General features: G+C 44.5%; 1 protein-coding gene across 2 annotated transcripts; it reads left to right on the plus strand.

Moving 5' to 3' along the window:
• The first annotated feature begins 10349 nt into the window (after positions 1-10349).
• PMP22 (peripheral myelin protein 22) lies at positions 10350-46106 on the plus strand. 2 transcript variants are annotated; one of them, XM_083597816.1, is made up of 5 exons: positions 10350-10675; positions 14106-14206; positions 15490-15589; positions 38160-38300; positions 44354-46106. In XM_083597816.1, the coding sequence occupies exons 2-5, from the start codon at positions 14129-14131 to the stop codon at positions 44518-44520; spliced, it is 486 nt and encodes a 161-aa protein (XP_083453942.1). In that variant the 5' UTR covers positions 10350-10675; positions 14106-14128; the 3' UTR covers positions 44521-46106. The 2 variants fall into 2 exon arrangements, with proteins under 2 accessions (XP_083453942.1, XP_083453943.1); XM_083597817.1 differs by lacking the exon at positions 10350-10675 and adding an exon at positions 12158-12303.
• Positions 46107-72089: the final 25983 nt, after the last annotated feature.

The following is a 72089-nucleotide window of genomic DNA, read 5'->3' on the forward strand; positions in this document are numbered from 1 at the left end:
ACCACTGTACTTAGCTATTGAGGAAACTGCTTTTCCAAGACCTTTAGCTATCAAAACCATTTCAAATGAATTTCTTACTGTCCCACTTTATGGATCTTTTTGGGATCCTTGTTTAAATACTCATACAATCTTATTTCCATCTTCTTAAGCTCCAGTTTTCTTTCAGCAACTAGATGGCAGACAATGATGGCCATAGCTTTGCAGTACTTCTTAGTTGTCTTTACATTTCAAAGATGTAAAATCAACAACACATGTACTAATTTATGAGGCTTGCATAAGAAGTGAATTATCCGAATGTAGGATTCTATTTTTCTTTGGGGGGGGAGGGAGTATACAGTTTCTCAGTCGGACCATGAATGCTTTTCTTTTCGTATTGATTGATAGACTGCATTTCTATGCTGCCCAATAACCAAAAAAATGTGATTTGTGTTAACAGTTTCTAAATCTCCATAACAATATGCAAACTTTATGAAGCTCTCAGTGCTGAGCAACTGACTAACCTCTGCTCTGGTGAGACTGAGGGAGGCATCCCATCTCAGACAGAGGGGAGGGGAGCTCTCACAGAGATATTGAGCCAGTTCCCAAACAGACTTTGCAACAATCCAGAGTACAGGCTAATCAACATTTGGATTTCGCATCTGAAAACACAGTACAGCAATATACATTTCTGCCTGTCCAGCTATCTAAACAAAAGCTACTTCCGCAGCCTCTCCATCTCCACTCACATCCACCCATTTTCCAAGCCCTTTATGAATTCCATGTTTTCTGACCTCAATCTAGACTTCTGCCTCCCCCCTCCCCCCTTCCTCAAGCACATTCCATCCCCCCTCCCCATCCCCCTGCTTTGTATGGTTTTAATCCTCAGCAGAGGAAATGAGAAAACCATTCCAAAGTTTCTGGTGGCAGAACAAGGCTGTTACATTAAAACTTATTTTTCCACAGAATGCATGAAACCCAATCCTCTGGGCTACATTTAGGGGTCAGATGCATTCATTCTGCACACCTTGAAGATGTGTGCAAGTGCTTCTGTGCGGGATGTTCCCATAGCCCTCGGCCAGCACCTTTCTTGCATCCAAGCTGTTTTCATGAGATAATGTTTCCGTCTTTATATAGTGTATACAAGCCCCAACCTTCTTGGTGCACAAGCTCTGTCATTCAGAGAAGAATGGCATGTGAGCTGGGTAAGATTACAGAGCCTATGGCAATTCCCTGGATAGCAGCAACTAGAATAACAGAGGCAGCAATCGGTAATCACTTCCCACATTGCATTCTTCCTTCTTGGCATTTACTGAAGGATGGCCAGGACTCTTCATGTAAGCAGAAAGAAAACCCTATGGGGTAAACCAGCCTACACATAATATTTCTTAATGAAGGTGGGGTGTAGGATGGGAAGGACCCTGCTTTTAGATTATATGGACAGTCCCTGGCCTGTGCTAAGTCTTCTTCTGCCATTGCATTCTGTCTGTAGAGATAGATCCTTGAAGGATCTGCACAAGTTCAGGTCATTCAGTTGTCCTGAAACTGGGTCTATGTCATAGGGGCATGCAGGAAATGTGCAAGAGCACAAGAACAAACCTTGGGTTGTGTCCCACAAAATTGTCCCGTTAGTGCAAAAACTTCCACTTGTACAATGAGACTTCATCTTTGTCTCCTTTTTCTCTGTGTCCCCCACATCTGTTTTGGGGATTTCCCCAACCTTCTGGAGCAGATGGAAGTGGGCACCCAGGCAGAGGAGACAGAGCAAAAGTCCCATTGCACAGATGGAAGCCCTTAGCACTAACCTTTATATGGCAATTTCATTGGATAGCTATCATATTCTCAATGGGCAAAATTGAGGCTTCTGATTTTGTGTGTGTGTGTGAGGGAGGCGATATTTATTTCCATTTGGTTTTCAAAAAAATAATAATAAACTGAGGTATTGTGCAAGGGAGATGTTCATCTGACTAGTATAAGGTTTGTGCAAGAGTGATGTAAAAAGGTAAAGGTAAAGGACTCCTGGATGGTTAAGTCCAGTCAAAGGCGATTATGGTGTGTGGCGCTCATCTCTCTTTCAGGCTGAGGGAGCCAGCATTTGTCGACAGACAGCTTTCTGAGTCATGTGGCCAGCATGACTAAACTGCTTCTGGTGCAACCATGACAGAAACCAGAGCGCACAGAAATGCCGTTTACCTTCCTGCCGCAGTGGTACCTATTTATCTACTTGCGCTGGCATGCTTTCAAACTGCTAGGTTGGCAGGAGCTGGGACGGAGCAACGGGAGTTCACCCCGTCGTGGGGATTCAAACTGTCAACCTTCTGATTGGCAAACCACAGTGCCACCCGCGTCCCTTTGCAAGAGTGACAAAGCGGTTTTGTACTAGGCCTCTGCATATATTCATTTATTTATTCCTAAGGATCAATATATGTGCCGCAGTTGCAGTCTCTGAGATCATCCCTCCGGTGGACTGTGTGGAGAAAGTTCCTCCATGCCTAGCTGCTGGTGGGTGCATCTGCCACCCACTAAAAACATCGCCATACACATGGCATACTGCCCACCAAAAACACACATGCAACCTTTCACCAAGTTCTGCACCGGCAGCAACTGTGACTATGTAACAGGTTATTTTTCCGCACTGAGGGGAAACATGGATGAAATGTAAAGAGAAAGTACAGACTGACACTGAGATGCCAATGACGTCTTGTGGATCCTGTGAAAAACCTGTGTGCATGAACAGGACTGCTTCCCCAGCAAACTCCCATCTGCGACATATATGGGCTGGGATTGTGGTGCCAATTCCTTTAGGCGGGCACAATGAAAAGCAAAAGAAAAGGGAAACCTCTAGAAAAGTGCATGCATATTCTAGAGAAATTGGTTCTTCCACGTGTCTGGGTATGTAAGCATGTCTCTGTTGCCAGTGTAAAATCGGAACAGCCATGCCCCCTAATGCATTCTCACTGCTGAAGGCAGGCAGAATAGCTTTCCTTGTGGCTTGTTCACATGATTAAAAATATTTGGAGGCAGCACAGTATTAAAATCCCTGGAGCTATAATGGAAACCACATGCGTAATAAATATGTCCAGGGGCCCCAGTCTGCTTGGATCACTTTGCTTTTCAAGACAGAAAAAAAGAGAGAAACCTTTTGTCTGAGACAGGCTAGCGGGTGGGATGGGATCTCATGTATGCATTTCCTTCTCATTTCCTAATCTATAAGATTGTGCCAGAAGAGTTTTCCTTAGCCCCAGGCTACGCTGAACTTGTGTTTAGGTTTTGCATATTTCTCACTTTAAAAGCTGTGTTTGGCATAAGGGGAAGAAAGGAAGCTCACCCTGGCCAATTTCTTCTGGATGAAGGACAAGACGTAGCCTCTCTTTGCAGCACACATGCCATATGTGTAGTTCCTCCGTTAGGATCTAAATGTTTCATAATTTGAGACATTCATTATTGGTGTTTTTATTGGTGTTTTTAACTCAAGTATTCAGAGTTCAAAATGTGGTGCTTCATAGGAACAAAACTGAGGCCCTCTTAAACACACTTACCCACTGAATAACATGAGGCCCACCTCTGCATAACTATGCCCAGAAGTACACTGGTAATATATGAGCTAGCAACTCAGTTTATCCAGCTAAAAAATAATCTGCGTTACATTTTGGAGCTTCCTTAACCCAGGAATAACCCTGGAACAAGGCTGAACTCAGGGTTTTAGGCATTAGGCCAAGAACAACATATTTTGGCCCAGAATTTGGCTGTCTTTAGACCGTGCCCCAAATTAGCTGCCTGATGAGGTGAAGATTTCAGACTGCCTCATGATGAGGCCAGCATTGGCTTGGCCATAGAAGTTGCTGCAGCTGTGAGATGTCAACTCACAGATTAAATAGCTTGTGTACATAGGCTTTTTCTTGTGAATGGAGGGAAGAGGGGGGAAATGGTCAAAGGTAACATGCAAAATGGGATCGAAGGCTATTGATACATGGTAAGTGGGGTGCTTTCCCACTGCGACTTGCTGAATCAGCTCCCTCATGGAAGGCCTGAAGTACATGAAGTGGGAGGTGAAGGAAACCAAATGCTGACAACCCTCTACGTGTGTCAAAGCACATTGTTGCAACACACATCATTTTTAAAGACTGGAAGCAGTTTGTTTTTTTAATTAAAAAAAAAGTTTTTTCCACCCTCGTAGGAACATAGGAAATTGTCTTATGCCAAGTTAGACCATTAGCTCATCTAATTCAGGGTTTCCCAAACTTGGGTCTTCAGCTCTTTTTGGACTACAACTCCCACCAATGGTCAGGGATGATGGGAACTGTAGTCCAAAAACAGCTGGAGACCCAAGTTTGGGAAACCCTGATCTAGTTCAATATTGTTGGTGCTGAGTGGCAGTGGCTCTCCAGGGTTTCAGACAGAGGCGTTCCTACTCCTATGCAGCGATGCCAGGGATTGAACCTGGAACCACTGAGTTTTGGCTCTTCCCCGTCTTTGTAACTATGCCTAGATTCAATAAGCCAATATTGTCCATTATTTCTCCCAAATAATGGGGGAATTATTTTCAGTCCTTCAGGGAGCTCACCTAGCCTTGTCTCCTGTTCCAAGTGTTTTTTCAAGTTCCAAGTTGAAATCATACAGTGATACGGATTCTGACAGGACAGTATAATGCTGACACCACCAACTTGTTGTTGTTTAGTCGTTTAGGCGTGTCCGACTCTTTGTGACCCCATGCACCAGAGCTCGCCAGGCACTCTTGTCTTCCACTGCCTCCCGCAGTTTGGTCAAACTCATGCTGGTAGCTTCGAGAACACTGTCCAACCATCTCGTCCTCTGCCGTCCCCTTCTCCTTGTGCCCTCCATCTTTCCCAACATCAGGGTCTTTTCCAGGGAGTCTTCTCTTTGACACCACCAACTATTTATCCTTAACATCAGGGGTGGTGGTGGTGGGGAGTCATTTCACTCTGATGCTTGCTCAAGGACTGCAAGCCACAGATGGCAAACCTGGTCTACAGCTTCCATCTCCTGAACCAATGGCCATGCTGGCCAGGGATGGTGAGAAATGGAGTCCAACAATATCACCATGTTGGCTACCCCTGGTGTAAGGAGCAGTTCTGTGAACTGACTGAGACTGAATCCAAACAAGACAGAATATCTCAGGTGGATCAGTGACTTGGAGGTATAGATAGACACCTGCCATTGGTTCTTCCTGGTCCCTGAGTCATGCAGCCTTGAAGTGATCCTAGAGACTCCAAGTGTCTCCACCAAGTAGCCGGAGGCCTTTTCAGAGGCAGGAGGACACACCCAGACCATGGAACAGTCTCTTGGACAGGCTCAGCTGGCGTCTTCTTTATGGTGTTTGTTGCCAGTTAAAAATCTTTTTATTCACCTTTTTCAAAGAATCATAGTATTGTGGAGTTGGAAGGGACCCCACAGGGTCATCTAGTCCAACTCCCTGCAATGCAGGAATCCTGCCCACAGCTGCCCCTGGGTAGGCTTGAACCACCAAGCTTCTGGTTAACAGCCAGCCACACTGACCCAATAAATAACTTGTGATCTAGTTATCTAATCTATCAATGCCTGGTCTGTTATGTTGTATAGCTATACCCTCTTTTTTCATTTGCTAGTTTTAAAATTCACACACACACACATTCTAGAACAGGCACATCCAATTTCCATGAGACTGCGATCTACTCCCACTATAAAAAAAAAATGGCAGTGATCTACCTATCAAAGTTGTTGAGCTTTTCTTGGGGAGGCTGAGCCAAAGTTGTTGAGCTTTTTGGGGGGAGCATCAGCCGAAGTTGTTGAGTTTTTTTAATGGGGGGCGATTGGGTTCCCGCAATTAACCAGGATCAACCAGGGACACCCCACAATCAACCAGTAGATTGCAATCGACCTGTTGGACACCCCTGTTCTAGAAAATGCATGTTGTTGAGCACCTTATACAAAAGCAACAAATAAAGAAGTGGCAAATCACACTGCAGAAGTATCATATCATAATGGGGGGGGGCATGATTGCTGCACCAGCTCCAAGCTAGGACATTGACTTGCCTCTCTACCATCTGTCCTGGACAGTGTGAGTGGCAGGGCTGTCAATACAGCGACAGCCTGGCATTTCACTACATCCTATCAGACAGTGCCTGGGGATTGGATTGTGCCCTAAATAGCTATACAGTGGTACCTCGGGTTACATACACTTCAGGTTACATACGCTTCAGGTTACAGACTCCGCTAACCGAGAAATAGTACCTCGGGTTAAGAACTTTGCTTCAGGATGAGAACAGAAATCGTGCTCTGGCGGCAGCAGGAGGCCCCATTAGCTAAAGTGGTGCTTCTGGTTAAGAACAGTTTCAGGTTAAGAACGGACCTCCAGAACGAATTAAGCTCTTAACCCGAGGTACCACTGTATGGGTGTGTTTGTGTGCACGCTTATTTTAAACATTTAATATTGATATCCAACCAGGAATTAAATTCTAGTAAGTCTGTGCAATGCCTTCCTCACATGTCTTAATGCTGCATACGAAACAATCTCAGCTGATTTCCCCCTACAGCAGCAGCAGCAGCCTGGTATCTTACTGGAAGTCCCAGTCAGCGCAGTCAAGGGGGACAGGGTTGTTGGCAGTTGTAGTCTAGCAACAGCTGGAGGGCACCAGGTTGGGGGAGGCTGCCCTACAGCAGTCCCTCTTCCCTCGCTTTCAAGCAGCTGTTCAGGACTCTTAGTTAGAGGCCAATTACTCTGCACAACACTAACGCCAAGAAAGTGGGCATTGTGCATAAGGAACAAAGTGCCTACTCAGTCTTCGAAACAAACTTCACTTTATCTGCACATCATTAGAAACTAAGAGTGCTTGAGTTCTTCCCCCTGGAGAGCACATGCCCATGTTTGGAATGCCTTATGGATGGAATACTTGAAGTGAAAGGGTGTGTGTGTGTGTGTGTGTGTGTGTGAAGGGAAAGGAGGAGGAGAGAGGCAGCTTCTTATTCAAATAGATCTCAGATAGTAGTGCTGATAAACTTTTGGGGGAGTTTTTGGATTCATTAATCTTGCATTTTTATGTTGTGAACCGCTCTGAGATCTACGGATGAAGGGCAGTATACAAATTTAATAAATATGAATAGTAGTAGCAATAATAAAAATTCAGATCAGAACCTGCTTCTACCCTGATGAACACATGATTCAAATGCACACCCTAAGAAAACTCTGATTTGTATAATAATTCACTAAAAGCAACACTGAGGTTGCTGGATTTTCCACGGCACTTGGGTGTCTCTTCATTTGTCTCTCTAGCAATTTACTTAAACCAAAGATTCTAACAAATTGTGAACTGAAATGTATGATCAGAGAGGACGTAAGAAAATATTACCGAGGACTCCCATTGACCAAAAAAATGGTTAGGTTTCCAAGGTAAGGGGGGGAGGCAAAATCCAAAAACACCTGCTTTCCTAGTGTCACTCATTGCATTGGGGCATACCCCATGAGTATATATCCCTGGGTATATGTCATTCAACTCTGCTGGTGCTTACTTATAAGTAAGTTCAGTGAAACTTACTCCCACCCACATAAGCATGCATAGCACTGCAGTCTTCCAGACTATTGCACAACATCATAAAATTGCTGAGCTGGAACAAATGTGAAGGCCACCATACCATTCGTTCAGCATGATTCTCCATTTCTGGCTTCTCCTATATGATTTGCTGGTACTGTATTATCCATCATGTTCTGGATGGCAACAAAAAGCATGGGAGTAGCCAAGATTTTTGTTAGGGGTTTTGTGGTTTTTTGGAAATCCAGTTGTTGAGCTTTGTTGAGCTTTTTTTTTTTTTAGGAAATCAAGGTTGCTGAGCTTTTCTTAGGAAAACACGGATAAAAAATACCCCATAAATAGGACATTGCACGGGACAGGCTTCTGCAGGGGGCGGGGGGCAACTTCAGATAATTTACTTTCAATGCTTTTGAATAATATTTGTGGATCCTGCTGCCCTCCCCCCCCCCGGCTACACCCATGGGTACAGGAGATGGGGAGGAAAGGGGGAGGAAATGAAGCGACAGGAAGCCTTTCATGTGAACAACTCCAAATCCTTACCTAGTTTGGAGTGAGGCATGACTTATTTATATTTTTGGACTGCTCTTTTTTGCAAGCATGGTAGATCACAAAAGGTGTATGTGCAATGTAAACAAATACCCATGGATCTCAGGTTTCCTGGGCTTGGAGCAACACCCACACACAGAGCTGATGTTTTGCGCAAATCTGCTAGATTGAGAAACTTGTATTAAAAGAAAGAAAGAAAGGTTTGTGCTTACAGGTGAACAGATACCAGTGTGGACGCCCATAATGACCTCAGGGAAGGCCAGCCCACCCATGAAGTGGTGTGAATTAGAAGCCCCCAAGTCAGCACCCTCATAGGCACCTCCTGCCAAGCCCCCACCTCTGCCAGAGAAGCAGTGCCAGTATAGGTGCTGATTTCCTGCAAAGTCTTGCAAGATGTCAAGAAGAGCAAATGATCTCATGAGATTTGGGTGAGATATTGAAAGCTCTTTCGCGGAATCGGCACCCGTGCCAGCATTGCTTCTCAACAAGCAGCGGAGGTGACTCAGCTAGTGGCACAGCTGCAGTGCCACCGACAGGTGGCACAGTGGTGGTGAGCGTCCCATGGGTGGTGGTGCAGCAGAGCTGGGTGGCACTTCTTGTTTTGCCTCAAAATGGGATGTACCTCAGGATTCCAGAACTTACAGCTGTCAGCCCAAGTGGGGCTCGCTAGTTTGGGGAGAAGGTATGTGATTCCTCAGCTAGAGTAGGCTCAGGACAGGTGAGGCTCACATACCTCATCAAGCTCAGAAGGTATAAAATGAAAGCCGTTCTGGCCAGGCCAGCGATTTGGATTGGAGCCACAGTGTGGAAAGAAAGGATGAGTTTGCCCTTATGGGATCTCCAATGTGGTGTGCCCAGTGCCTACTCACAGTAGTCCTATGTTGTGAAATGTGGTGTTTGGGGGTGGGGTTGATTGGGATACTGCCTGTTTGTTGCTGATGGGGTTTTTAAATATATATACCTGTGGTCAGTGCTATTTTTCTAGAAAAAGATGTGCTGGAAATCAACACAAACACCTTCCTTGTTCTCTTAGAATGGCATTGGTGCCCACCTGAGAGGTGCCGGAACTGCGGTTCTGTGAGTTCCGGCTGAAAAAAAGCCTTGCCCATGGTGATATTTTGCTGGATGCTGTCTCCCTCCATGCCCTCTACTTCCATTTTGTTTGCATCCGCCCAAAGTAAAGGCTGCAGTCTGCCTTTTCCCACAACCAGGTGCTGAAGGGACAGTTTATGGTATTTCTATTTTTACAATTAAAACAGCTCTTTTAGACAGAAATGCATTTGCGCAAAAGAGCAGTATTAAAAATAAAAAGTTCCCCTTGCCTATAAGCTGGACAGAAAACACATTTAGCAAAACAAACCTCCCTTGTAAAAGATGCGTGTAAAAGATGCAGGTAGTGACAGATGAACCAAACCAGATTTCATCTTCTGGAGTTAAGTGAACAAGCTAGTTATCTAAAAGGACTTTTCAGTAGCAGACCTTAAATTGGTCACGAATGGACTGAACAGTGGGCTGGGACCTGGATTCAGATCCTAGCCTTGGAAGCGTTGGCTATATTCTGTCCATCTTCCTCAGCAGCGAAGAAATAAGCCTCCTTCAATAAGTTGTTCCTAGGATAAATAAACGTGATGCAGTCAGCAGAGTGGAATTAACAAATTCCGAATTAACACCCTCCAAACTTGATGGCTTTTAAACAGAATCTGCAAGTTCCATTATCAAATCCAGAGGATACATGATGTTCCATGGCAGGGATAGATCTGTGATTTTCACATGGCAGCAGGCATGGCCTGCATGTTGATGGTTCTTTGGAGGAGGGGGAGAATGAGGGTCCCTGTAAATGTGACTTTCCCCTCTTCTCTCCTGTTTGACTGAAGGCATCTCCTGTAACTAAACTTACAGGTGTTAAGGATGAGTACCCAAGGAACATACATCTGCCCCACCTCCACCAAGGACATAAACAGTCTTCAGGGATGATGGCTCTGTGGATTGGAGGAGAAACCCTTGTGCGATCGAAATGCAAAGCGGGGAAAGTCCCTAAAGGCTAATCATCTCCCATTCTTACAACCAGGTGAGCTAAACTGATGTTGCAAATCTATTCAGTGAAGCCACTTATTGTATGGCCCGGGAAAAATCAGAGCCGCTGGTTCCATCACCTTTAGCACTGAGTCCCGGGACACCTTGTCCGCTCTCCTTTTGCTTCGGTCTTTGAACGACAGCTGCCAACGGAATGATTGACCCAGCCTTCCTGCCACAGAGATGTCAAGCCGGCCACTCCCTCGCGGCGGAGTAATCCTTTGCTCACCCTAAATAGGCCCTGCGTGCTGGCGATGTTCCCTGCCGGAGGATAAAGATAGAGAGGCGCTGCCCCTTTAAATAGTAAAGGGTGTTCTCTCTCAGGCCACCATGACATATCTGGGCGTTGGAACGGGGGCTGAATAAACGGGGCGAGCACGAGACCTGCGGATGCAGTAAAGGGTTTGCAACCAGCGAGGGCTCACTCGGCGCGCACAGGAGTTTAGAGACAGATCTGCTTCTGTCCGAGATCCAGCAACTGGAGTTTAATCCCACCTGGCTCTCGCTTTCTAGGGAATACTGCTTGGAAAAAAAGAGCAAGCTCTTTGGCCTTGGTAAGTTGTTTATTATTTTTATTATTTATTAATTAATAAACGCTCAGATCTAGCAGACATTAGTATTGGGACAGCCTTTCCTCTTACAGGCTTGGGGGTGCCAAAGATTCACGCGGAGCACAACTTCAAGAAACGCGGTGGCTGTTCTCTTAATTCGGATTGCCACCGATACAACACTCTAGAACTGATGTTAGATTTCCACTGCTCCGGTTACTATGGGCGGGAGGTGGTGGTGGTAGGAAGACAGGTGGCAGACGTCTGTCAATGTGAAATTCTAGCAATACAATCAGTTTAAAGGGTGAGGTATGCTACCCTCGCCGTCGGATTCCTCTCTGGGTGTCAGGTGAGCAGTACACAAATGGAGAAATGAAATCGAGAGAGGAACGGATGTGATCGGCTTGAGAGCGAGCGCGCAACATAGGCAACAACAGGTTTGGGGGTAAGGGCAGCCGAGACAAACCTGAGCCTTCTGGCCCAGGAGCGATCGGACGCAGCTTGCTCTTGCACGCATCAGCTGGGGGGGCACAGAGCGGTTAAAAAACCCACCGGGAACACGCCAGAAATCGAATCGAGAGCAGCTATAAGGAGAGTGTAGGGTAGCGGTCTCTTCTCGGGGTTACCGATGGAACGCCTTGCGCGTGTGTTGTGTGCCACGCACCGCATCCCACCCCAGTGAGACGAGCCCAGTGTGGAAAAGGAGGCGCTTAATGGACTTTGGCGTGGATGGACTGTGTTGAATCCGTTGTGCCTAGCTGAGCTCCCTAGGCACGTCAGGCCGTCGGCCTCTTCTTCCTCTGGATCCCCGGAGCCCACCAGCGGCTCTATCGTAGCTGCGCCTACCTGGCCATCGCGCCCCCGTCCTGCGCCCCTCTTTTCGAGGGATTTGCATCCGCAGCCATCCGAGGACGACCGGACGCGAAGATCTCCACCGCCGCAGCCTCTTGACCCGCCTTGCGTTTCAGCAAGGAACATCGCTTTCCCAGGACCGGAGAGGGGAGAGTACTTGTACCGCGGGGCCACGATCTTTCCCATGCCCTCCGCCACAGCAGCCAACTCGTAGGGGCCTTTGCCCCCCCTAAAATATTTGAGTTGGTGGGCATTGCTATTCCTATGGTGTGGGTGCCCCTCATTTTGTAATCAATTATCTGGGGCGGGGCTTACCTGGGCCCCCCAATATTTTATTCAAGTTGGCACCCCTGCATTCCGCTTTTCCACTGGGAATGAGAAAGGAAGAAGGAAGGAAGGAAGGAAAGAAAAGCCCAGAAGAGGAACTGTAGCTATCCGGGCTTGGATTTCTGGGGCCCACGATCCAAGGCGGCCGCTCCGTTGGTAAAGCGATCGTCCGCGCGCTCTCCCTTTTCCTTTCCCGTCCGGGAAAGTATTTATAGACGCCCGCCCGTTTCTCCTGCCCGTCGGTTTACGCCGGCGCCCTGGACCCGCCCTGCTTGGCGCCCGGCCACCATTGGGCGTTGTTCTTGGGGTCCCGCCCATTCGCGGGCTCACTCGATCTTCGGACGGGGAGGCACGCGGGCGCCCGCACTCGGCGCGCAGTCTTCGTCGGAGAGAGCGAGTGGCCAGGTCGCCTGCCAGAGGGAGCGCGAGCTTTTATTTTAATTTTTTGCAGACCAGTAAGTAACTCGCCTGTCTTCCCAGCGCATTCTTTTACAGATATTTGGGGTGGAGGGGAGCAAGAGATTTTTCCACTGAAGCGCCCCCTGGGACCTCTCTTCGCAACCGGCCCCACGGCCCCTCTACGGTCCGTGCGCGCACTCTAGATTTGGATTATAACGTCAGCAGCAGCCCCACCCAGCCTTCGACCCCTGGATGCGGGACCCTACTCGACCCAGCTCCCCAGAAAGTTTATCGGGGGCTCGCTGCGTGTTGATGCCTGTTGCATTGAACCCCACTTTGTAGGACTATTGTGTCTAGCGGTGAGAGTGGGGTGGAGAGCTCTCCCCAAGGCTTCGCGCCGCTGAGAAAGTCCGCTACTCCAGGCTGGGGCTGATATAATTAGAAACGGGTTGAAACATTTTAGCACGTAGACCTTTCCCCCTCCTCTCCCCCCCCCCCCCCCCGCCGGCCCTGGAAGAATTCCACTCCTCATAACAGTCGCTTGGCAGATTTTGAAGTGTGCGTAAAGGGGAGCGCGAGAGAGTGCATGGCGCTCTTCTGTGAAAGAAAACTTGCCTAGAGAGATTTCTCCCATTTGATTCTAAAGATCCCCCCAAAAAACTTTTTACAACAGTATTTCAAATAACTGATCGCCTGGTCCCTCCGAATCCTCAGGACTTGATCGTTGTACCTGCTCCCCAAATTCCATCTCTCCCACAACTGGCTGCCTAGGAATCTCGGCCCCCCCATACACCCAAAAAAGAGGGAAACCCATGGGGTTTTTTGTGTGAATTTCATGCAATATCTGTATTTTTGTACAGTTTCCACATTCTATTTAGAAGCTGTGGGGGAGATAGCTGGCCGGCTGAGTTTGTGGGGCTGGTGGTTTAATGGGCTCCAAATGTTGATTATTCAAGGGGAGAATGGTGGCTTTGTGGCATAACGGTTTCCATTTCCCGCCTCCTGAGCCAGTGGAGGTCTAGTCCAAGCGGGGTGGCTGTTTTCCTGCTTTATTTTAGACTCTTTTCTTTTCTGCTTTGGAGCTCTTTCTTAAGCACTCATTTAGAAAACAGATACTTGATATATGTATATATCACCTCATCATCTGCTAGCTGTTTGGGAGCAGAGTGCACCCCCCCTGCAATAAAATGGAAACTTTGAGGAATGTGATGTCGTTTGAGTTTTTCCATATGCCAATAGTCACCATAAGTTTTCCAAATCTTGGGGGTGGGGTGGGGGCAGGGAGGGGAAGGAATCCAGCCCTGAAAAGGGAAATAAAAGATGTGATATTTTACAGAGAGGTTGGAGGGGAGTTTCAGATCATTTATTCTGACCCCTTCAGCTCTGTTTGCCTTTTGATGGGTATGTTCACTGCATCGGGCTCTGGGTCTGGTTTATTTCAAATCTCACCCTTTACTTTCCAAACCTGCCAAATTGGTTGGATTTCTTCAGACACGCAAGATTAATTACTCCCTGCCCTGCCCCTATTGGCTAGATCTCCTAGTCAAGAAGTTTGAAAACTTCCCATCTGCCTCCACCTTCAGTGCACATTCTCTGCCCCCCCTCCATATATATATATATATACATACACACACACACACACACACACACATATATATGATGCATATTATGTTTTCATGCATTTATTTAGCTTCGTCAAACCATATGGTGTATATTTTCTGTCTCAGAGGCACCCTCTGCTGTTCGTGTCTCATAATTAGACTTGCCTCATCATCCCAGTATTATGTAGAAGGCTGTTCACTGGTAACTGTTCTCCCTTTACTTAAATGTGTGTGTGTGTTTTCTTTTTCCCTTCCAGATCTATCCAACACTTTTGCCAAAATGCTCCTTTTGTTGTTGGGAATCATTGTGCTCCATGTTTCAGTGCTTGTCCTTCTCTTCGTCTCAACAATTGTCAGTGTAAGTACAAACACTCCTCATTTGTTTCCCAATTCCCTTCCAAGCTGCTAAAGGGCAGGAGGGTGAACCAGAGCTTTTGAACTCTGGTCCTAATGCTCTCTGCCTGTAGATGTGATTCCATTGGAATCTGTAGAAGTTTACTTTGCATTTGAAACTGCACTTTCTCCATTGAACTCAGTGAAAGGTCCGAGCAAACATGTTAGGGTTTGGCTGTTTTTGTTTGCAACCCCAATGCTTCTTTATGGAACTGATCACGATGGAGATCCAATAGCTTCTCATGGAAAAAGGAAGCTGTTGCAGCCAAAATGGCTCCCAAATGACTTAATTGTTTGCGTCGCAAGAATAGCTGAAGAACCGTTTGTTTTTTCGGAGATCAGGTTTCTGGAGTGTGTGAGCATCTTGAAGCATATGAAACCTTTATAAATAATGTTAGTCTTTGCTAGTTAAAAAGAAAAGCCAAACTAGGAGAGCCACAACACTTTGTTAAATCTGAGCCAGGATTCTGTCCCAGAACTGGTTTTAAGTTCTAGGGAAGAGAGAGTGCCTGAAAATCTACAGAGCACATTTCCCTCTCCACTAAGTGACTTGCCTATACAGTCAGCCACTACATATTCAGCATTCAGGAGAAGAATTACTATGCTGCTGGATGCATTCACATTTCCATATTTATCTGTTAGCTAATCTGTTACCTTAGGCAGAGGTGTGTCAATGAATGCCTGGTTGTAATCAATTGGGTGAGCAGCTTGTTTCATTTGCATGCTTTTCAATAAGGTCTTACAAAAAAAGAAAAGAATAAACAGCCAATGGATGTGTTGGGAGTGGGAGGTGAGGCTTGGGGAACTGGATTTCCCTTTCCCTGTCGATTTGGCAAAAGCTTAAAGAGAGAGGTGTTTGCTTTTTCTTTGAACTCTCTCTCTCTCTCTCTCCTTTTGCCATGGATGCAAAGAACGAAAGTACAAAGCACTTTTTCTTTATTTCAGTCAATTTAAATAGGATTGTGTTTGTTTTTGTGTGCCTCCCCCCCCCCCCCGGAAATAAGCTTTTAGTTATGCAGAAAGGGTTGTTTTTTTGTTTTGTTTTTTAAAGAAAGCTTAAAGTGCCTCTTTACTGCTCAGGGATTCATTTCAGTTCTTAAGGACAAAGCAAGAACAGACATGCAGATGAACTTGTACCAGGAGATGGATCACTTTTAGTACATGGTTTCTCTCAGTGCTTAGTTTGTATGTGGCCCTGTTCCTTTTAATCTTCCCCTCCTCTCACTGTGTTCTGTCCTTCTCTTTCAGCAATGGCTCTTTTGGGATGGGCACACATCAGCCCTTTGGCAGAACTGCACCCTCCAGGGGTCCCTGAGTTCGTTTCAATGCGCCAAAACGTCCGCAGATGGTAAGGATTCTGTCACCTTTTCTTCACTTTGCCTCCTATGATACCTTTTTAGAAATAGATTTGACAATGAGCTAGTCCTCAGGGCCTGCTCTGAGTGCAGTTGGGGTGAAATCCTGCACCCTAGTCCCATCAGTGTGTGTGTGTCTGCCTTGCAATGTTCTCCTCACTGTTTAGCCCATGTCACTCAAGGGATGGCCATCTACCATGGATGCTTTTGCTGAGATGGATGACCCATGGGATCTCTTCCAGCTCTATGATTCTAAGGACCTACATCTTCTGACTTCTTGCCAAACCTTTCAGAAAACCTAGAGGCCAATCTGTAACATTCTTTTAAAAGAGAAAGAAAGAATTGGCCCACCATTCTTAAGATCATGTGAACTTACAGGAATGTGTGAAACTGCCTTATACTGAGTCTTCTATTGGCCCATCTGGCTTGGTATTGTCTACCCTTGGAGCACATCTTCAGGGCTTCATGGATTCTGCTCTACCTGGAGATGCCAGGGGGTTGAACCCAAGATCTTTTAAATGCAAATTATGTGGTCAACCACTGAGCTATGGCTCTTCCCCTTCTGTTGCCAGGCTTTCTGATAGAGAAGAAAATATTATTATCCATGAATAGTTAATACAGAGATGGCTGATTAAAACATAACCCTGTGTATGATGTACTCTGGCTACCTACCCACCCACTTCTGCCTACTCACCCGCTCACTACTTGACATAAGCTTATGTCAACATTTAAAATCTAGCCTCACTTGCTGTGTTTTGAGTCTTGGTTGTGAATAAAACCTGTATAGGTGGCACACTCTTAGTGGCACAATGGACAGCTCTGTGGGTCGGAATATTCTACAGGCTGGATCACAGTTGTGTTTTGAAGATAAGCTAGAAAGAACTGTAATATACTTGGCACATTAAGGCTGCAGTCCTGTGCACACTTAACCTTTGAGGAAGCCCACACAGTAGGTCTTAACTGGTCAGTGAACATCAAGCTGTAGAAGCTGTTAATAGCAGGTAAAACGAGGATTCATGTTCAATAAAGTCACAGTGGAAATGTAAGTTGGCAACTTTCCTAACTTGCCACAGAGTTGCTGCTGGTTTTTGTTTCATCTCTAAGTATCCAAACATTTCTGCTTACTTTTTTGCTTGCAGTTGATTTGTATTTGTTACTATCACTGCATACAGCTTGTTCACACATCTCACGTTGGCTTGTAGCAAAATACTTCCATGGCTTAATGGCTAGAGGTATCTTGTTTCCACAACTGAGGAGTTGGATAATTCAGAAGTTGGCGAATCATAAATCTTCTGCACTCAAGACAATTTAAACCACTGACATTATTATTAACTCATTAGATGTGAATGCTATGGAGAAAGGCTTATTGTAAGGCAACCATGATTCTTTTGCAGCATTTTATTCTTCCTACAAAAAGGAATCCTTTGCTAAGAGGCCAGTAACTAGTTAAGGCAGGAGTCTGGGAACATGCATAAATATCAAGTTTTCTCAATGGACAGATGGGTGCAACAGATATATTGACACCATAGCTATTATACTTGTTTCATGAATTGTCTGGAACTAGAGGCAAACAAGGAAGTAGTCAGGCCCACTGATGATCTACTCAAATTTATGACAGCAAAATACCATGCAGGTAGCAAAAACTCTTTTGAATCCAGTTGAAAGGATGAAAAGATGGCAGCTTAGATTTTGGAGCAAGTTTGTATCACTGTTTTCTTCACTCCATATAATTTTTTTTTAAAAAAATAAATAAATTATGTAGCTAGAGAGGGTACAACAAAAACCTCCACAATTAAAATGATGAGGGGATGGATAATCTTTTCATATGAATAAATGTTTAAGAATTTGAGGGTGGGGCAAAAGATGGTCACCAACTTGGATGGCTTTAAAAGGGGATTAGACCAGTTAATGGAGGATAAAACTAATAATGGCTGCAGTCAATTGTTTTGAATATGAGTATGAATATTCCTCTGAATACCAGTTGCTCATGAGCAGGAAAGTTCTGTTTTGCTCCTCCTCTACTTGTGAGCTTCCCTACTTGTGAGTAGTCAGGCCCACTGATGACCTACAGAATGCTCAACAGTGGAGGCTGGTCTATCAAGTGGGGTGTTACCCCATCAACTTTCACCTCCCTTCAGCCAGCTCCCTCCTCTTTGCCTTCTTTCTTACATCCAGCCCAGAGGATGGCATTGGCTGTCAGTTTCCTCTTCCTTAGTTTCAATGTTGCCATTGTAGAACACAGTGGGGAGGAGGATGGGGGCAGAACTAGTTGGCTCTGCCTCTCATTGGCTCTGGCTCCATATACTGTTGGACTCCCTGCCTTCCGCCACACCAGTCCCAATGGGCACCAGCCACCACAGATGCTGCACTAGGAATCCTTTAGTCCCATGGTGGCTAAACTTGGCCCTCCAGCTGTTTGGGGACTACAACTCCCATCATCCCTAGCTAACAGGACCAGTGGAAATGTAGTCCCAAAACAGCTGAAGGGCCGAGTTTGGCCACCACTGCTTTAGTTTGATCCAACAGGGCTCTTCTCCCTTAAGGAAGGCGTAGAGGGAGTGTAACTTGCTTTCTATTAAATGAATTAATTAACTATTAAACTTTGATGCACAACCTTCTGAATATCTGGGGAGTCCTCTGAGTATGTAGAAGCCACTCCCTTACATTTGTTGCACCCCCTAAGCAATAGGCAGTGGCACACAAGCACCTGAGTTTGCTATTATGTTAGACATGGTAGCTAAAAATTGAACCTCTGAGTTCACTGGAGGAATATTAACTGCTTGGAACAATCAGTGGGGGAGAGCTCTCCCATTGGGATCATAATCATGCCTTGCTTATAAGGCCTCTAAAACCTTTTGTTGGCCACTGGAGTAGATGAATGTTTGGTATGATACAGCAAGACTATCCTTACGTACTTGTAGATTTGCAGCTGCGCTGTGTTGGGAGCAAAGCATCTCCTCCCATTCTCCAGAGTTAAAATCTTAAACCTAGATGATGTAAGCAGAAGCTGAATTTTGCCCATGGAAGAAGGTGGAGAGGGAGAAACTGTTTTGGAGTTATGACCCAAACTGAGCCCTTTTCCATTTCAGTTTGTAAATAATCACTCTCCTAAGATTGTTCTTCTACCCAGCTCAAGTCCTGGAATTTCTTAGCAGCTGTGGGAGCTGCTGTAGGCTGCAGTCCTATACACCCTAATCTGAGAACTAATTTGAGGAGACATGCATAGGATTGGGCTGTTTGACGCTGGGCCTTAGTGTTTCAAAATTGCAGTGACCTCTCCAGTTTGTTCTTAGGGTGTGGCAAAGATGGTGTTTCCTAAGACACTGTGCCTCTGCTATCAACCACCATTCTACTTGTGGTTTGCTTCTGTTCTGAGGATGCCCTAAGGAAATGGCACCAAGTGGCAAATCCATATCATAGTTGTTGTTGCCTCCTACATCACATTGTCTCCTAAGGTCATGAGGCTTTGAGGGCACTTAGTGATTGCAGATGTTCCTTATTCCATCATAGTTACTGAAGAGCAGATTTCCTCCTGTCATAACTTGGCCACTTTGAGTATCTTCTCAATGAGACACTAGGAGTTCAATCCCAAAGCATTCTTTAGGCATAGTCATCCAATGTGAATTGCTCCACTTCTGTATCCCCTCCAGGCACATTTTTTTCAAAAGTTGAATAGAGTTGAAATGTTCTCAAATCAGTGCCTTGAAATTGGGCATTTATTTATGTAGTAATTAAGAGTTAATATTCAAAATGTGGTTGTGCAGTGGGCCATCATTTTTGTTCTTAGTTTAGAACAGCTCGCTCCGGTAGGATGATAGTTGGTGTTTCCATGGGAGCCGGAAATCTCATGGGTTGAAGGAGAGCTTTGTGACAATCGGTGGGACTGGCCAGTCAACATTAATGGTGAAGCAAATCTAGGAATTGATGCCTGGTAGCAACTGGAGTGCAGTCACTCCACACATCACCCAGGTAGGCGTTCAGGGAATTAGATAATAATTGTGATTGTGGCAGTATTGTGGAAGGTCACACTTCTTGTATTCATTTAGAAGTTCCTTAACAACTTGGTCCAGGATACCTTGAAGACTGCTCAGTACCTTATATCCAGTGTGATTATTGAGGTTTTCAGGGGAGTCAGTGTTAGTGATTCTCCATGGTTCAGATGCATAGCTCACTTCCACCAGGAGTGTTCAGTATTGTGGGTTCAGTTCTGTGGAACTCCCTGCCAGTTGAACAGGGAAGGTGCCTGTTTGATGTCAACTTCTGGCACTTATTGAAGACTTCTAAAAACAAATCAGTGGGCATTTTAAGTGAGATTCCCCCCCCCATTTTTAATTGCTTTTGTGTTGTATCCTTCATGTATCCCTCTTGTATTGGAAATAACAGTATTAACTGGTATATAAAATATGAAGAATAAGGGGGAAAGGATAGAAGCAGAATTTAAAAACTGGTTGGTATTTCCATACAACCTATGGACCTCCAGGTGTAGTTGAACTCTGACTCCTATCATCCCTGACCATTTGACATGTTCACTGGGCCTGATGGGAGCTGGGGTCCCTCAGTGTCTGGAGGGCATCAGAGTTTCCCATACCTGACGTACAAGATGAGTTGGAGACCTGAGGCTTGGGAAGGTGAGTCATGGTTGCCTACTTGCATAGTTTGGGACAGTGACTGGTTGCTTGTTTTTCGTTTTCGTTTTTAAATATGGACCTTTATTCTTCTCTCACTCGTGTGGCATGTCCATATGAACATACATCTGGCGGCATTTCCTCTCTAGAATCCTTGACTCCAGTGAATGGGAGCATGTGTGTTGCAAACAATGAGCTGCTTTTGCTCTGTGGAAAGTTTATGAAGGAACTGGTGTGACCTTTTAAATCGCTGCAGTATATTTCATGCTGGAGCTCTGTGATACCCTGGGTTTAAAAGATCCCTAGGTGCCCAGTAGCTGTTGTGGGAGCTCAGGGTGGAGGCTTCTGCTGGAATGTTAAACTATGCCAAAAGCTTCAAGGCCCATGGCTGCTCTTTTCCCCAGAAGAGAAAACTCCGCAAAATGTGTGTGTGTGGATGGTGCTGTTTTGTGCCTCTCTGCTGGCCCCTAGTGGTGCCAGCTCCATATGCAAGCGCCTGGGTACATCTGTGTAACAATGTGGCAGATTTACACGGCTGCAGCGATATCCTTAATCAGCATTCGGTGGCATTAGTTTCGGCATAGCTATATGTGCAGGGTAGGCAAGCCGTTTCAGAGTCGCTCATGCATGGCGGAATTTGGCTGTGTTTGTGTTTCCAATAAAAGATGTCCTTCTTAATTATGTCCTGCAAATTGGGGGTGCCTGTTAGCACAGCAGGGAAAGGCTAAACTATTATTAGCCATGTAAATTTATAGTGGTGGATGTTCCAGATTTTACTAACTTATGGGAAAGAAGTACAGTGGTACCTCAGGTTACATACGCTTCAGGTTTCATACGCTTCAGGTTACAGACTCCGCTAGCCCAGAAATAGTACCTCAGGTTAATAACTTTGCTTCAGGATGAGAACAGAAACCGTGCTCCCGCGGCGCGGCAGCAGCGGGAGGCCCCATTAGCTAAAGTGGTGCTTCAGGTTAAGAACAGTTTCAGGTTAAGTACGGACCTCCGGAATGAATTAACTACTTCACCCGAGGTACATTTCTTATCCCAAAGGATAACCACAATTAAATAATAAAGAATTATAGAGTTGGGCCATGAGGGTCAACTAGTTCACTGCAATGCAGGAATCTTTTGCCTAACATGGGGTTCGAACCCACAACTCTGCGATGAAGAGTCTCATGCCCTACTGACTGAGCTATCACTTGGCTTTTGTTTTGGATAAGTAATTCGTGAGAACAGGAGGATGGCCCATAACAAAACTTGGATTCCTTTTCTCTGCCTTCTTAGTTCCGTTACTTCGTCGTCTTCACTTTGACACCATTATGCTCTCAGCTGCAACAAGGAGGCTCACAATCTTGCACTGATTCTAAGGCTGCAATCGAAGGCTAGAATGCCACAAGTCCCTCAGAACGCTGCGTGTTTTCTGCTCCGCCCTGTAATAAACCCAAACTCCACCTTCACCCTGAGAGCTGGTTGCTGCCGAGACATATAGCATCTCCTTCCCAATGCATGCGGGACACATGGCAGTGCATCCAGCCATTTTGTGTGTGTGTGTGTGTGTGTGTGTGTGTGTGTACATATTGCACGGACCACAGAGGGAGGTGATCACTCCTACTTCACTTAATGGGTATCAGTGACCAGTCAGTCCTCACGTCCTGGGATGTGGTTCCATGCTTACCAAGCATAGCCTCTCATTTGGAGGCTTGGAGAAGAGCAGGTCTCTAGATGCTTATAGGTGTGGTGCAGAAAGGCCTCGAGGAATGGTTAGGTGTGTTTTAGTATCCTCAGTTCATGGCCACAGTTCATGTGGTGTCAGCTGATATAGATCTGGTATTGACGACACCACAGCCCATTCCCCAATGCAAAGCTGGCAGAATTCCCAGGGGCAATTGTGGGATCCATATATGTTCTGGTAAGCTCCTGAGGGAATCAAGAGCACCCCTTTTCAAGAAGCTGCTGTGAACCTGGAACTGTTTCAAGTGATTTATCTGCAGATCTACTATCGGGAAGCCGTCTTGGTTTCCCCTGTCAACCACAAATGTGCCATGAGTAGTTTGTGAGTGTGCATTAATAATAATATCGCCTTCTTGTCTCCGGTTCTGTGGCCTGTAGGATTTTTTGCTATTGAGCCCTGTAGGTAATGGATTTTACCAGTTGTGCTTTTCATTCACACACCTTTTTCTTCCTTTTTTTTTTTTGAAATCACCCTTCCCCACAAAACATCACCAGTGGCAGCATTGCACTTATTCTATAAGAGGGGGAAACTGAGGCAGTTGCCAACACCCAGCAGGACCGCTGTAGCAATGCAAGTAGCAAGTTGCTGACCGTGGTCTTTCAAAAGTCTACACCTGCCTTTCCTCATCTAACACAATTGGTATCCTTGCTTCTGGCAGAACATTGCCAGAAGACTGAATTCTACACCGGGAGGGGGAGTTACAGAATTAAGCAGAATGCCCTCATCCCTTAGCCTTTCATGTCTGGGACAAGTTTGTTTGATCTGAGCACATTTCCCCCAGTAAGGATAACTCCTCAATTAGCTGATCAGTATGCGGTCATTGCATGTTCAAATGTTCTGGTCATAGTTTAGTTTGTTCTGCCAGACATTCCTCGTGCGGACTTATCTAAGGAATTCAAGACTGAATCCCACTCGTACCAAAATGAATATCTGTCAGATTCTCTGTTGAAGTGATGCTGCTGCAGTTGGTGAAGTATAGCCTCTCGATCAAGCCCATATAGCATTTTTCAAATTACATTTCTAGGGACACACACACACACCCTTCTCTTCTCAATGTTCTTACTTTCCCAGCATGGTTGCAGAATCCAGACTCTTGGGATTGTTGAGGTCTTCAAAGCCTTGACAAGACCATGGAGCTAGGTGTGCTACCTCTTCTCATTAACCCTGTTTCTGCACTTTGAGCACAGGACTGAATGAAGCTTTTTGCCATATTTCCCCCCTGATAAACATGCTATGCCTTTAATAGTTTGCATAACAAGCGGAAATCTATCAGGTGCAATTTCATTGCAGGTCATTGCATCTATTTGAATTTCTTCATGACAGTCTGCTGCTGTGAATACAGAACCTGTTTAGAATGGAATTTGTTGTGATGATGGTACATAGCCCTATATAGAAATATCTCAGCTCCCGAATCTGCTTTAGTTTGTACTCTGGATGCAAACAGGACAGGATTAGGCTAGCTTCTACTGGTGCATAGGATGATCATATTTTTCCTGACAGGGTTCTTGTGCCCCCCCCCCCCAATGTGGGGATGGTGAAACAGCACCTGTTGAATCTCTGTTTGTTCTGTAGCTATTTAAAGGCAGAGGAGCACTGCTGCCACAAATTTGGCAAGCATACGGCCCTGGTAATCTAGCCACTCTGCTGCTGTGCAGAACTGGAGTCCTACCCATCACGGAATTGAGAGTGGAATATAAGGAAACAGCTGACTGCTTCAGTGCTTAATACAAACAGGCAGATGGAGACACCTCTTTTCACGATGTATGATGAATTTATGGAGTTTGATACCACAAGATTGGGTGCCAATCACTAGCTTAGATGACTTTCACGGAAGACCAGGCAAATGCATGGAGGAGAAGTCTTGTCAACGGCTATTAGTTGCAGGAAGGATGTATTCAGCATCTCAGTCCTGGTTATTGCCTTCATGCCCTGTTTGCGGTTTCCCCAGAAGCATTGGTTGGCTGCTGTGGGAAGCAGGATTCTTCTGCTTGACCTATCAGTGCCCTGTGTAAAGGAAACCTGATGGGTTCCTCTTATGTTGCCTAGTTCCCTGGAGCTCTTGAACCAGAGTTGAGGAACCTTTGGCCCACCAGGTGTTGCTGAACTACAACTTGCACAATTCCTGGCCATTGGCTGTGCTTTCTGGGACGGATGGGAGTTGTGGTTTAGAAATATCTGGAGGGCCACAGGTTTCTCACACGCATGACCTCAAGAAATGGGGTTTTAGCAGCCCTACTTTGTTTGCGGATTCTCCCATCACAATATCCCTGTTTCAGGCAAAGCATTGGCTGCATGTCCAGCCCAGTAAGGAAAAGTCAGTGGCAGCACTATAAATTAGGGTGTGGTGATATTTAGGGTGGGATGCTTTCTCAGCCAAGGATTATTGTGTCTCCTAGGAGTACCATGAAGTATTCTGCAAATGGCCTGAAGCATTGCAACGGAGCCCAAGGGGCATTAGAATTAGGCAGGAGAAAAATGTAAGGCATGCCAAACATCTCCTTGGGATGTTCTCCTCTTTGGGAATGCTTACCTTGCTTGCTGGAGAGGCCACCAGGCAGGAAGCACGTAAGTGAGTCATATAGACACGCAGGCGAAGGCACCTCTCCCCTCAAAAAACATTCAAAAAGCTTTGCAATCGACTAGAAATCTTGTGTATTTGCAGATGCAAGCAGCCTCTGCATGAAGAGGGCCCAAGTGCATTCTTGTCATTCTTTCGTTAGAAGAATCTCAATTTATGGCTTCTCTGCCCCCTCCTCACTCGTAAAGAATTCTAGTCTGTTAATTTCAGTTCTCAGTGAAATCTGCTTGAGAGCCTGGTACTGCAAGATAGCAAACAGAACAAAAAGATAGCGCCCTTATTTTTCTTTCTTTTTAAATGGCATGGTTGCCCTTTTGGCTTGGACCTCATGACCGTAATATATAAATACATCTAGGGAAAATAAAACGCTGCTAAAATTACAGATCAAAACAGGCAACTGAAAGGCCTCCCACATCTAATTCTCTCCGCCTGCTTAGATAGCAAAAGTCTTACATCATTCTTGGAATATACCTAGATGGGAGTCTGAGCTAGAGACCAGCCTCTTGCTGATGGTATTTAGGGGCATGAAGGCATCGTTGGGAGACTGCAGTTGATACAGTGGTGCATTGTGAGGGCATGATATGATCCTGGTAATGTAGTGCTTTAAGTTAAAGCTCCCACCATGGGTCATCCTCCTCAGCATGCTGACACTCTTTAGGTGGGATTTATGCTGGTGGAGGCATTCGGATATTCAGGTGTTCCTGAATTCTCGTCAGTTCTAGCAAGCATGGCCAATGGCCAGGAATGACGGGAATTGTATCGTGTGTTCCTTTAAATTCTGTTGGAAGCTGCCCAGAGTGGCTGGGGCAACCCAGATGAGCAGGGTACAAGTAATAAATTGTTGTTGTTCAGCAACATCTGGGGAGCCAAAGCTTTCCCACCCCCGAAATATGTGATGCCCTACCTGCTGTCAAAATGGCGCAGTCCAGGAAAAATTCAGTGACTCAGTCCCTCCATGGCAAAAGACCTCCCAGCTGTTATTGTTGCAGCCTCCTCTCAATTCATCTCACCCCCATCCAGCCGCCCAACTATAGTCAGATGCTGCCCTGTACAAGATTAGCTCAGTGGCACCATTGTGAGATTGGGTTACACAAATCCAGAAGGTTAGACCACACCAGTTAGTTATGACTGATTCCTGCAACTTGCCATTTTGTTTTGCAAGTGCAAGAGAGCCAGGTTTTGTCAAGAGGGCTTATAATGCAGGGGAGACAAGCAAGGGAAGTGGAGCACTAATGTGCTGCTTTGGAAAACAACCTGCCTTGGTCTAAACTGCTTCCCTAGTGTTTTGTGGACAGTTGGTCTAAAAAGAGCAGACAGGAGAGAGTGCGCCCCTAAATAAGAAAGCTGCCAAATTGTCGACAAATTGGCCCACTGGTTTTTGTGCTCCATCTTTAAAATTGATTTGAGGAAAACTAAGATGGATTTGGTTTCCTCCCCCAAAATACTGGGATTGGAGGGTCTGGGTAAAATTGTTTCCTTGGATTACATGCTTGACAACAGAACTCTCTCTCTCTCCTCCCTCTTCTCTCCCTGCCATTTCTTTAATTTGGCTAGCTCTATTTTTTGGGTGATGGTGGTGCCCAAATTACTGGCTCATCACAAGGTGCTTTAGGGGTGGGGTTCCCACTTCAACTTGGAGCACCTTATCTTTACGTTTGCCAAGCCCGGAACTCCACCAAAGACTTTGGGTTTGGCTTGGGATTCATTTGAAGCTGCTACACACCCCTAGAAAACAGGGAAATATTATTTCAGTTAACACATGTACTTAGTGTCATTACAGTACATATTACATTGTGAATATGGGCTGTGTGTGTGATCTTTTCGCTTGGCAATCTTGAAAGTGCTAATCTCAGAACTGGATTGCTGGGGGGCAAATAACATGTATGAGCCCACTCATCAAATGGTGCATTTTCATTTGCTTCCGCAAGGCTGCAAGTTCAGTCAAGAACATGCAAGGCTGCCAAACCAATGCTCCCTCTATCCCAGTTATGGTTGATGCTGCCTGGTAGCTGCTCTCCAAGGTTTTCTGGCCAGTCTTAATTGGAGATGCTGGGAAGTGAACCTGGTACCTTGTATGCAAAACATGCTTCTGAGCTGCGGCCCTTCTCTCAATGTTCCACAAATGGGGGAAAGGTGTACAGGACTAGCAACCTTAACAATGTGTGGTTAAAACAGTGGTGAAAAAGCAGTCCTCTTAATGCAAAGGCTAGGTTTGGTGAGGAAAATCTTGACTGCAAGCTTTCTGTCTATCGGTCTGTCTTTCTTTTCTTTTTAAATATACAGTGGTACCTTGAGTTACATACGCTTCACGTTACAGACTCCACTAACCCAGAAATAGTGCTTCAGGTTAAGAACTTTGCTTCAGCATGAGAACAGAAATCGTTCAGTGGCGGCGCAATGGCAGCAGGAGGCCCCATTAGCTAAAGTGGTGCTTCAGGTTAAGAACAGTTTCAGGTTAAAAACGGACCTCTGGAACGAGTTAAGTACTTAACCCGAGGTACCACTGTATACATTATGTTTTCAAAAACATCATACAAACACTAAAGAAACAAAGACCGATGATGGTGTGCAGAACAATATTGCAGTTAGAATAAAACAAATCAAATGTTCGGTATAGTTTTGCAGGAATAATAATAAAATGGATTCCACAAAGTGACATTTTGGAAGTTAGAGCTACATATCAATAAGGTAACCACACCGCACAGAGACACGTGTTGTTGGGGGCCTGTGCAGTGCACAATTTTTATTTATAAAGCATATAAATGGAGACCATACAACATCAAAATGGTCTCCTTTCATAACTCCTCTTGAAGCCCTCTTGTGATGACTTAGATGCTCAGGCAGGGTAATGTCCCAAACCCTCTCACATCATCCATCCCTGGAGAGAATTCACTGTATCCTTACTTATCTCATTCTGAATAGTTTAGCTGCGGAATTGTGTTTACTTCTTTTCTGCATATTGTCACATTTGTGTTAATATTATTACCCCCCCTCCCCCAAAAAAGCCTGTTTGGGCTACCAGATGTAGTTTATCCCCATTTTTACTATGTATTTTCCATTCATATGTAACATTCTCTCCATTGTTAGTGGGCTGCTCTGACATCCCCATCAGTCCAAGCATTCCACATTCTTTCCACCTACCGCTGCCTCACTGCTGTACTGTGTTTATCTTATCAACATGCCTCTTATATCTTCCGAGGCCAGTTCTTTTGCTCTGACAATCTTATTATTCTGCCCCTCGAAGATTTAGAGGAGTTTTTCTTTCACTGTCATGTGCTGCAGTCAGCTGGCACACTGGTGTACATCAACTGAAGCTGCTTGCTCTGCGGGTCACACTCTGAATTAGCTGCCCTTTACTATTTCAGTATTGTTGACTTTAGTTAGCTGAGGCTTTCTGAGATCTCTGGCAGAGGTTTCCCCCCAGACCTACTCCCACTTCAGGTCTTGCTTGGATCAGATTTGCTAGGGAATGAAATCAAGACCATTATACTTCATTTATTTGACTTACATTCTGCCCTTCCTCCAAAAGGGAGCCCAAGGTAGTAAGCAACAAGCGATAAAACCAGAAAAAAAACATCTTTTAGAACAGGGGTCAGCAAACTTTTTCAGCAGGGAGCCAGTCCACTGTCCCTCAGACCTTGTGGGGGGCTGGACTATATATTTTTTTTGGAGGGGGAAATGAACGAATTCCTATGCCCCACAAATAACCCAGAGATGCATTTTAAATAAAAGGACACATTCTACTCATGTAAAAACATGCTGATTCCCGGACTATCTGCCGGCCGGATTTAGAAGGCGATTGGGCTGGATCCGGCCCCTGGGCCTTAGTTTGCCTACCCATATTTTAGAAAAATAATTCCATGCAGAGCCAGACTGGGGAATATCTCTATTTAAGAGGCTTCTTGGAAGAGGAAGGTCTTCAGCAGGGGCTGTGAAAAGGCAACACAGTCGCCTACTGTTCAAAGGAGGGGGGGGGAGACATAGGGTAGGTGTGGCCATGCTAAAGGCCAGATTCCTACAGTGATGAATCAGGAATGGGCCCCCTGATAAGATGGTGCCTGCAGGAGCAAATCCCCCCCGCCCACTTGCAGAGTTCAGTGATCAATTGGGTACATAAGGGATGAGTCTATCTTTCATGTGCATTCATGCTTTCAAAGCATTTAGTTCAGTTCTTGCATTTGCACCCCACCTTTTTGTCCAAGAAGCTCAAGGTGGCATACACATTTCTCCCCCTCTCCAGTTATTCCTCACAATAACCCTGCAAAGGAGGTTAGGCTGAGAGGCAGTGACTGGACCAAGGTCACACTCTAACCCAGGGGTAGGCAACCTAAGGCCCAGGGGCCGATTGTGGCCCAATTGCCTTCTCAATCTGGCCCATGGATGGTCCTGGAATCAGCGTGTTTTTATATGAGTAGAATGTGTCCTTTTATTTAAAATGCATCTCTGGGTTATTTGTGGGGCCTGCCTGGTGTTTTTACATGAGTAGAGTGTATGCTTTTATTTAAAATGCATCTCTGGGTTATTTGTGGGGCATAGGAATTAGTTCATTCTCTCCCCCCCCCAAAAAAAGTCCGGCCCACAACATGGTCTGAGGGACGGTGGACTGGCCCATGGCTGTAAAAGGTTGCTGACCCCTGCTCTAACCACTACACCACACTGGCTCCCACTAGGCTATTGCTGCTGCTCTGCTCTGTGTTTGACCCTTGGTGCCTGGGGGGAAATAATCACATCGTGTCAGTAGATGAACTGGGCCACTTGTAAAGTCCTCCAACTGCAGCTCTCTTCCTCTGAGAGCCTGCATTCTGGAGATGGCTGCTTTTATTTATTAGTTGCTTACACTAGTGACACTTGTAATAGCTCTTATCTGCCTGGGGCTACATTCTTGAAAGCAGCTACAGTGATAAAGGGCTTGAAAGAACCTGCACGGTGCATATCGTTCTTATTCCTCCTCCTTTTTCTTTCTTTTTAATCTAAAAGAAATAAAGTAATAAGCATTCGAAACCCTTCATGTGGGTTTCTCATTAGACCACCTAAATGATCTCCAAAATGTTATCTTCCTCTCGGATAGTTTTATTCAAAGGATGTGTGTGTGTGTGTGTGTGTGTGTGAAGAGTAAAAGCTCTCCCCATGACTGCTGTGGGGTTCAGTTGCAACTTGTGGGTGGGGCAGATCATGTAGGACTTTCTCATAAAATGGGTACCCCGCCTTCAGGCATCAAAGTTGTAGGAAAGCCCCACACAATCCACTCCACCCACCCTGTTGCATCATTCTCTCACACTCCCCCTGCCCCATCACATCATGGAAAAGTGGCTTCTACGCTGGTGTGTGTGAAGCGAGTCACAATCCCTTCTGGAAGCTCTGCATTTCAACACTTTGTAATCCTTCCAGAACTTCTCTTTCACCAGCAGAGGCACCCACCCGCCAGCATTTGGCTGGGCAATAGCAGCAGAGTGACTGCTCCTGTTCAATAAATAGGGAGCCCGTGGGAAGACTTGGGATTCCATCAGAGGTAGCGTTGTGCCACATCTTTTGGGAGAAGGGATGCAGCTCAGTGGTAGATCACATGCCTTGCATGCTGAAGGTCCCAGGTTCAGTCCTTGGAAGCCACTGACACTAAGTCTAGACAAAGCTGAGCTTAATGGACCAATGTGCTTGCTCAATATGAAGCTACTTCATATATTTCTATCCTCTATTTTATGATGAAATAGCTTCAAGAGAAGCCTCAGATATACTATCATATGTGAAAAAACTCATAGGAAATATCCCTGTGGTTTGTACACATTTTTTGAAAAGTAGGTATTGTTGGAAGAGCAAATTATATTTGTCCTCGGTAGTGTTTGAATTGGCTTCCATTAATTTTGGTGCGGGCTGTTCTCCTGTGATAGACAGTCTGCTTGGATGAATGACCCCAGACGAAGTTCTAAGGGAGCAGGATGTACGTGTGGGAGTGGAGATTTATTTGGGATACTGGAATGACAGCTGGCCCTTGCGTCTGTAAAATATCTAACATGATTGGGGCAAAATCCTAAGCACACTTAGGTTGGAAATAAGACTCATTGAAACCGAATAAGAGTGCATAGGATGGGAACGTTAGTGACTCACCAAGAACAGTGAATGCCCAATATTCACCATTTTTTTTTAAAAAAAGATATTTATTGAGATTTTACAAAAACATAAGTTTACAAAATAGAAAAAAGTCACATAGAAAGAGAAAGATACAAAAAAGAAGACATAGAAAAATACATAAAAGAGAAAAAAGAAGAATAAAAATACAAAAAACAAAAAACAAATAGATAAAAAAGAATTAAAAAACAAATCCGTTTTTAGTAACTTTAAACTCATTAGCTTGTTTCCTTGGCCTCCTCACACCTCCCCTTTTTGTATTCCCATTTAAATAATCAAATCAGCAAATCCTTACCCTCTTTCGTTTATCTTAACTCTATATCTTAACATATTATAACTCTATATTTTCATCCATTTATCAATTCATTTTTGCATATTATTATTAACTTTGTTGCTAATGCCACTTATTTTCAGTCCAACATCATTTTAACATTCATTAATTTTACAGTGTTTCTGAAGGTAGTCTTTAAATTTCTTCCAGTCTTCTTCCACCAACTCTTCTCCCAGGTCTTGGATTCTGCTAGTCATTTCCGCCAATTCCATATACTCCATCACCTTCATCTGCCACTCTTCCAGGGTGGGTAACTCTTGTGTCTTCCAATACTTTGCAATAAGTATTCTTGCTGCTGTTGTTGCATACATAAAGAAAGTTCTATCCTTCTTTGGCACCAATTGGCCGACTATGCCCAGGAGAAAGGCCTCTGGTTTCTTCAGGAAGGTATATTTAAATACCTTTTTCATTTCATTATATATCATCTCCCAGAAAGCCTTAATCTTTGGGCACGTCCACCAAAGGTGAAAGAATGTACCTTCATTTTCTTTACATTTCCAACATTTATTATCGGGCAAATGATATATTTTTGCAAGCTTGACTGGTGTCATGTACCACCTGTAAATCGTTTTCATAATATTCTCTCTTAAGGCATTACATGCCGTAAATTTCATACCGGTGGTCCACAACTGTTCCCAGTCAGCAAACATAATGTTGTGACCAATATCTTGTGCCCATTTGATCATAGCAGATTTAACCGTTTCATCCTGCGTATTCCATTTTAACAGCAAGTTATACATTCTTGAAAGTATCTTAGTTTTGGGATCTAACAGTTCTGTTTCCAATTTTGATTTTTCCACCTGGAAGCCAATTTTTTTATCCAAATTATAGGCCTCTCTTATTTGATAATAATGAAGCCAGTCTCGCACTTTATCTTTTAATTTCTCAAAACTCTGCAATTTCAATTTGTCTCCTTCTTGTTCCAGTATTTCCCAATATTTCGGCCATTTGGCCTCCATATTGAACTTTTTCTGAGCCTTCACTTCCATTGGTGACAACCACCTTGGGGTTTTATTTTCCAGTAAATCTTTGTATCTTATCCAGACATTCAACAATGCTTTCCTGACAATATGGTTTTTAAATGCTTTATGTGCTTTAACCTTGTCGTACCACAAATATGCATGCCATCCAAAAACGTTGTTAAAACCTTCTAGGTCCAAAATGTCTGTGTTCTCAAGAAGCAGCCAGTCTTTCAACCAGCAGAATGCTGCTGATTCATAATAAAGTTTAAGGTCTGGCAGGGCAAATCCACCTCTTTCCTTTGCGTAGGTTAATATTTTAAATTTTATTCTAGGCTTCTTGCCCTGCCAGACAAATCTGGAAATGTCTCTCTGCCACTTCTTGAAACAATCCATCTTGTCCAAAATTTGCAATGATTGAAACAGAAATAACATTTTTGGCAATACATTCTTCTTTATAGCTGCAATTTGACCCAACAGGGAAAGCTTCAAATTTGACCATATTTCCAAATCTTTTTTCACTTCTATCCAACATTTCTCATAGTTATCTTTAAATAAATTTAAATTCTTAGCAGTCATATTAACCCCCAAATATTTTACTTTCTTAACTAATGTTAAACCTGTCTCCTTCTGAAACCTCTCTTTCTCAATTGGTGTAAAATTTTTCTCAAGCACTTTGGTTTTTGACTTGTTCAACTTAAATCCTGCCACATGACCAAATTCTTGAATCAATTCTAATACTCTTTTCGTGCTAGATTCTGGCTCCTGTAACGTCAAAACTAGGTCATCTGCAAAAGCTTTCAATTTATATTGTTTGGCTCCGACCTGAATACCTTTAATTAGATGGTCCCTTCTAATCATATTCAGCAAAACCTCCAGAACCGAAATAAAAAGCAATAGTGAAATTGGGCAGCCTTGTCGTGTCCTTTTCTCTATCTTAAATTCCTCTGTCATCACATTATTAACTATTAACTTAGCCTTTTGTTCTGAGTAAATTGCACTTATACCATTTTCAAACCCTTGGCCCACCCCCATTCCCTGAAGATTTTTCTTCATAAAAGTCCAAGAAATATTATCAAAAGCTTTTTCCGCATCTATAAAAATTAAAACTGCTTTGGTATTGATGTTCACTTGCAGCTTCTCCAAAATGTCAATTATATTCCTCGTATTGTCAGACAGATGTCTACCTGGGAGAAAGCCGGCTTGATCTTTATGTATCTCTTCAACTAGTACCTTTTTTAATCTATTAGCCAAGATATCAGCAAAAATTTTGTAATCCACATTAAGCAGGGATATGGGGCGGTAGTTCTTAAGTTGTGTCTTTTCAGACTCAGTTTTCGGTATAAGTGTAATGTAAGCTTCCTTCCACGACTCTGGCGCCTTTTTCCCCTCCAAAATTTCATTACAGACCTCCTTTAGTGGCTGAATTAACCAATCTTTCAAAGATCTATAGTATTTGGAGGTTAGACCATCCGGCCCTGGAGATTTACCCAACTGCATGTTCTGAATGGCACCTTCAACCTCCTGTTCTGTAATTTTGTGATTCAACATTATCTTATTTTCTTGAGAGATTTTTTGTAATCCATTTGTTCTTAAAAATTGGTCTAAATCAGTCTCTTTCTGTGGCCCTTGTGTAGATAATTGTTTAAAATATCTCTGGAAGCACTTTCTAATCTCCAATGGATTCTGTATGTTCTTTCCTTCCACATCCAAATTTGTGATGGTGTTTAATTTTTGTCTTTTTTTCATCTGCCAGGCTAGCAGTTTCCCGCATTTATTAGCCGATTCAAATGTCTTTTGTTTCATCTGCTTAATTTTCCATTCTACTTCCTGATTTATCATTTTCATGTATTGTCCTTGATATAGCTTTATTTCTCTCAGAATCTCTTGCGACTTTGGTTTCGCTCTTAATTTCTTCTCTCCTTCTTTTATTTTTTCCAAGATTTTATCTTTTTTCTCATTTTGAGTTCTCTTCTTTATTGCGTTCTGTTGAATCAGAAACCCTCTCATGACCGCTTTGCTTGCGTCCCAGATTACTCTTTTTTCAACTGTGGTATTCAAATTTATCTCAAAATAATCTCTCAAGATTTTTTGGGCCTTCTTGGTAACCTCTTGATCTCTAAATAAGGTGTCATTCATCCTCCATCTGAAGGAACCGATTGGTGTTAGTTTCATCTCCATCTTCACCGCATTATGGTCGGAGCAAGTTTTTGGGCAAATTTCCACTTTTCGAGTCTTAGGTGCCAGTCCTCTAGTTATCCATATTTGGTCAATTCTTGTCCATGTCATTTTGGCTTCAGAGAAGAATGTTCCCTCTCTTCCAAGGGGGTTCTTAGTTCTCCAGATGTCAATCAAGTCCATATTGTCAGTCAGTTCAAAAAAGGTTTTTGGTAGTCTGCCATCTTTAGTTACAACCTGTCTCTGCGACTTATCCATATTTGTAGATACCACTCCATTCATATCTCCCATCATAATAATGTTGTAGTCCATGTAGTCAAGCAATGTCTCATGCAATTTCTTGAAGAATTCAGATTTCCCCTCATTTGGTGCATAAACTCCTACAATCAGAAATTTTTCTCCTTGTGATTGAATCTCAATTGCCACAAATCTTCCTTGTTCATCTTTAAAAACAAATTTCGGTGATAGGCTCTCTTTGGCATAAATAACAACTCCTCTCTTTTTAACCTTGTCCGATGAAATAAACTCTTGACCCAATCTTTTATTAATCAGTACTTTCCTGTGAAGCCTTATCACATGAGTTTCCTGTAAACAAATTAAGTCCAATTGTTCCTTTTTCAATAAATGAAAGACTCTTCCTCTTCTCCGGGGAATTAAATCCATGAATGTTCCAACTTAATAATTGCAGAGACATGGTGTGGTTATTCTATTCTCCTCCAACTGCTCCCAAAAGTTCTTCTTGTTCTGACAGTGGTATCGCTTTTTTAAGTTTGTCCAGTCCCAAAGGTGGTGGTACTATGTCTAGTACTCCTGATCTTAAAGCTCTTCTCCCTCCTCTTCCAAGTCTGAATGCACTTACTATCTTAAAGTCTTTCTAAAGCTCCAAATTCCAAAATTTTCCAAATTCCTGCGTAAGGTAGTCACTTAGGTTATCTTTTTCAAGTTCCGGTACTGCCCTGATCCTCAGATTGGTCTGTTTCTCCCTCAGTTCAATCATAGACAGAAGTGACTGATGATCCCCAATCTGTTTGCGCATAGGTTTTATTTCTTCCTCTACAGCCACTGCTTTTTCTTTTGCTTCCTCAGCTATTTTTCGATTGGACGCAGATTCTTCCAGCAATTTTTCAATAGATTCTGTATTGGAATTCATCCTCTGTCCCAGATTATTAATGCTGGCAGTATTCCTGTCTATTTTAGTTGATTGTTCCGTAACTTGTTTGCTTAGGCCTTCCAATTCTTCATAAATTTTATTTAACACATAAGTAAAATCCCCTTCTGAAGCCATTCCTTTTGACCCAGCTTGTGCAAAATCTTCCCCCTGTGTCACAGGAGGGCCGGGAACAGATGATCTACGTTGCTGGGAAACTGTGCTGGGCTGCTGCACTCTAGCCTTGCCCGATCTTGTTGTCCTATCAGTCATCACACTTTTGTCTATGAGTCAAGGTCGATCCCATGGTCAAGTCTTACCGTGGAAAATCCCCAAAGTCCAGAATGGAAAAATCCCCCAGCTGGATGTACAGCTCAATATTCACCATTTTTATCTGGACTTACCTAGTAGTACAAGCCCTACTTTTCCCACTGCTACCTAACTGAAGTCTGTCTTCTGAGCTGCCGGCTAACTTCTTTTCACAGCAGTATCTCTAGTGGTGAAATGGAAATATTTATGGATTTATTTCATAAAATTTGTACACTGCTTGATTGTAAAAAAACAAAAACCATCAAAGCAGTTCCCAAATAATAAAACAGTAAAATCAAGAAAAAATTACAAGCCTTCTTGAAAACATACAAAAGTTTCAATGCTGAAACACTGGAATTTGCCTCCAAGTAAATGCTCTTGGGATTATGGCCTAAATATACTGAGTAAATATTACTATGTTCCTTCTTAATAAACAATGCATTTATTGAAAAGAATTTAAAAAACCTGAGCTTTGGGGATATTCAGGACTTCTGTTTGCAGAAGCTTATGTTGTAGCTGAAATGGGGGCTGGAAGAGAGAGATGATTACAGTAAATTAAAACTAAAGGTAATATGGTATTTGCATGGGAATAATCAGGATATCGTAAATTTCTGCTTAAGAAATCAAGTGCTATGGCCAAAACCTCTTATAAAAGCTGTAATTTCAAAAGAACTATGGCAATATTAGATAAAATATGTACCCAGATTCCCAATGCCCAAATCTTTCATGTTTTCCTAAGGAAGATGGGATACACTGTGGGTCAAGATGGAACTCTTTTAAGGCAGAGAGGACCTGGGTACCATAAACAGAAACAGCAGATGGTACAGACTTGACAACACACAAGCCTCTCATCTAAAGGATGCTCCATTGAAGCCCCTCTTGCTTCCAAAATATGCAAAGCTAGGGCTCTGATGAAATTCTCAGAGCCTGTCTTAGAATAGCCAGGTTTCTATGCCTCCTAGACATAACAGCAATAGTAAGAGCCCTAGTCATTGAAAGGCCGTCTGTTGCATGTGCAAGCTGAGCAATCTTTTTGCTTGGTCTGCTAACTTTCTGGGGGCTATAAATAGGTGGAGCTATTCCACTGGGTTAAGCCAACGCTGCTGTCTCCCTTTTATGCCTGCAGGAGTAAACTGTGTTATAGAGAAACTTAAAGGTTCCTGGGGTGAAGCAGTGTGCTGTTGTGGTATTAGGAGTGCTCATTGTAGTGTTTGTTTTGCAAGGACACTTACCCACCCACGAGGCATGCAAATAGTTCAGCTCTGACTCAGACATCAAGGATGGCCTTTTGACTGAGCTCATGTTGTAAGTCTCCTGACTTTTGACAGCTGGGCTGCAAGTGCCTCGCCTAAGGTTCCAAATGGAGACAGGACTGTCACTTAATGATGCTTGGTTATTTCAGACTTTTGCAGCTTTCTTAGCACCCCGGTCGAAGCAGCAGCCATGTTGGGGCCTTTCTAAATAGCTGCTGTTTTACCCCCTCTGGAGATTGCACAGCTGCTTCTCTAAACCCTCTTGCCAGCGTATTGCTGCAAGCACTGCTGCCATGGAGAAATTGCAAATGTTCAGTTCCTCAAGCCACTGATAAGATCAGTGGCTTGGAAACTGCAATTCTTCTCCCAGCAACTGCAGGTCATTCAGATGAAGGGCTGTGGTTAGCAATCTGGGTCATGGGCATAGGGCCTAGCAAATGACTGTGGAATGTGACAAAATTGGGGTGGGGAACCTCCAGACTGCAGGCTGAATCTGGTCCTCTAGTTCTCTCTAGCTGGCCCTTCTTCACATCCCTAAAGGGCAATTGTGTCAATTAGTTTTGTTTGACTCAGCCAGGAACTTCCAACCTCTCCAAATAGGTAAAATATCAAGAGCTGCAGGCAAGCTAGCTCTGGAAATGATAGAAAGGGGGCTATGAACAGCTGCTTCATTATTAGGTTCTGGGAGAGTTGTGAGCCAGTGAGTAAGCTGTGGTCTCCTTGTCGTACTTTCCGTGTTTATCCTCTGAAAATTGGATAAAAAGCACTGAAGATTTGGTTGGAGATGGCACAAATGGCCAGAAAATTTGCTCAGTTCCTGCTCACCCCAGAAGCAGCACTTATAAAACACCCTTGTATGCTTGAGATGAGATTTGCAAGAGACTCTATTGGTGCCTTAATTCTGGAACTGCTTGGTTACCTTCCCAGGAAGAAACATGTGCCCCAACAGCTGAGTCTGAAAGTGCTTGACTTCTATTAACACATAGCAGGGGTAGCTATCCTGATGCCCTCCAAATGTTTTTTGGACTCCCATTATCCCTACCCAACATGGCCAATGGTGAGGGATTTGAGGAGCTGTAGTCCAACAGTCTCTGGAGGCACCATGTTGGCTACGATTGATATATATGTTTATGATAGTCAATAGATTTGCACTATAGCTTTCATACAAAGAGAATCACTGGATCTTTTTTTTACTGCTTTGCTATCTCATGTTCATCAGCCATAGAAGGGAATTTTCTGCCCTTGCACAGATAAATTTGTAGAACCTCTACCTCTGGTCTGCATTGCCCTAATGGTTTTTTTTGTGTGTGTGTTCATTGTTTTAACAGAATGGCTGCAGGGTGTCCAAGCTCTGATGATCCTTTCCATCATCTTCAGCGTATTGTCTTTGTTCCTGTTCTTCTGCCAGCTCTTCACTCTCACTAAGGGCGGACGGTTCTACCTTACTGGCATTTTCCAGATCCTTGCTGGTAAGTAAAGGGGAGTGGAATTGCATATCCTGGAACATTGCCAGGGGAAATTGTCCAAGATGGAGCATTGGTTAATGATGGAAAAGCAAGGGAGACTCCAGAATAGCAAAGTTAAGATGCAGAACATGAGTTTTTCTAACCTGTCATGTGCTCTGCATGTATGTAGGATTATTCTTAAATTTCTTACACACATTCTAAAAAAAGAAAGAAAGAAAGGGCAAGACAACTTAAAAGAATATAGGATATTTAATATTTTTAAAAAATCATTTAGATGACAGCACAGCACATTTAGCAATTGAATTTTAATAATTTAAATTATTAATAATTTAATAATTATGCTTACTATTGAAAAATGCCAGTTACTATTGTAAGCAACAATAATTCTCTGGTTGTATTGAACAACAGTATGCATGGTGTGAGGAAGGCGCCGTAACTGTCTGTGTGCGGGTGCACCTGCTCCCTGCCAGAGAGAATGCAGACCTTGCTGAGAAAGGGAACATTGTCTGGAAAAAACAATCTCAGAAAATTAGAATATTGTGAAAAGGTGCAGTAGCTATTCAATCCATAACACCTGCACTGGGTTCCTGAGCCTTTAAATGGTCTCTCAGTCTGGTTCAGTAGGAAGCACAATCATGGGGAAGACCTGACAGTTGTGCAGAAAGCCATCATTGAGACCCTCCATAAGGAGGGAAAAGCCTCAAAAGGTAATTGCAGAAGAAGTTGAATGTTCCCAAAGTGCTGTATTGAAGCTCATTAATGGAAAGTTATGCGGAAGGGGAAAGTGTGGAAGAAAAAGGTGCACAAGCAGCAGGGATGACTGCAGCCTGGAGAGGATTGTCAGGAAAAGACCATTCAAACATGTTGGGGACTTTCACAAGGAGTGGACTGAGGCTGGAGTTAGTGCATCAAGAGCCATCACACACAGACGGATCCTGGAGATGGGCTTCAAATGTCGTATTCCTTTTGTCAAGCCACTCCTGAACAAGAAACAAGGTCAGAAGTGTCTTACCTGGGCTAAAGAAAAAAAAGAACTGGTCTGTTGCTCAGTGGTCCCAAGCCTCTTTTCTGATGAGAGCAACTTTTGCATCTCATTTGGAAACCAAGGACCCAGAGTCTGGAGGAAGAATGGGGAGGCACACAATGCCAGATGCTTGAAGTCCAGTGTGAAGTTTCCACAGTCTGTGTTGATTTGGGGAGCCATGTCATCAGCTGGTGTTCGTCCACTGTGCTTCATTAAGTCCAGGGTCAATGCAGCTGTCTACCAAGAGATTTTGGAGCACTTCATGCTTCCTTCCACAGACAAGCTTTATGGGGAGGCTGACTTCATTTTCCAGCAGGACTTGGCACCTACCCACACTGCCAAAAGTACCAAAACCTGGTTCAATCCCATGGGATTACTATGCTTGATTGGCCAGCAAACTCACCTGACCTGAACCCCATAGAGAATCTATGGGGCATTGCCAAGAGAAAGATGAGAGACATGAGACTGAACAATGCAGAAGAGCTGAAGACTGCTACTGAAGCATCTTGGTCTTCCATAATATCTCAGCAGTGCCACAGGCTGATAGCATCCATGCCACGCCCCATTGAGACAGTAATTGATGCAAAGGGGGCCCAAACTAACTACACATGCATGCTTCTACTTCTCAGAGGTCCAATATTGCTCTATTTGCAATCCTTGTTTTGCTGATTTCATTTAATATTCTAATTTTCTGAGATTGTTAACTTGGGGTTTTCATCAGCTGTATGCCATAATCATCACAATTATAACAAATAAAGGCTTGACATATCTCACTTTGCATGTCATGAGTCTATCTCATGTATTAGTTTCACCTTTTAAATTGAATTACTGAAGTAAATGAACTTTTCCACGATACTCTAATTTTTCGAGTTTCACCTGTAAACCGGAGCCTCTCCATCTTGAGCCAAGTTATCAATAATCTTTGTGAAGATCAGACTGGAGCCTACATTTGTTGGGAATCATTCTGCAAAGAAACAGTAAAAATGTTTGTACCTTTAAGAACTGTTTCTATGAGCTCTGGGCAGATTGGGTACAGCTGGTCATGACTACAAAAGGAGGAAAAGTTGCACTTTGAATTTGCCTGCAGGGAGAAAACACCCACAAGCTTTGTTGTTTGTTGTTTTTGTAATAAAGCCGTTATTTGATTTGTTTTACACTGGTCTCGTGGTGTCGTAGTTTCTGTCATCTGCCACCAGAGGAAAAAACCCTTCTAACAACATTAACTACAGAGACAGTACGTTGACGTGGATTCTCCATAAATCACTGGGTGGAAATCTGCACAGTCACTCTGACATCCGTCGAAGAAACTCTTAGAACCCTCCAGTTTGCGAGTACAGCAAAAAATATGAAAAATCACCCAATAATAAATGAAGTTATGGATGAGGGTGCCCTTCTGAGGAGGTATCATTTCGAAATTGACAGCCTGAAACAACAATCACAATCCCAGCCGGCACAGATCCTTGAAGAGAAGAATGCTCTTCAATAGTCCCCAAACAGCTGGAGGGCCAAGTCTGGCCATCGCTGTCCTAAGATAATCAGGACTGCCTTACGTACTGCCTTCTGCAATGGCACCATCTCTTGGACTTGTTTTGTGGCACGCTTGCCAACCTCTATCCCAGGGCCGAAGTACCATCAACCGCCATTCACCCACTCAGTCCACAGTTCTGACTGCTGTAGCGCCAGGCTTGAAAGGGGGCTGCTGTGTGCTTCTGAATAGTTCTTGTGTCGGCAGCTTCTTCTCCTGTCCCTCATCTCACTGCACTTCAGCCTAGCATTGGGTGAGCATTCCACACCCTGGCTCCTAAAGACAGACAGAGAGAGAGAGAGAGAGAGAGAGAGAGAGAGAGAGAGAGAGTCTGTTTAAGAGCCCCCAGAGTGGGAGCTGTTTTGGCTTGTGCTCAGATTAATTTGCATTCCTCCAAAAAGGTTTGCTTTTTCAAAGTCAGGGTTGCATTTCCTCATAACATTCCTGGGGCTTTATGGACATTAATCCATACCTTGTATATACCGTTGCTGGTAGCTGTGAAGATTTAGGAGCCTCAGCAGCCAGCATAAAGATAGCTCCTGTTCATGTTTTTCCTGATTCTCTCTGGCCAATTCAGTGTGAGCAATTGGAACCTCTGTTTCTGTTGGGTGGAGCATTTGGAAGCCGGCCCTGCTCTCCAGTCCATGAGAAAGCATTTTCCAAGCCGTCAATCACTTTCTTTGCAGATGATCTTGCCCCCAAGGCAACCTTCCTTCCTGTGACTCAGCCCTGTGCTGCTTATAAACTGCAGTTTAAATATGCCTGGTTTTAATGTGTAACTTTCCAGCATCTTTGGAAGGAGCAGGGTGCTGATCACAGGGAACTGTCTGGGTAATATTAGGTGTACTTCTGTTCTTTGTGTGGGTCTTTCAGCGAGAGGGACCCTGAGGTTCATCTAGTCCACCCTCCTGCAATGCAGGAGGAATATGCAGCTGCTCCATAAGGGGATCAAACTTGCAACCTTGGCATTATAAACACCATGCTCTAACCAAGTGAACTATCCAGGAAATGCAATTAAAACTGAACTCAGTCTCAGAGTACATGATGGTTACACAGTATTGTAACTAGAAAACAAAATCTGAGTTTTGAGTATATGCTTTCATAATAGGCTTATCATGCCAAATTCAGTAACTTTCATGCAGATTTTTTTTTTTATTTTTACAATGACTGATTGATGCCATCAGCATTTGAATACAGCATGTTATGAATCTGTATCAAATCTGAAGGGTTTTTTTTTCCCTGCAGAGACATGCAGAAGTAGATCAGATTACAAGATCAATTTGTGTGCATGGCAGATACTGACTTTCAAAAGAACACTAGTGTTTGGGTTCCCAGTTCTAGACTTTGAATGCAAACGTTCCATAGAACCAGGTTTCAGTCATACAAAACTTATCCTGGTGTTTCCAGTGGCTCAAATATGTTGCTTTGAAGTTTCTTCCAATGCTCAAAGTTGGAGGGCGGGTGAATTATTTGGGATGGCTAAATTTTATGTTAGGCCCAAATCAATTGACTGGTGCCATTTTCCTCTCCTATCCTATAGGATAGTGCTTCCAACTTCTTATGCGTGTGCCCTCCTTTTGCTAGAGATGCAAATGAGCACTGGAATTTCAACTCTATTCTGGTTCAGAGATGAACCCGGTGGCCTTTGCTCCACCAGTGGGTGTTCTCTCATGGAGATTGCATCAGATACTGTCTCTAGGAACTGACTTTCCATTTTCTTTTGCAAGATGGGAACAGAAGACATTTGTATTAATTCCCTACCCCTTTAAGTGCCTTCACTCTCCACCCACCCTCCACACTTGTTGGAGGTCCAGTGAAAAAATTTGGTTACTTCAAGCAGAAACGAAATCACCACCATCTCCTCCTCCTCCTTCCCAGCTCTTCCCATGCACAATCCACACTCTCTTGTCTAGTGCCAGTAGGTGATTTGTGGCACGACTGCTCTGCTCTTTTTTTCCACCCCATCCCACCCAAAGTGAGAGACAATTGCTTATGCTCCCAGTCCATGGGCTGATGGCTGTGGCTGTGGGTGTCCTCTTGATGGCCCAGAGAATGGGAGCTGCATCAGCAGCTTCTGAATTCAACACATTCCCACTCCTGCACTTTTGTGCAAACAAAGGGGGCAGTGTGGAGGGAAAGAACAGCTCAAATATCACTGTGGTTAGGTGTAGGTGGTCCTGAGGTCACAGGGCTTTGGAACAGAGACTACTCTGGTGGCACATTGAGCAGGTTGTGGAATTGCTCGGATCAATGAAAAGGCCTTGTTCTGGGCACTGAATAGAAGAGCCATTGTGCGATCCTGGCAGTCGCTGGTGCTGAGCTTTTCAGGAGGAGGGAGGAAATAGTTCTAGAGCTGGTATTGCTGAGGTGGCAATACAAAGATGCTGAACTTAGAGGCATTAGTGCAGGAAGGGGGCCTGGTTTGACCTGCTCACGCTTTGATCACAGGGGCTTAGGGCGCTGGAGGCAGCAGAGTGGAAAAAAAGAAGACTTCTGCTTTTAATTATTAGCAGCAAGGCAGGATTAATTATTCCCTAGTACATTATAGGGTAGGGCCTCAGCCAGACCAGCATACCTGTTGAAATGCAATGGAGCAGTCCTTCATAGGAAGAGAGGGCTGATCCAATTTCCTTGATTGGGCATTGCAGACTCCTCCCAGCTCAAAAAAGAGGATTGGTGGCCATTTTTTTCCCCCAGTTAAGAGGAACTTTTAAGGTGGCAGTTACTAGCTCAGTGTAATAGGAAAACTTAGGTACTGTATACCACAGTAAATCCAAGATGTGGTGTTTCTGGAGATAGAAGGATAGGCTGATCCTGCATGAATTTAATTCTCTTCTCAAAGTGTTTTAAAAACAAACAAAGCTAAGGTCCTTATATTGAAGAATACAAAATTGCAAAAGATAGTGGTGCCTTGGAGTTTGCAGAACCTTTGAAAGTGAGGCTCTTCTTGGCAGACACCTGTGTGATCCTGCTCTCAAAGTCTCTTTCCCTATTGGGTTTCTCTTCCTCAACAGGGAGATACGTTGAAAACCGGAAGAGCATGTGTGCACATGGACACATGCTCAAGCACTCGCCCAGTTGGCCCTCGGGGGCAAAAAGGCTGCTCACACCTGCTTGCAGCCTGAAATCTATTGACATAAGAGTAACTGTGCTGTATTGGGCCAAAGGCCTGCCTAGTCTGGTATCCTATTCTCACAGTAGCAAACCAGGTGTCTTGAGGTGCTCCTAAGCAGGGTATGAGCACAACAGAACTTTCCCCGGCTACTGGCATTCGGAGGCGTATCTTGTCAAGGTCTGTGGTGAGCAGACATTGAGAGCCTTGTCCTCCATGAATTTGTTTAAAGGCCCCCAAGCTGATGGCTCTTGTTAAATATTGTAGTAGGAAAGTCCAGAAGGAGTTAGGTGGGGAAGGAGAGATGTTCATTATAACAGACACACCCCAGCTTGATCTTCCATGTTGGACCTGGATTGGCTTGCTTACATTCTTTGCTGACTTCTCTTTCACAGGTCTATGCGTGATGTCCGGGGCCACCATCTTCACAGCGAGACATACAGATTGGCATCCCCCTGTAGACAGCCTCTCCTTTGGCTTCTCGTACATCCTGGCCTGGGTGGCCTTCCCGCTGGCTGTCATTAGTGGGGTGATCTACGTCATCCTGAGGAAGCGCGAATGATGTGTCGAGGGCGGCCGCTGAGACTACAGCACTCAGGACAAGGGGGCCTTGATGAGTTAGGAAATGGAAACAAACAAATAAAAAGGAAGTTAACCAAAACAATATCAACAAGGAAAAGAAACAAAACCAAACTGAAAGAAGGGTTACTGTGTTCATTGAAGATGTATATAGTATCTATGGTTTAAAAAAACCTATTTATAACACTTTTTACATATATGTACATAGTACTGTTTGCTTTTGTTTGTTTGACCTGCCGCCATGTTTAAAGCCTAAAGAAAGTGCCTAAGGACTCTTTAACTCCTAACAGCATAATCAGAGTGCCGTTCCCCCTCCCCTCTTGCTGTGGAAGCAAATGGATCCCTCCTCCATAGCTCTCCACTTCCAATCCCCAAGCCACATGACAAGTCAAGAGCCATAAACTTGGCCCTCAGACAGGTGTTCTATGCCGCCCACTGCACTGATGTTTGCTTATGCCCCTCATATGCTCACATTAACTAAAAGATGGGTTGCAATGGCCACATAGAGGGCAGGGAGGGGAGGGGAATGTCAATGATGAGGAAGGCATGGCTGGGCGAGCCCAGCTTTGGAACCCCTTGGGATGCTAGTCAAGATGTGGTGTCGTATGTGAAGTGTAGTCCCACCAGTGCAACCAGAAGCTGCATAATATCACCACCTTCCCCACTCCCCTCTTCGTATGACAACTGGAGCTCCTGGGAGCACAGAAATGTCACCAGTCCTTCATAAATCCCTCTTGGAAAAGGAGGTCTCTAGAGCTAGTGTTCCTTTCCATATGTTAAATCAGGTCCGTTTCTCCGTACTTTGAGATGGCCAAGATGAGCACCGATGCTAAGAAGAAGAAACATTGGAGGAGACACGGGACAAAAAAGAAGTCCGTCATGTTGGTTTGTAACTAGCCATGGGTGTGTCGCCCCCCCAACCTTGCCCGTTGTGGGACAATAGGCAGAAAGAATAAGCTAAAGTAGGGGAAAGCAAGGAACCCTTCTAAGTTCCAGACCCCCACCCCACCCCTCTCCATAACCCCTTTTACAAAATTGAATACCAAATCTGTGAAATGGTGCTATCTATTTACCATTCCTTATATCGCTAAGCCATTTAACCTTACTCACTGGAAAGTCAGATAACGATTTTGAGATAAACCAAGGAATAGGAATGATAAATAATTCTTGTGTAATATATACAGCCTGTAACTGCTTTTGTACTTAGGAAAGTTGCTATCATCATTATTATTACTATTATTATTTTTTAATAAAGCATTTATAACCAAGGTATTTCTCTTCCCCCACTCCTTTTACTTCATGGTCGGGAGGGAAGTAAGTGAACCTTCTAGCCCCCTTGAAGATCCCTCCCTCCTTCCAGCTCCTCTGTAACCCTTTTCTGTGTTTCCCGCCCCCCAAAAGTGTGTCTGGCAATGAACTGTATTGGCAGCCGTGTGTAGATGTGTAAGCGGTGCCTTTTGATGCTAAGACTCCAGACATTATTATATGATTATTTTGCTTTGCTTTTCTGATTTTATACCAACTTGTGTGGACTAAGAAGCAACAAAATAAAAGTCAGAATAACTCACATGCTTTGGCCTTTGGTTGTATATCTTTGGGGAGGACGCAAGTATATGTGGTTAGAACAATAAGATGCTGTATGTATTTGTTTAAGGCAGGGTTAACCAATGTGGTACCCTCCAAACGATGGCCTAGAAATCCCATGGTCAATCATCAGGAATGATGAAAATGGGCATCTAGCAAAATCTGAAGGGCACCTGTTGGTTACCCCCATTTGGGGCTAGCATATCCACTAGCTGCCTGCAATGAATCATTCCGTAAGAAAATCTCTCTCTCTCTCTAACTCTCTAACCCATTGCATTCCCCAACACTGAAGACAAGCAATAAACAAGCCAGGTAGAAGAGATACACAAGGTAGACATTTCAGGGCTGTTTATAGTATGACCTCTTTTCCTTCCCTACGGGATGATTCTCTTGTCCATGGGTAGGCAGACTAAGGCCTGGAGGCTGGATCCAGCCCAGTTGCCTTCTAAAGCCAGCCCGCGGATGGTCCGGGAATCAGCGTGTTTTTACATGAGTAGAATGTGCATCTCTGGGTTATTTGTGGGGCATAGGAATTCGTTCATTTTTATTTTTATTTTCAAAATATAGTCCAGCCCCCCCACAAGGTCTGAGGGACAGTGAACCAGCCCCATGCTGAAAAAGTTTGCTGACCCCTGCTGTAACCCTTTGTGTCATAGTCATAGCCTTCATCAGAGGCCTAAAGACGACTGTAGTCTTTTTGCTTTGTGATGCTGGATCTTAGTGGGAAATTGATATGGCCGCTGACGCAGGCTACCTCTCGGGGGGGGGGTGTGTGTTGGGGGCCAAGAGGTCATGACTTAAATCCCACATGGGGTTGGTTGGGCTCCTCCTACATCTTTGTGAACCAGGCTGCCTGGGTGGAGTTTGGTCAATAAAACTGGTCCTGCTCCACTCACTGTTTTTGTGCTTAAATTGGGGCAGCTGACTTAAGAGGCCAAAATGGAAAGAACCTTGCCCCACCAAAATGCCAGCACTTTCCCCACTCAGACTCTCTTACAATCTGCTGTGGTACAGGTGGCATGGAACACTTTAAGATGGATTTTTTTTGGGGGGGTGCTAGATGAACAGTCTCCATTTGGCCTTTGGCCTTTCTCTTGCCCTCACAGTGGTTAACACTAAGGGATTTGGTAAGCCTTGCTGAAACCTAGTTCCCTCCGGATATGTTGGACTACAACACCCATCAGCCTTTAACATTGGCATTACTGGCTGGGGCTGATGGGAGCTCAACATATCTGGAGTTAATTGGTTGGGGAAAGCTGGATTTCAGCTTTGACGTTCCAAGTGGCTGGTTGGCATTACAATGTTATAAGGCAGTCAGAAAAAGTAAGCATGTACTCAACATCACATGGGCAGAAATAAGGTTAACAGGTTGTATGAGGAACATTTGGCCTTCCAGATATTACTGAACTATAACTCCTGTCAGCCCCTGGCAAGTTATGAGTCAAATACTGGAGATTCAATATGTCATTGGGTTTTGAAACATCTGATAATGGATTGGGCAAAGAATGATTTTCCCACAATGCACTCAAATTGCTCTTTAAATCTTGGCTGAACTTGGAATTCCTGAAACTATTTTTCTTCCTCATAATCTCTGCCCTACATGCACAGTCCTGGAAATTATAGAGCCTCATGCATTTGAGGGAAGCTTTTCAAATGCTCCCTTTTCATTCAGAAATGTTTGATCTGTGAATTTCCACAGAGGAAAAGCTTGGCTGATATTCAGTACACCTTTTGCAGGCACTAGACTGGATTACAGACATTGCTACACTGAAGAAAATTGTGCTTGGTGTCTCAGAGAAAAAGCATGTTTATGCTTGAGCAAAAAGCAAACAAACCCCTTGATGATTTGGCTGCAGCAGTTTAGCAACTCTTTTAAGTCTTTTTTATCAATGGGAAAGATGGTGAAACTCTGCCACCTCGTGGTGAAAGGTGGCACTACCAGCAATTGCTCTTCCAGATGTAATTTGAAATGGGAAGAAAGGATATGGGTTTTTGAGCTTTTAAACATTACAATAGTTTTGTTTTTAATGCATATTTTTTGGGGGGAGCTATAAGACCACAGGGAAATGGCCTAAGCTTTCTGGAAATGTGAATCCACTCCTTTACAGACTTTGGTCTTTCAAATTTCAGAAGTGCCCTGCACAACACCAATATTCAGGGCCCTTGCCTCTCGCCTTATGTTCTGTTCAGTTCACTATGTGTCATAGTTGCGATGCCCTGCAGTGCTCCCTAGGCTTGGTACCCAGTGTGGCACAGCCAGTTGCACTGCCCTAAATCTGTTTCTGCCAACAGATGCCCATGGGAAGCTCACATGCTATTTAAATAAGAGAAGCAGGGCAAGAGCTGTCCTACGAAGTCCAAGAAAACAGCAGCATGATTAATGAGCAGAGTCAAGGAAGCTATTAGAGGCAAGTAAGCTTCATTCAGAAAATGGAGCTCTTGCCCAAATGGGAACAACAAGGAACACAATGTTGGCACAAGAAAAGCAAGTGGATGCCGAGGGACGTGAAAATAATATGAGCAGCGTATCTCCGAAAACATTTAGACCAACCATATAAATATATTTAAACATATGAGAAAGGAAACCAGCTGGGGAGGTGATTGGACAAGAGAGTTAAAGGTGTGCTATAGAAGGATAAGAAGATTGCAGAGAAGTTTTATGAATTCTTTTAGCTCCTGTCTTCATGATGTAAGAAGTAACAACCTTAACTTCACGTATACATTGATTTGTATCTCTCATGTCATCATCTGCTGGGCAGCAGAGTGGGGTTAAACCCTGTGTTGGCTGTGTGCCCCTGTTCCTAGCAAGGAACAGGGATGCACCGTCAGACTGAGCAGGATTCAAACTCTGATCTCCTTTGGAGCTGGGAAGACACAGAGAGGCCCAACTTGCATTTGTGCTGCAAGCAAAGCTATGGCTTTGCAAGTGGGAGGGAGGGCTGGAAACCAAATAGGGGAGCAAGATCTGTTGCAGCAATAAAACTGCAGACACTTTGGCCTTATGCTCAGCCTGTGTAAATAAAGCTATATATCCAAAAGACACCACAGTCTCCGATGGGCTTCATTCTGAGAAAGCCCAATCCAAGGTATGTGCTCACACCCCTTAAATCTCTCACCCCTTGGAGACTGGGGTTCACGGGATACTATCTGCTTTATCCACATCATGCATGCACATCTATCCTGCTCCCCTCTTTAATTACCTTTTCTCCAAACTGAAAAGCCCCATTAGGGCTGTCCACTCAAGTGTACAGTGGTACCTTGGGTCACATACGCTTCAGGTTACAGACTCCGCTAACCCAGAAATAGTACCTTGGGTTAAGAACTTTGCTTCAGGATGAGAACAGAAATTGTGCGGCTGCGGCGCGGCGGCAGCAGGAGGCCCCATTAGCTAAAGTGGTGCTTCAGGTTAAGAAGAGTTTCAGGTTAAGAAGGGACCTCTGGAATGAATTAAGTACGTAACCAGAGGTACCACTGTACTCAGTCTTTATGGCCACATTTCCACACACATCCCATATTCACCTAACTAACTACTTTAAAAAAGTATGCCACTCCTATTTTTGGCTGGGGGGAAAAAGATTGCTACGAAGTAGAGCGTTTATGAAACGCCAATAGTGAAAATGTGGTTGGTTAAAATGTGGAATAACATAGAAAGGTTGCAGAGTACATTCAGTTGCAGGGAAAACCCTCAAATTCTATGATAATTGGGTATTGTTTATAAACCTTATGGGAAATAGATATGGATTAGATATCAACTGTGATAATACATTCCAACTAACTTGGAACAGTATTGAGTTATAATGATGATTAATAATTGTATTTAGAAACTTGGCCTACATTACACTTTATTATATTTACGCTATCATTTAATGTACTTGATTGTATTTGGTGCTATTGATTGGTACTAACCTAGAATTAATCAGAATAAGGAAATATGAATATGGAATAATATTGGGTAAGCAAGAAGGGTGGCCAGGTTTCTGAATATTGAGTTGATTGTGGAGATGTTAACAGCTGCTCTGTATATACCAGGTGCAGATTAACTGAACTCTCCTTTTTGACTACAGTTCTGGACTGAAAATAAGGGTAATTACATGTATATATGCACACATACCTTCACATACATTGCACTGTCCCTGCAATTTCTTCCCCTAATTTCCTGGTGAGGCCACCAGACACTTGAACAGATCTTGCCATGTGCAGGCAGATCTGAGGCAACTACGTTTGGAACCCAAGGAACCTCAATGCACTCCCATGATGGCTAAATTATAGCAAAATTGCCTAGGAAAGCAGCTGGATAGGAAAACAGCATCAACATGCTGAGAAACAATCCACAGAGGAAGAAAGAGCACCTATTGGAGGAAAATATTTAATGCATGCTGCGTCCTAAAAGTAATTAGTTTAACAACTCCTTCCTGCACTCGACAATAAACCCTTTTGCAAAACATTTTGAGCAAATACCTTTGTCTTTCATTTACCACCTTGTGAATGCCAACATATAATTGCAATGCTCTCTCTGTGTTTGTTTAATTTCATTTTCGTTGCATGTGTACCTCAACCACAGTACTTCCTTGTTTGGCCACATGGTGGCAAGATTTAGCTGGGTGTAGACACATATCGAAGGCACTGTAATTGAATTACTACTTTTTTGACTCTGAAGACTTCCCAGTGGATGTGAAAGGAGTGACAGCAGCAAATGCTTTGTAGTGTGTGTGTGTTGTTGTTTTTTGCTGTCTGTGCTGCCAAATACAGCAGTTCTTTCCAAGGATATCAGGACAATAGGAATGAGGAGGTGAAGGGGAACCAAAACAGTTTTATTAACAAACCACAGGCATACAAAGCATAAAATAAAACATACCCGACAGGGGCTACCCAATCTCCCCTTCAGCTGCCCAGAGCCCCAGGTAGAGCAGCAGGCGAAAGACCCTGACCGTCGGTCTCCCAGCATCAGGTCCTTTGATCTGGGCAGAAGCTCCCCGGGCCCCTCCCACCTATGGCTTTTATAGCCTGCCTTGATGTAATCAAGTGCACCTGGCATTACTCATGATTAATACAGAGTGACTGAGAGTCTCCCACTACCTGCAACCGGCATCCAGCCAGCACTTGCAACACAGAAGAACCCAATAAAGCCCTGAGAGGTGTGTGTGAAACACAAGAATCCAGCAGACCTCAAACTGGGGATGTTAAAGGGAAAGCGACATGCCACCTAACTCCTCGAAATACAATTGTCTTCCACATTTCCACTACACTGTCACAAAGAAATAAGGTGAGCAAAAGCCTGAATGAGGCAACAGAAGGCCTGTTTCTGTCAGCAGTGTATCCAGAAGCGAATGTGTTTAGGAATAGTTCTCAGATTATAAGATGTTCCCCGCTATCAGGCTTTGTTCTTAGGTTCTTAAGATGGGAAAAGCCTTATATAGAGTAGAACCATTGACCAATCTAACTCAGTGGGTATGTTTAGCCTGGAAAAGAGGAGACTGAGAGGAGATATGATGGCCATCTTCAAATATCTCAAGGGCTGTCACGTGGAAGAGGGAACAAGCTAGTTTTCTCCTGCTCTGGAGGGTAGAACAGCTTCAGGTTACAAGAAAGGAGATTCTGACTAAATATCAGGAAGAACTTTCTGACAGTAGGAGCTGTTTGACAGTGGAACAGACTCCTTCTGGAGGTTGTGGACTCTCCTTCATTGGATGTTTTCAAGCAGAGTTTGGGTGGCCATCTGTCATGGGTACTTTAGTTGAGATTTCTGCATTGCTGGTGGGTGGGTGTGCGCGCGTGGGTGCATTGGAGTAGATGACTCTTTCAGGTCCCTTCCAACTCCATGATTCCAACTATGTTTCTCATGACTAATTCCCTGCTCCACTACAGGTATAAACAGGAGCAGTGGGCTCCTGCTGTGGAACTGCCATGCCAACAATAGCATTGCTTATGGGGATGGTGGGAGAGCAGAGCAGGGTAGTCATAAGGCTGGGGTTACACAGGCACCCTAACAGAAAACCTGTAAAGTGGTACCTCGGGTTACAGATGCTTCAGGTTACAGACTCCGCTAACCCAGAAATAGTACCTCAGGTTAAGAACTTTGCTTCAGGATGAGAACAGAAATCACGTGGCAGCAATGGGAGGCCCCCTTAGCTAAAGTGGTACCTCAGGTTAAGAACAGTTTCAGGTAAAGAACAGACGTCCGGAACGAATTAAGTTCTTAACCCAAGGTTATCACTGTATTGGCTCTGCCAGTGCACCCTCTCTGGTAGGAGGGCAGTGCCAGATTTAGGGTGGTGCAGCAGGAGGTTCCCCTGCAGAAGGAGCACACAATTGAGAAGATCCATTTGGGGGTGCCAAATGTTGGCCTCACTCATATTACCATTTACAGATAGGTAGCCGTGTTGGTCTGCCATAGTCAAAAAATAAAATAAAAATTTATTTCCAGTAACACCTTAAAGACCAACTAAGTTAGTTCTTGGTATGAGCTTTCGTGTGCATGCACACTTCTTCAGATACACTGAAACAGAAGTTGCCAGATCCTTCTATATAGTGAGAAGGTGGGGAGGGGTATTACTCAGAAGGGTGGTGGGAATGGGTGATTGGCAGATAGCTGTGATGAGCCTGTTGACGACTCTTAACGACTGCAATAGGTCTTACAGGAAAAAGCAAGGGGTGAGAAGGTGAAAAATGGCTTTGTCATGTATAATGAGATAAGAATCCAATGTCTTTGTTCAGACCAGGTCTCTCCATGGTTTTAAGTTTGGTAATGAGTTGCAATTCAGCAGCTTCTCTTTCCAGTAGGAAACCAGTAGGAGAACACTTCAATCTCCCAGGACATTCTATACAAGATCTCAAAGTAGCTGTTTTACTACAAAGGAATTTCAGAAATAGACTGGAAAGCCATTTTTCACCTTCTCACCCCTTGCTTTTTCCTGTAAGACCTATTGCAGTCGTTAAGAGTCGTCAACAGGCTCATCACAGCTATCTGCCAATCACCCATTCCCACCACCCTTCTGAGTAATACCCCTCCCCACCTTCTCACTATATAGAAGGATCTGGCAACTTCTGTTTCAGTGTATCTGAAGAAGTGTGCATGCACACGAAAGCTCATACCAAGAACTAACTTAGTTGGTCTTTAAGGTGCTACTGGAAAGAAAAAAAATTTTTTTGTTCATATTACCATATTACCAAAGATGACCCCTACTCCATCGCACCATGCTGGCTGCTCCCAGGTATTAATACAATCATCTCAGAAATGATCACCGATCCACTATTTAAGATACTAACATGTGGCTTGTTTAACGTAACATTCAGCTCTAATAATCACTGGCTGCATTCCCCCCCCCTCACTGCCATTCAACTCCCACCGTACTATTTTCTCCATTATGCGCTTGCCAACTACAATTTCCCTTCATGCATCTGGTGTCATGGGTTTGAGTCCATGGATGTTTTATGCCACAATACATTTCACAGAAACATAGAACTGCACAGTTGGAAGGAGCCCCAAGGGTTATCTAGACCAGGGGTCAGCAAACTTTTTCAGCACTGTCCGATCCACTGTCCCTCAGACCTTGTGGAGGGCCAGACTAAATTTTGAAAAAATAAAATAAAATAAAAATGAACAAATTCCTATGCCCCGCAAATAACCCAGAGATGCATTTTAAATAAAAGCACACATTCTACTCATGTAAAAACACCAGGAAGGCCCCACAAATAACCCAGAGGTGCATTTTACTCATGTAAAAACATGCTGATTCCCAGACCATCTGGCCATCCAACATCTGTTTAAAAACCTCCAAGGAAGGAGAGTCCACTTTCTGATTTCTTAGTCTTCAAGGCGCCACAAGTCCCATGAGTTGCCTTAGAAGTCTTGGTAATGAATATCATTAGATATGTAAACCCATTTACATAAAATAGCATTTTAAAATCAAAACTCACAATTGCTTGTACCTTATGTGTTTGAAGATCTCTCAGAACCCATTTTGTGCAACAGTATTCCAGTGGTAGATAACCTGTTTAACTTCCTTTTATGCAGTCCGATTTGCCACCTCCTCCCCAACATCCACCTTGGGTAAGAAAAGACTGTGTGGTGCTAGAAAACAAAAAAGCACATGAGGAGAAGTGAAACCTCAAACTTGTGCTCAAAAGCAGTAATTTATTGTTGCATGTTAATTGTCCAAAGCGTTCAGTAACCGTCTTCCTATGGGACAGTATAAATGAACAACACATGTGAAATATACATATATGACACGACACACCACATTTGTATTTATCTTCCTTTTGAAGTTGGACATTCATTGATTTGCTTTAAGATGTTGCTTTCATTTTAATGTCTATTTCATATACGTTATTCATTTGCACTGTCCCCGAGGAAGGTGGCTGAACATCAGCTGTATAATTTATTGCCTTTGTATCCCTGTCTTCTTTCAGGAAGTTCAGGACGGGTTACACAACTCTATCTATCACATAGACCCTTTTATCCTCATACGTTGTGAGGTAAGTTAGGAGGAGATACAGTGACAGGTCCAAGGTTACCCAATGAGTTTCATGGCTGAAGAGGGATATGAACTCTGGTCTGAGTCTGTCTCTCTAACAACTGGTATACACCACAGTATTTCCAAAATGTATCAGGTGAGTTATATGGACAACTTTTCAGCAGTACACTGAAGCTCCAGCATTCTCCTTGGGTTATTCTTGTTGGTTTTCTTGTGTGGCCCCACCTCCTTTCTGTTGCCCATCATTTCATTGGATAGGAACAGAGGAAGCTGCCTTGTAGTGAATCAAATGATTGGTTCATCCAGTTCATCATTGGCTACCTTGACTGGCAGTGGCCTTCTAGAATTCCAGACAGCAGCTGTTTCCAGCCTTACCTGGAGATTCCAGGGATCAGAGGCACCAGCTTGAGAGGGTGCTTGTGGGGGGGGGGGCAACGTCACACACCAACACGGGGACATCCCCTGGGACCTCTCACAGTGCACAGAGAAGTGATGTGTGTGCCTATTGCCCAGATGTACATAAAGAGGCTCTCCATGCAATTGGGAACAAAGAAGGAAGTTGGGTGAGGAGATCAAGCATTGTCCATTGTGGAGGACCATTACAAGAAAGCTTTTGTGCAAGCAGAATTTGATAATAGCCGCTTCCCAAATCTGACATAGAGAACCACTGACAAACATGCCAAGGCACCTTGATTTCTAGGCATAGTATAATTTGTCATCTGCACAGAGTGTCACCTTTCCATTTTTCTTCCTCTCAACTCTAGGATCCCACCTGTCTTACACTCAGACGGCCTCATTCCATTGAAAGTCCTCCTTCCTTGGATAGTTTTTTCCTGATATCTTGGTGGGGCAGAGGAAGAGGGAGGCTTAGTGCAGAAAACTGTCAGCCCACTTCCCAAACCTGACACTCCTGTGAAAGATAGGTCCTCAAACTGAAGACGAAAATCATTTCTTGTTTTCATTATCAATACTATACACACACTGTTAAATCTTTGGTAGGAAGTCTTTTATTGTTTTTCGGAGTCAGAACGAATCCATAAAACAATAAATAAATAACAATGTTCATGAGTTCGCCCCTTGCACCCTATCCCAGTCCTATGGACATTTTTCAGTTCCTTGGACAAGGTTCTTCATAAGATCACAGAACTGTAGAGTTGGAACGGTCTCCAAGGGTAATCTTGTCCAATGTCCCGCAATGCAGGAATCACAGCTGAATCCCTGAAAGATAGCTATCCAACCTCTGGTTTTTAAAAATTGCTTTCATTAAAGATTTTCTAGGGTTACAAAAGTACATACATTGTCTCTGTTTTCAGAGCAGAGTCCACCACCTTTTGAGGTAGTCCATTCCAGTGACAAACAGCTTTTATCACCAGAACATTCATCCTAATGTTCAGCCAGGATCTCCTTTTCTTGTACCTAGAAGCCATTGGTTTGAGTCCTACCCCCCGGAGCAGCAGAAAACAAGCTTGATCCATCTTCTACCTGATCATGACATCCTTTGGGATATTTAAAGATGGTGATCATATGACCTCTCAATCTTATCTTCCCCAGGCTAAACAAACCCTACTTCATCCAACCATTTCACATAAGGCTTGATTTCCAGACCCTTGATCACATTCAGCTTGACTTGCCTGAGACTCAGGAGCCCTTGCCGCCATTTCCCCATTACTCCTGACAAACACCTCCAGCAATGGCTGCTCTGCACACCATCCAAAGTCCTCTGCATACACCTTGCCACAGCTTATGCTGCCAATGAGTCACTGCACAAGATTTATTGCATTCAATTAGCAAAGCAACGAAGTTTGTTAGCCACACGTAATTAATCAGCCAAACAAAATCAGGAGGGACGAAGTGCCCCACTTTCCACACCGGCACCTTGCATCCCACTCAGTGCATTTTCTTGACTCCGTTGGTTAAAGCTTACTCAAGTTTTTATTAGGCAAATAAAATGAGCTTACAACAACACACGCTTTTATCGCTATCTTTTAGCAGGATGTTTTTCTCACCCTTGTTGTTTCATGTGGCATAAAATTTTATGGTGGCACTTTCACCAATAGGGTTTATTGCCACTGAAAATCAACCACGATGCAGGAAGCATAGCGTTCCTTCGGTAAGAAAACATTTTGCTTCTCTGGCCAATGGCTTGATCTAAGTGGCTTCTCAAAATAATAATAATAATAATAAAAATAAACAGCTGCATGAAGGATCAATAAAGGAAAGACAATTAAAGGAAAATGGGGGAATGGAATGGCTGAATGCATTCAGTTTTCATAAAAAGTTCCCCAAGCACCCTTGTTTTGCAATATCACACCCCAGGGCACCAGAGGTAGGTGCTTGTTAATGTGCTCCCCCAAACAGCAGAGCTTTTACATCTTTCCTTAATACCTTTAATGGTGTTTTTCCCCAGGCCCTGATTGGCTAGCATCCTCTTCCTAGAGGATGCCTAAAGTAAAATCTACACAGTAGCCTTAAGACTTCACCATCATTCCCTCTCATTAGATAATCATGTGAACTGTAGTTCTGGCAGTTGGGATCAGGATGTGCAAAATAATTCTCAGTGGGTCCAGCCTTAGACTATTTGGTGTCCCATATGAGGAGTATCTTTTGCACCCTCTGCCATTTTGTTTCAGCTTTCTTTTTCGAGTACCATTTGAAACCAATTTCACAATACTGATACATGATTTGCATGCCATGGTTTACTCCTGTCATATAAAACAATAAATCTGCACACACGTAGACCTGATCACAAACACTCATGTGCACACAGTTTGTTGAAGCAGCACTGCTGTTGCACACATTTTTCTCACATTTAAATAAAACCATGACTGTTAAGGTAACACTGGTCAGGCAGGTCAATGCTGCCAGCATTACAAGTGAAGATGCCCTTCTGCTAGCTACCCTGAGCACCAGTAGGAGAAAGGAGGGGGGGGGTCTAACAAGTACAAGAAACAAGCCAGCAAACTCATTGAATCACTGGCCTCTAAATCTGGCTTTGATTTTCTGCATGATATCAAACTACAATTTCCAGTGTTTGGGAGGTGGAGTGGGAATGATGGCACTGAAATTGCTTTGAAAGCAATGGTTATATGTGTACGTATGCATGAATTCATATAGTGTCTACCCCTCACTGTCTGATAAGAATCAAGCAAGGTGGCTTACACCATTCATCAAACACAGGAAAGCAAAACAATAAAAGCAATTAATAGGAGAACGGAAACTGGGAGCAATGACAGCAGGTGAAAAAGACAATACAGTGGCACCTTGGTTCTCGAACTTAATCCATTCTGGGAGTCGCTTTAACTCCTGAAATCATTCAAAAACCAAGGCGCAGCTTCCAATTGGCTGCAGGAGCCTCCTGCACTCAAGCAGAAGCTGTGTCGGACGTTCGGCTTCCGAAAAACGTTTGCAAACCAGAACACTTACTTCCAGGTTTGCGGCGTTCGGGAGCCAATTTGTTCGGGAGCCAAGGCATTTGAGAACCAAGGTTCCCCTGTAGTAATGTTGGGTTATAAAAGCCATGTATCATGTGGCTTGCTGCCAGAAAAACAGTCATCAGCAAGTCAGGATTTTCCCACCCAGATTTCCTTAACTCTTCTGCCTTTAGTGCTCACCCTCCTACAATTTTCTTGGTCACTGATCTGCATGGGAATTGCAGCACTTCAAAGCTGATGGCAAGATGAAACCCATCAATCCCAGCCCAGATGCCCGATACATGCTGATAGCAAAGTTAGTTAGTAGGTGGTTGGCCATGGTGCTGTGTGACCTGCACTAATATTTATTATAGCAGGGGACTTGGAAGAAGCCATTCTTGCTATAATAATGGGGGGAACAAATTTTGAGCAGCACATATCCTATATGCACTGTGGGGGAAAGAAAGGGGTTGTGTGTCCTACCCTGAGTCTAGCCCAAAGTGCTGGAGCTCAGGGTATCCATACAAGCTCTGCTTGCAGTGTTGATGAAGAGAGATTTGATTGGATGCCATCGCTTAGGGAGGGAGGGAGGGAGCTCAGGCCACACTGCATTAGCTGTTGCATCCCACCAGCAGGAGGTCATACAGCCCTCTTGGCTTTGATCTCTGCTTCCCATTTTGCATCCATCAATGTCACTTGCTATCTATAACTGCCTTTGCCCTTTCCCTTTTCCATTCCCCCCACCTTATCTATAAAGACCTGATTCCAGTATTTCAGAGAAGTGGCTGAGTGGAGGCCAGGTGGAAGAAAGGAGACAATCCCTGCCCCTAAAGATGGCTTAATTACAGCATCCCATGGGTATATAATATCTGAAGAAAACTCGGTTGCATATAGGCCCTGCCTGCCACTCCCCACCTCCCATCCCTCCAATGGCCTCTGTTTGAAATTCACTCATTTTCACAGCTTCATCCATCAAAGAACACTTTTCATCTTTAGAAACAGTGTTAAAAGAGAAAGGGGGAGACACACTCAGGGAGCTTAATAGGATTTTGGACCACCCCAAAACACAACACCCCCAGTTGCTGCTGGTGGTGTGCTGTTTGCTTCTTTAACTCTCCCATCAAAAACTGTTGTGTTTAGGAAACCATTTTTTAAAAAAATCAGAAATAGCTCAGCTGCTCTCAGCAGAATCTATTCTAGGTGATGAAAAGAGTTGAATTGGGGTTGCTTTTCTAGGAGTGTAATCGATCACCCTAATTCAGACGCCTGTCTTGATTCTCAAAATTGCAAAGGGATGTCCATTGGCATTGTTTTTAAAATATTTGTACTGCAGAGAATCCAGAGAAACTTATCCAAGTCTGGTCCAGGTGAACAAAAAACTAAAGCAGTCTTTTGGGGTGGGGTGGTGGGGAAGAGCAACGATACTGCTTAGGGGTGCCAATCATGGGCGGAGCCAAGGGAGGGCAGGGGGGCAGCTGCCCCCCAATCAATCAAAATCAATACAAATCTGATGTTCTGCTCCCCCCCCTAACAAAAGCCTGCCTCCCTTGACAAAAATCCTGGCCACGCCCATGGTACCAATGAAGAAGTACATGATCTAGAAGGTGCACCCCAGAATCTTTTGCAATGTCATAGAGAAATGCATAATGTTTGGAGCAAATGGTGCAGCAGCCGCAGCCCTGGGATAAAAGGTGTACAGCCTGCTGCTTACGAATTAGCAGACTGTCTCCTGCAAGGAAGGAAGGACCAGGACTCAGTAACACAGCATCCACCCATAGTTTTTTGTTTCACATCATGTCCCAGATTTTCTTCTTCCGTTGCTTTATTGAAGGTATCCTATCCATTTCCCATGCAATCAATATGCATCACTGTTATGTGACTAATCAAAAGACGTTACTCTGTCCTTGAAGTTTTAGATATCCCAAAACATTGTTACCGGATTCAGCTGTGGTTGACAGCCAGTTGTTTCTTCAATCCACCCCCACAGAATACTTAATTAAGCAACCATCCCATCATATATGGGGCGGGGGGAGGAAAGTACCTTTAACTAACCTTCCTACATCTGCAGCAAATATCTGATACCGTTCCATACACTTTCATTTATCTGGACTATAATACCTGCTATATATTATTTTATAAACATCTCCTTTGAGGTTCACGCTAATTAAGTTTATCGCTCTCTGTTTGCATGCATATCCCCATTTTTCATCAGAAATCTCAAAAGAGGCATTTCGGGGGGGAAATGAACTTCTTTTGTTCTTTATTGGAAACAATACCCTGCAAGGGTACCAGTTTTGATGGATATTCCAAGCCAAAAGCGTTGGGAAAGACACCTGCTTGGAGCTGGCGAGTCAGTGTTGACAGTTACATGAGCTACATGGATCAGTGATTTGACTCACGATACAACGGCTCCTAAGACAGCAGTGGGGAGCCCTTTCCAACCCAAGGGCCACATTCTCTGCTGGGCAATCCTCCAAGCACCACATGCTAGAGTCAAAAGTGGGTGGGGCAATGAATGCAGGTTCCACCTTTATATGGTAGGCTTCTTCGACACACAAACTCATCTCTATCCCCCATCCAAACAAACAAGAGGCATTACCAGAGTTCAAGGGCATCTTCCAGCCACACAAAACACTTGGGGCTCATGCAGAGTGCCCATTCCTCATGCCAGCAGAGTGTGCCAGAAGAACACAGGAACAACAGTTCTAGGAAGAGCCAGTTGCTTTACGGACAGCATCATGCTGTTTCAGTTACATACAGTTGTAGATACAGTCTTTCCTTACAGCATACTGACCACACTCTGACCAAGGGCAGAAACCAGGGACAAACTTGCCTTAAACACAACATTTATGCTGTAGATTGTGCTAAGTCATTCTCACATGCTTGCTGACTCATTCTCACATGCCTAACTAGCTACAGATGCAGGACAAAACACACCCAAATTAAACAGCACACTGAAACGAACCCTTTCTTATCCTTTTCCCTGCATGTATAAACCCTTATACAGTGGCTTGGGAAAATTTTCAAGGCCTGAGAAAAGTGTACTTACTAAGTTTTGGTATAAAGTGCTGGACAGTTCACAGAAACCTAAACTTTTCAGCAGAATTTTCTTGTGCTCTGTCAGGGGGGCATCCTCTTCCCAGGCCCCTGGGGGGCAGTGCAAGGAGGCACATCTTTCGGGTGGGGTGGGGGTGGCTCAGAAACCGGGGCGGCTGCCCGGAGGAATTAGGAGATGGGAGAGGAGGCTGAGGGAACACTTCACAAAGGAGGGTGTCTGAAAAGGGGTGAGAGGGTGCCAGCTCTGCAAGAAAAGGGGTGACATAACTGGGCTCCTGAGCTCCACAGGGGTGCCACAGAAAGAATGTAGTTGGTCAAGGGAGATGTGGACTCAAAAAGTTTGAAAGCCTCTGGTTTTAGGTAGACAACATTTGCCATTCACTGTCAGGTGAGGGGAAAAATCATTCTCGGTTGTCCAGTTCCAAACGTCTTGGAATCTCTGTCCTGATTTCACACTGTCTTTTCTTGAAACACCTACTGTGGAAACCACTAACCTCACGATGTTGGAATTATGCTTACAATCCTGGTTATTTTCCCAGCGGTTTTTGTTCAGAGAACGGTATCCTCCTCCAGTTTCGGAGACAGGGCTTCTTTCTCTTCCTGCCCCTCTGGCCCCTTCATCCAAAGAGAAAAGAGGCGATCCATTCACCCTCAGCATTCAGGGAGGCCTTTGAAGTAAATTAAACTAAATTAGTGCCTGTGATACAGATGAACTTCAGGGCCTCCTGCTGTGGCCTAGCCAGGCCCTTTGAGGAATCCACAACCTTGCTCCCTTTCGCCATTGCTACTAATGCACCGCGAAGCACCTGGGGGGTGATTTGGACGTGATCCCATCTGCCCTGGCACAACACCTATTCCCCTGCCAAGGAGAGGGGAGCCTTTAATAGGCCAGAGAATGAGCCGGGATAATGAATTACTTTCCGTTTGCTATGCTGTGTCTAATCTTTTTCTTTTTTGCATGTGTGCACTTGCCCTTCCCCTCCTTTAATGAGAGACCCCCTGAGTCCTGCCATGACCCACGCCTCAAGCGCTGGTGCCTCTGACTGCACAGGGCAGGCCTGGAGCAGCACCTGACCCTTCAGCCACACAGAAGCAGGTGGGACAGGCTGGGGATTTCATACAGATCAGATCAGCAGATGATCATTAATGCTCCGTAGGTTACATTTCCCCAATGGGCAGGCTACTCGATGGGCTTTTGTGTGCAACGAAGCCACCTGGGAGCCTAAGGGAGGGAGCGTGAATAGGAAATAAAAGTCAATTTGGGGTCTGGGGCAGCGTGTTTCCTGATACAACTGTAGGGGAACAGGTTAGGGGGATTAGCAAGCAGCTTAACTAATATTTACAACAGGGGAGAGGAGAGTTTGCCTGTTGTGTTTGTTTGTTTGTTAACCCTTTCTTAAGACTTCCGGCTACTGCCCTCCGAGCCAGCCGCAGATCTCACTGGAACAACACCCAAGCGGTGTAAGGGAATTTAGGATCATACCCTTAAGGAACTTGATTCCCCCCCTCCAAAGTGGAATGTCCCAAAATATGCCACTGCCATTGGTGCCATCTATTTGCAAGAGAGCGTCAAAGTGCAAGTAGATAAATAGGTACCGCTCTGGCGGGAAGGTAAACGGTGTTTCCGTGAGCTGCTCTGGTTCGCCAGAAGTGGCTTAGTCATGCTGGCCACATGACCTGGAAGCTGTACGCCGGCTCCCTTGGCCAATAAAGCGAGACTCTGGCCACAACCCCAGAGTCGGCCACGACTGGACCTAATGGTCTGGGGTCCCTTTACCTAGCAGAGGGGATGCACATGTATGGATCCACTGCAGTTGATGGCCTTGCCTTGTTTAGGGTCAGGAATTTGAATGAGTCTACGCTGTGTAGCATTCAGTTGGATAGAACCCTTACATTCTAAAAGCATGAAATCCCCTCCTAACTAGCCATGTTCTACCTTCCCCATTGTGAGCAGCATGCCTCTGAATACCAGTAGCCTGGAATCACAAATGGGGAGAACACTCTGGTACTCAAGTCCTGCCTATGAGCTCCCCATAGGCATCTGGTTGACCATTGTGGGTGCTGGGCTCTGGCCTGATCCAGCCGGGCTCTTCTGCTGTTCCTGTGGCTGACCAGACATCACCATCCTGAATCAATGAGGGAGGACTGTGTGGGGTCAACTGGGGATGTGATGTTTTTGTTGGGTACTTCATTTTATTTTTTTAAGTGTTGCTATTTCACACACCCCAAAGAAACCCTGAAGTATAAAGAAGTAGAGATTGTAATAACTCTTTGGATCCAGGAAAAATAAATAAAAGTAAAATGAAAATACACAGGCTAAAAGAAAAGACCATAAGCCAGGTAGAGAATCAGATTAAAAAAAAAAAAAAAATTAAGGGAGAGAAGAAGGAAAAGCCAAAGGTCTAAACATTCCAGTCTCTGTTTCTTCTGGGAGATAATACTTTTAATTTTTGCTACACAAAGGCTATGTCCTGAACCAGAAGGGGTTTGCCTCATTCATCATGCTTCCTTGCCACACAATGCCAGGCCTGACAACCATAACACTTGAAAATGAGAGGAGTGGACATAATTAATGCTCATGAATTGCAAAGACTTCTTTATAAAGGGCTCCTGCTTGCCCCGGACCATCTGCTTGGTATCACCAGGCCTGGAGCATCCCGAGGCTATAATAATTTGTGGCTTTAATAATTTTACCTCTTAATTAAAGCTCAGTTTGCAGCATAGTGAACACAGGCCAGTGGGCCTTGCCCAGGCTGGATTTAAATGAGACCATCCTTGATGGATGAATAACAAACACTGGACTCCATTAGGCAACATTACTGAGGGCAATGAGTGGACCACTTCCAGGTCCCCCAGCCTCTGTTGTTTGACCCATGGAAGGGGACCCTGGTTGCTTCCAGATGACCTGTTTATTGAGTTTTCATCCTGAATACTTTGCAGGGAGATTAGGAAACTCAGCTATTTATCAAACATTTTCTCTTCTTTGCTTGCAAGGTGGGTAGATGACGTTGCATCAAGCCAAGGTTGTCCCCCACTCTCTAAAATGTGTTCCCCTTGGATTTTCTGGTATGCAATTGAATCTCCCCTGGAATGATAGCTGGGCTCTCCCTCCACAGCTGGAGGCAATAATGTTTCCAAATACCAGTTGCTGGAAACCAAGGAAAGGGCAAGTACTCTTGTGGTCACATTCTGCTCCTTGAATTCCCACTCAGGCATCTGCTTCGCCACTGTGAGAGCAGGATGCTGGACTAAATGGGCCATTGGCCTGATCCAGCAGGCTCTTTTTATGTTCTTATCTTCTTAAACAAAATGTGACTGTGTTGCTTCCCTGTCATCCCTCCCCTCGCCTTGTGCAGAAAGTAAATGTTGCTGGATGTCTTTGAGCTGCAGCTATTCTTTACTTAGGGAAGACTATGGGATTCCAACAAATAATAATAATAATAATAATAATAATAATAACAATAATAAAGAAATAACACCCACCAAAACATCCATAAATTGCTTTGAAGGGGAAACTCCTGCGGTCCCTTTGCTAGCACACCTGCACAGAACAGGTTATTATGAATGAATCTAATGCATAAAGAAGATTGTGGTAATAATAATAATAATAATAATAATAATAATAATAATAATAATAATAATTTATTATTTATATCCCCGCCCATCTGGCTAGGTTTCCCCAGCCACTCTGGGCGGCTTCCATAGAAACCAAAAATACACTAAAATATCACAGATTAAAAACTTCCCTGAACAGGGCTGCCTTAAGATGTCTTCTGAATGTCACGTAGTTATTTATCGCTTTGACATCTGATGGGAGGGCGTTCCACAGGGCAGGCGCCACTACCGAGAAGGCCCTCTGCCTGGTTCCCTGTAGCTTTGCTTCTCGCAATGAGGGAACCGCCAGAAGGCCCTCGGCGCTGGACCTCAGCATCCGGGCAGAACGATGGGGGTGGAGACGCTCCTTCAGGTATACTGGGCCGAGGCCATTTAGGGCTTTAAAGGTCAACACCAGCACTTTGAATTGTGCTCGGAAACGTACTGGGAGCCAATGTAGGTCTTTCAAGACTGGTGTTATGTGGTCTCGGCGGCTGCCCCCAGTCACCAGTCTAGCTGCCGCATTCTGGATTAGTTGTAGTTTCCGAGTCACCTTCAAAGGTAGCCCCACGTAGAGCGCATTGCAGTAGTCCAAGCGGGAGATAACCAGAGCATGCACCACTCTGGCGAGACAGTCCGCGGGCAGGTAGGGTCTCAGCCTGCGTACCAGGTGGAGTTGGTAGACAGCTGCCCTGGACACAGAATTGACCTGCGCCTCCATGGACAGCTGTGAGTCCAAAATGACTCCCAGGCTGCGCACCTGGTCCTTCAGGGGCACAGTTACCCTATTCAGGACCAGGGAGTCCTCCACACCAGCCCGCCCCCTGTCCCCCAAAAACAGTACTTCTGTCTTGTCAGGATTCAACCTCAATCCATTAGCCGCCATCCATCCTCCAACTGCCTCCAGGCACTCACACAGGACCTTCACCGCCTTCACTGGTTCTGATTTGAAAGAGAGGTAGAGCTGGGTATCATCTGCATATTGATGGGGAGGGTAGGGGAGCTTGATGTGAGTTCAAGTGTTGCAGGTGGTGTCCCTCTTCTCCTTTCATCTGTGAGCGCTCAGAGGGCATGCACCAGTGGCAATGCAGCGAGCTCATTGCTTATACCTGAGGTCTTGGATGAGGTGACTGTGGCACTACCCAAGGCTCCCTGTCCATCTCGATTTGTAATTTTAATTGAGAGGTTTGGGCTTTTTTTGTTTGTTTGGTGGGGGTTGCCTGCTTTTTTGGCCTGTCTTCTGTTTTGGGGTGTGTGTAGGTGCTTTGTCTGTTTGCTTGTATGTATGTAAGAGGCAGGTTTTGAGTATCATCAGTTTCTCTTCTGTGAAATGGGCACTTAGATTTCCAAATGTGCATGTGCATGTGGGTGCTAGCTTATAATCAAGAATCAAGGAAGGTTAACCTTTGAAAGAATGGGGAAACAGGCCAGAGGAAATATAACAGACATTAGAAGGGCACTCCCTGATATATGACTGGGCTAATGCAAAACAGGAAGGCCTCTCTTTGGCATCTTTAGCTTGTGAATGAAGCTTTGCTATCGTTTGTTAAAAGACAATGGCTCTGGAACAGGTCAACACATTTTGTCGCCTGAGGTGAAAAACAAGGTGCTTCCCCTTCCACACACGGAAGCCGACTGGAATGGCAGTTGAAGTTTACTTCAACACTAGCATACCCTCCAACATTTTCCTCCCCCAAATTGGGGTGTCAGGAGGAGTGTGCCTGCTGGTCTGACACTCTGGTGATCTTCCACAGGGTTGCGCCAGAATGCCTTCTGGCCCAGGACTCTGGCATGAGGACTCATGCCAGAGCACTGGAGTAAAAAAAATAGGAACATTCTGGAATCCAAACAGAAGCCAGGATTGGCTTCTGTGATCTGGGATTTCCCGCTTAAAATAGGACACTTGGGGAGTATGCGCTAGTGATGGCACAGCACCATCCATCACACAAAGTTGGTACTGACCTTTAAAGCCCTAAACAACCTGAAGGAGTGTCTCCACCCACATCGTTCAGCCCGGACACTGAGATCCAGCGCTGAGGGCCTTCTGGCGGTTCCCTCATTGCGAGAAGTAAGGTTACAGGGAACCAGACAGAGGGCCTTCTCGGTAGTGGTTATTATTATTATTATTATTATTATTATTATTATTATTATTATTATTTACTTGAGGACAGCAGGCTGGTTTAGGGAGCTTTGCCCCTCAGTCCTTAGCTGCTGCTCACTCATGGTTCTGCCAAGCCCCAGCTCGCTCCCCTCTCCGACGAATGGTGCAATGTGGCAGCAGTGTCAGGTTGTGCCACATGGGCAGATCAACAAATGTCAACACATGATGCCTGCTGGAGTGTGTGGCTTGCGCTGCCTGCCTCTCTGCTTCCTCACCCAGTCAGGGAGTTTTCCCAGTGACATCGCTTCTGATGCAATGAGGGAAGGGGATTAGGCAACCCAGCCCGGCCAAACAAGCATCCCCACCACTGGGAATGGCTAAGGGTAGCCCCCACATCACCCACTTGCTTGGGAGGCAGTCGCCTCCTTCTGTTTAGTGGTCAAGGCAGCCCTGGCATAGCAAACTGTTGGTGTGCATCTCGTCTCTGCCACTGATTGTCTCTTCCACAGGCTCTCACTGAGAGTGATGCTGCATTTGCCCATGGTGTGCACAGCTGAGATGTCCACGGCAGGACTTTGCAGTGAAGGTTTGGCAAGGGAGCGATTGTAGTCACTGAGTCTAGTGGGCGGCTGCCACAATGAAACGAAAGCCAGCAAATCCTTCGTGACCGATCTGTGACACTGGCCAGGACCAGATGTTTTAGAGGAAGAGGCAAGGAATGGAGTAATGGAATAAGCTGCTATCTTTTCATCCAGACTGTCCCCTTCATCCCCCCCCGCATCTCTTTATGACCTTTCCAAAGCTGCACAATATTTAAATGAGAAGGAGTGACCGTGCGTGAAATGGACGGGGGGGGGGGGGAATCAATTCACACCTCACTGTTGCTAAGAGTGAGGCCAAAGGCCAAGGCCCATTAAGAAAACCAGTTATGAATTAATACCCCATAATTCACATATCTGGGGGCTGTGTACGGACAGAACATTTTATGTCGAAATGTTATTTTGATTGTTAATGTGTTAATTGATTGATATAGGGCTGGATTCAGTGGGGGGGGGTCATTTAAAAAGTGAGCATCAGCAATCACTTTTAAAATGATGGTCTGTTTGTCGAAATGGAGAAGTTAATTAGTAATATATAACCTAAGCTCACCATTGTGAGTTTTCTAACTGAGGGCATGTTATGAAGAGAAATAGTCAAAACAACCCAGAAAAATGCTGAATTTTCAGGAAAATTGCTAAATGATGGATGAAGCTGAAGCCTGAAGGTCTTTGTCAGTCGTAGGGAACCTGTGGTCCTCTGGATGTTGTTGGACTCCAACTCCCATCAGCACCAGCCAGTGTGGCCAATGGCAAGGGATCTTGGGAGCTGTAGTCCGACAACATTTGGAAGGCCACAGCTCTGCTACGCTTGGTACATGCTCTTGCATATTTGTATGTGTGGAAAACTGAGTAAATCATTATTATTTTTTGAGATTTTAATAGTATGCTTCATTGATTTTATTATAATGTTAGCTCGCCTCTTCTGCAGAGAGCTTTAGGAGATATATCCATGCACACCCCAGCCAGACCTAGGCTGCTTAACTTCAGCAGGAAATAAAATCTTGCTATTATAAAGAATTATTAGAGCATGCCTATTGCTTTGGCAACTAACCGGGCTGTTGACTTCTGTGAATGAGGTTTAGGAAGGAGCTGTAGCTCAGTGGTAGAGCAATGGTGTGGCATGCAGAGGTTCAGTCCTCGACATCTCCAGGGTGGGCAGCGAGAGACCCCTGTCTGAAATCCTGGACAACCACTGCCAGGACAGTTTAGGCAATACTGAGCTAAATGGACACTTATAAGGCAGCTTCCTATGTTCCTCTGTTGCAACTGGGAAGACTTCTGAGGTGGTGGTGGTGGTGAACTTAATATTCCCTCTTCTGATTACAGGGTCAGTTCTGACACAGAGGACAACTCAGATATGCCCCACACACCGCTCCCTATTTCCATGTACCTTGGTGGGGAAAAAGCTTTATAAGGCTCCATTCATGAAGACTGCTGAGGTGGAGGCAAAGCTCTTCTTTCCCTTTCCCTTGCATTGCAGTCCTCTTTTGGGCACCTCCAGACTGTCACTATTGCACAAGAGGATTCCAGAATATTCTGGAACTTTATGCAATTAATGCGGATGAAAGGGTTCTGTCGTCCTAGCGGAACAAATCTACTTTAAAAAAGTACAGTCGTACTTCGGCTCCTGAACACCTTGGAGTTGAATGTTCTAGCTCCTGAACGATTGAAAACCGGAAGTGAGTGTTCTGGTTTCCTAACGTTCTTTCGGAACCAAATGTCAGACGGGGCTTCCGAAGCTTCTGATTGGCTGCAGGAGCTTTCTGCAGCCAATCAGAAACCGCGCTTTGGAAGTCGAACGGACTTCTGGAACGGATTCTGTTCAGCTTCCGAGGTACGACTGTATTGGATTTTTTTGCGGTTTGGAAAGTGGTGGGAAAATGCATTGAAAAGCATGGGGTGCATGAATGGGGAGATATGTAAACACCTCACGACCAAATCAGGAAGAGTGCCTTGGTTGTATAGCTGCCCCGCAAACAAATAAGAAAGGGTATAATCTAGCCTCAAACAGGATGAATGCTTAATGAACAGGTCATGTGGAGGAGCCTTGTATTTTATGCAGATGCACAACCTAAGCACTTTGTAGTTTCAAGCATATAAATGAACAGAGTTGAAATCTGACCAGATTTATTCTTGCAGTGGTACTCTTTGACCCAGTAGCTAGCATAAACCAAGGAAAGCAGCAGCGTGGGGGGAGCCTGTAGGCATCACGTTCCCCCTTTTCCCCACTAGAGGGAGGCTTTGAGCTATATACATTGATTTATGCAAAGAAATGTCTTTTTCTTAACCCCAACTCTTTTCTAAAGAGCTGCCGCTGTATTAGATGAGCTTCTCCCGAGGACAAGTGTATCGAAATACGCGAGGAAGCGACTTCCACTATCATTCAGTGTGGTGGGTTTTTTATTGTTGTTGTTGTTTAGTCGTTTAGTCGTGTCCGACTCTTCGTGACCCCATGGACCAGAGCACGCCAGGCACTCCTATCTTCCACTGCCTCCCACAGTTTGGTCAAACTCATGCTGGTAGCTTCGAGAACACTGTCTAACCATCTCTTCCTCTGTCGTCCCCTTCTCCTTGTGCCCTCCATCTTTCCCAACATCAGGGTCTTTTCCAGGGAGTCTTCTCTTCTCATGAGGTGGCCAAAGTATTGGAGCCTCAGCTTCAGGATCTGTCCTTCCAGTGAGCACTCAGGGCTGATTTCCTTCAGAATGGATAGGTTTGATCTTCGTGCAGTCCATGGGACTCTCAAGAGTCTCCTCCAGCACCATAATTCAAAAGCATCAATTCTTCGGCGATCAGCCTTCTTTATCATCCAGCTCTCACTTCCAAGCCTTGGTTTTTTATTGGCAACTCTTAAATCCTGCTGAAGTCAAAGGAAGAATCTCTTTGCAAAACACACACACAAAAGTAAATTCCACATCAGTTCTGGTTGGCAGGACTGGGATCCACCCACTTCTGATGGATTCTGGGTCTGAACTAAGAAGAGCAAGTGTGATGCCTGTTTGCACTAGGCTTCCCAGCACCTATTCCAAGCTCTGCAGTGCAACACATTAAGGGGTTGATGGTGTCACTAAACCTCATCCTCTGCTCCCATTTCTCCAATACAACCAGAGGAAAATAGGAGATCTGCATGAGACTGCTCTTCGCTTTCAGCTGTGCCCCAGGGCAAGAGAACTGCTTGCACCAGCCTAGTGATGCTCCTGCCTTTGGATTTAATTGGTTTATTTATTTTGAGAAATATTATGAAAAAAAAACATGGTGACACCAGGGCTAGATTAGGGGGCAGATGTCCACCTGAATGAGCAGCAGGGCAGGCTTCCCACATTTTGAACTGATGAGCATCTAAGGTCATCAAGTCTGGTGGCCAAAATTATCTAACTACACCATGGCAGAGAAAGCCCTGTTGTTGACTCTGCAATGTGTAGCATGCATCTCTTGAACCGTGTGGACTTGTTTCTGGGCCCTGAAGGTGCTTTTGCAGTGGTGCTGGACTGAGGAGGAATGTGGGAGCCACCTCACCTCTCTGCACCTTCCCGAGAAGAGGAGGACAGTATAGATTTAGAACAGTGGTTTGCAGAAGGGCATAGTTCAGAGGTTGCTGAGGGGAAAAGCTAGGAAATATTGGGGGAGCAGCAGAAAGGAGACGCATTGGGGGAGAGACAATTAACAGACTCAGTGTCTTGTGAAAGCATTCCTGATCCCTCCTCTCCCAGAACCAGACATGCCATGAGAGTAGCAGAGCAGAAATCTCAGAGGCAGAAGGCACTGACCAGCCAGCGCTGGGGTGATTTAGATTAGGAGGGACTGAGGGGGTATGACTTTACTTAGAGCAACACCATCATCTAAGACAGACTGCAAGCTTGCATCTCTCTCTCTCTCTCTGTGAATATTGAATAAACTCCTTGGTAAGAACTCTTCTTGTTTTTTCTGCTTCTTGGCACCCCACATGGGAGGGATTGGATTCTCTTGAAGCCTTGACAACATCATTCTCACAATTGTCAATTTTTAAAGGGGGAATAGTGAGTGTCGGGGGCGGGGAGCAATATTAATTTGGACCTGACACGGCTAGAGGGGCTTTAATACTTTGCCCCTCACTGTGGTTCTAATCCATTTCAGACTCTTACACTTGCAGCTTGTATTGGAAGGAAAGCGTCCATTGGTACAAACGAAAGCTTTACCTCCAATGCAAACAGTGGGCGTGAATCAGGTTCTCAGCAGCAGACAAAAAACCACGGCCTCCTTCCAGGTCTCTTGCCATATGGCTCCTGAATTTTGTATTTACTTTTTGAATGCCATGCATTTGAAGTTGCTAACTGCATGAATGCCATCCTGTTCAGTTTTCTTTCAGCGCCATCCTTGCTCACACCACTCTTATAATTCAGGACAGTGAGGTGTCTATTTAAGGCAGCAGGTGTTGGTGGGTAGAAAATGATTCTCCTTAGACCAACCTTCAAACCTTTGTTGTGCTGGAGGACACTGGCCATGTCCAAGTAAGAGTCAGTTTTGCATGCATTTGGGGTTGGGGATAGGGATAACTTGTCCTTTGCCTCAGGTGGCAGAATGACCCTGTCCTTGCAAACCTGCTAGCTGCAGAGAAGGGCTTTTAAGCAGCACAGGTGATTCTGTAAACTCCAAATTCAGGATGACTGGAAGCCTAACACACCTTTCTCCTCCTCAAAAATTTGAACTATGTTCCCCTTCATGTGGTTTTCAAAGGTCTCTCTAGTCCTCAGATT

This window comes from Podarcis filfolensis (assembly GCF_964270895.1).
Source record: "Podarcis filfolensis genome assembly, chromosome: 2".
Lineage (NCBI taxonomy): Eukaryota > Metazoa > Chordata > Lepidosauria > Squamata > Lacertidae > Podarcis > Podarcis filfolensis.

Coding starts and splice junctions, on each gene's coding strand:
- PMP22 (XM_083597816.1), top strand. CDS start 14,129: ATGCTCCTTTTGTTGTTGGGAATCATTGTGCTCCATGTTTCAGTGCTT. Junction 15,590..38,159: donor CGCCAAAACGTCCGCAGATG/GTAAGGATTCTG, acceptor TTGTTTTAACAG/AATGGCTGCAGGGTGTCCAA. Junction 38,301..44,353: donor CATTTTCCAGATCCTTGCTG/GTAAGTAAAGGG, acceptor TCTCTTTCACAG/GTCTATGCGTGATGTCCGGG.